The sequence below is a fragment of the Netta rufina genome (genome assembly GCF_964035555.1).
Source record: "Netta rufina genome assembly, chromosome: 5".
Lineage (NCBI taxonomy): Eukaryota > Metazoa > Chordata > Aves > Anseriformes > Anatidae > Netta > Netta rufina.
Genome location: NC_140128.1, coordinates 50,085,563 through 50,157,651, shown reverse-complemented (window position 1 = coordinate 50,157,651; position 72,089 = coordinate 50,085,563). Strand labels below are relative to the sequence as shown.

At 39.1% G+C, this 72,089-nt stretch overlaps 1 protein-coding gene across 1 annotated transcript; it reads left to right on the top strand.

Annotated features, from left to right (window-relative positions):
* Nucleotides 1-42,786: 42,786 nt before the first annotated feature.
* GSC (goosecoid homeobox) lies at nt 42,787-44,099 on the top strand (the record flags this gene model as incomplete). Its single annotated transcript, XM_084287229.1, has 3 exons — nt 42,787-43,114; nt 43,318-43,577; nt 43,947-44,099. 3 exons carry the CDS (start codon nt 42,787-42,789, stop codon nt 44,097-44,099), a joined length of 741 nt encoding a protein of 246 aa, XP_084143355.1.
* Nucleotides 44,100-72,089: the final 27,990 nt, after the last annotated feature.

Here is a 72,089-nt window from a genome sequence, read left to right as displayed (position 1 = left end):
TCCAGAGGATGTGCTCTGGAGTACTGGCAGCTTCTACTTTCTTGGCAATCATTCCAAATATTTTATACAGTTTCATACTGTCTGGTGAAGTACTGAGCATTGGCAGTTTGATGTAAACAGTGTTAATGTTTTAACTTCTGTGGCAGCAATGCTATTCTCCCTTCATGCCCTGAGCTTTGTGAAGGCTGGGAGGTAAAGAGGCACACTGAGCATGGTAGGAGTGCTCACCTGCAAGGAGCAGCAGGGGCCCCTCCTCAGAGACCAGGCACTGTGTGACTCCACCAAGTCCTCAGAGCCCCTCATTCTCACCTCCCAGCAGGATGAAGGCCTTGTCTGTGGGCAGTAAGGCTGGAGCAGTCCCCATGCAGGATGTGCTCATTACATTTTTGTTTGCAGCTCTGCTTTACTCACCAGGTGAGGAAGAGTGAACCCCCCTCCCCAACCTCTTTGTTTCAACATTTGCAGATAAATAACTCCTAAGGTGTAGATGTCACCATACAGTTATGGATGTTCCAGTCAGATCTAACCTCTATTGATTCATCAGTGTTATGTCTGGAAACAAGTTAAGGCACCAAGCTTGACCGAATGATTCTTCATAAAGGATGCTTCAGAACTGTATTCACCCAATGGGAGTACCTGTCTTCATCTACTGAGGCTGGTTATTTTTATTTATTTATTTATTTTTTTCCCTGATGTAACTGTGTGTACTTCAGGGAGTTGCTTAGAAGAGGAGTAAGGCAGGGTGTTAATGCAATAACTAGAACTGAGGAGCAATAGAGGAGTTAAAACAATACTTAGATTCTGTCAGATGAAAAGTATAACATTAATAAAAGAGAGCCCTGTATTCCTTGAGGGTTCACTCTGTACTGTTGGCAACAGGAGCAAGGAGATGTTGGAATATCAGCAAATGGTCTTCAGAAATTACTAGTGAAGTTCTGGCATTTAATAAAATCTATGTAACATTGTGAAAAAAAAAATTGTTTCTTAATATGGCATTTGCCTAAAGTAACATTGATGTTGATTGAAGTAATGTAATTTTCATATCTAAAATGTTGCAGAGGAGAGTATGTCTATTTCATTTATGTTTGTAGAAACTTAATCTACAGGAAAAGATTTTATAACAGAATTGGAGGTTAAATTTCATTTGCTGATTTAATAAAAGCTAACAGGATGGATTTGGGGATATTTCATTAATCTTTCTTTCCTTTCAGTGAAAAGGAAATTAAGTTCAATCTAGTTCAAACTTTGCTTCACTATTATGCAATAGACTGCCAATGTCCATGTTCTCCCTGGCAAGTTAAAACCTAATTAGTCACAGAAAATTCTTCCCTGATCCTGTCACTGTGAGGCAGGAAAAGCCTGGGCTGCAGACAAGGAATTCAGATGCACTCGATGCCTTGCTGTGGCTCTTTACTAATGTCCATGCTTTCCTACGTAGCATGCAGTGACATAACTGAAAGCAGCAAATTTTATCTTTCATGCAATGAGATCAGATATAAACCTCCTTTACAACGTGTAAAGCTTTTAGTGTGAATCAGTGCCGAGAGCGTGCTGCTATTGACCTCTTCACCGTGCCTGCCCACTTTGAAGAGTGGCAGGAAGGGATGCCTGGGTGCTGGTTTTACATACAGCATGAGATGATCAGCTGGGCCCAGCTGGGATGGGCAGGGGCAGCAGTATGTGCCTGGCCGTGGCTGATTGAGCAGCCCCTGTTGGAGCCCTCTCTTAGCTTGCACTGCCTGTGGAGGTGCCCAGGATGCATGGGCACGAGTGCTGCAGGTGCTGCTCCTCTGCACCTTGTGCCTGCAACCCTCTGGGTTTATAAAGTGTGACTTTGTGTTTCAGCCTTGCAGAGTTTCAAAGAAAAGAATCAGCTGATATAATTCATTTGGTAGTAATATGGTATCTGGCACTTCCCCTGCCACTTATATAAAATAGCACTTGTTCTTTCAACACTGCTAATTGCACCTAATAAAAATAATAAACTATTAAAAATACCTGCCCTTTCTCATTCTAAGATTAATTCTAACAACCACTGTAGCACCATTGTGGGCTGAATTTGGCCTCTCTGGCGTCTGTTGTCTCATAGGGTATTGGATATCTGGTGTCTGATGTATTTTTTGTGTGGCACACACTGAACATCAGATAGGAGAGGAAAGCTAGTTTACCTCTGGAGGTGCATTGCATAATTGGCACAAGCATATCTTGTAAAGGAGAGTTTTGTTTGTTCCTGAATTAGTATCCATAGCTGGGTCACAGGCAGAATGTTAAATTAGTTGGAAGGATGCTGTTTTGGTTTGCATTTTGACTGAGGTTTTCAAAGGCACTCAGTCACACTATCTTGTGCAGACCCTCTGAAAATCCCAGCTGTCAGTTCAACCGCTTTTATGGAGGCAAGAAGCTCTGTGTGGCATAGGCCAAGTGCAGTCATCAGTAACTCCAGTTCTTTGTGGAATTCAGCAACAAGTGATGAACCTCAGTGAGAAATGTAGCTGTCCTTGTCCTGAGGCAGGGCATCTGGAGGCACTTTCCTTCTTTCTCTTTCTCTCTCTCTCTGTTTTGTCTTTTTTTTTTTTTTTTTTTTTTTTAATTTTATTTCAGAATCTTTGAGGGAAAAAGAGCTGAGCAGGCAGGAAAGAGCTACTTTTCCAGCAGTTACACTCCTCATAGCAGCAGGTGGCTAAACCAATGCAGGTAACCTTGGGCAGAGGATTACTGCAAAGAAATCCTGTACTATTTGTTTTGTGAAGATTTTTTTTTTTTTCCCCTGGTGGTGTGGCTTCATGGAGTTTGGAAGTTGCCTAGTTTCTGAGATTTCTGATTTTTGCAGGGTGAGTCCAGGATGAACATGAACATCCCCAGGACCCCAAGGGGACCTGTGGAGACATCGCCCAGCATGTCCTGCCCTCTGCTGTCTACATTTAGATGTCTTTGGGGGAAATGTCCCTGTAAGGAGAGGAGGAGGGTATCTTGGGGCTGAGGGAAGATTAACCCTGTGGTGCTCTAGCTGGAGAAGGACAAATGCCTGGTATCCAGCTGTGTTTACAGCCTTGTCCTATGTTCCCTTGGCTTCTATGAAAACCACAAGTGGATAAAAACTCCAGGCTCAGCCCAGGAACTGTGTGCTTTTTTTTTGCATCAGTCCTAGCTGTGGACTGATTGAGAAGCTGCCTCAGAGGTCTGCTCAAGTGCAGTTGCCCCTCTTCAGGCTATACATCATTTCGCTGCATTCTGAAATGCTCCTGCACTTCAGTGCTGGTGAAGCAGAGGTTCAGCTTGTCCCTGGGAAGGGCTCTGAGGGGCCAGGGATCTCAGTGCTGGAGAAATGCCCTCTCTGTTTCTGCATGCACATCCTGGTGAGCACTAGGAGAGGTTTCTCCAGAGCTGTGGCATTAGGCATCTGCACGCAACAGGCTTGTGAATAATTCAGTATACAGAGCCATGGCTTGCTTACAACATTAAACTGTTGAAACAGACAAATGGAAATAAAATAATAACTTGAGCTTAAACATGTAGGCTGCAGCAACTCAAGAATTTATTATGTTATCTGCTACTGTAGAACAGAATTTTAAATGGATATGTCATGTCAGAGCCTTTTTATTGTTTTTACTTTTTTTTACATGACTGTTGAAGAATATACTACTGTGGAAGATATCAGCATTCCAGGCCTTTCCTATATTTGATTATAGCTGATAGCAATCAAAGTAATTTTACTGCCAATAATAATGCTGGCAGCAGCTTAATTTAATAGCATGGAGGCTAGATCTTATTTATATCATTCTTCAAATGTTGATAACTTTAAATGTAACTACAAAATATTTCTGCAATGAAAACTTAAAATATGGGACATTTAATTTAGTGCCCTGGCCTCACTGCTTAAAAATGTTCATACTACACAAACACATACTTACACCAGTTATTTTGCAGATGATTTTTCCATGAAACATGGGCTTTTTTCACGACAATCTGAGAACTGCTGATCATTTTATCACTGTAAAGCATGTGAAGACTAAAAACATGAAAATACTTGAAAAATCAGTCTTCTGTGAATATCTTTGCACTTTGCCAAAAGTAAATAAATAACAATGGGAAAAAATACACCCATTAAGTGATTTTTCCACATTCAGTTTGCTTTCCTAACCTCAGTAGTCTCAGAATTGCATTATTGCCACACCAGATTACTACCACCAACTTTGATAACTACGTCAGAGTTACACCACTAGAAAGGACAGAGTTTTATCCCATTATAATTATGGGATTTATGCCACTAACTTCAGATGAAGTGGATGCACTTATAAAAAACAGCAGGTCTTGACCCACAGGCCATGCCATCTCTGAGATGAATACCGTAGCTGTAAGTGATGTGGTGCATGAGCACTGTTTTTCTTTGATTTATTTAAAGATATTTGCTCATGTATAGTCTCACAACCATTGCCACTGAGATCTTACTGACATACCCATTGCCCTGTGCTCAGCAATTTCAAGGCTGGAGCAAACAGGTGAGGATGGGAAATGACAAAATTTGCTCTGCTTTCCTTGTCTGCTAGAATCTCTTGAGGTTTAACCAGAACAACATTGAAATGGTCTCCTGTCACTTGTAGTTTCTTAAACTCCAAGAGCTAATTTTCTGGAAAATTTCATTCACAAACTGGCATCAGGTTTAAATGGTGAACAGGAAAAACATTACATTTTCATGCTTTCAGAGCACTTTGACACAGCTGGTTAATTCTGTGGTAGGAGGTAATATTATCCCCTGCATTGGAAGAAGAAGCAAAGTCAGAGGAGTTACACATGAGATGCTCAGTGACAAACAGCCCCAGATGACTCTGGGACTCCAGACCATCTAGGGGTTTGATGCTGTATTCAGGCGGCCGAGACAGGCATCCTCCCCTAGGGGAAGAGAAGTTCAGGGAAAAGAGCAGTCATGTTACCTGTGCATACACAGGGTATGCAATGCTGTGAGATGTCCAGAGTTGCCACCATACGTCAATATGTGCATATTAGAAACAGTACCGTCCATTGTTGTGAACAGATGATGTAAACTTGATCAAGAAAAAGGCTATTTTTTTTTTAACCTTCTCCTCCACCATCCTCTTCCCTTATATTTTTTTTTCAATAAGGTTTTTAAGATGACATGCCTACAGTACCACCTGAAAAACATGCAGTCAAAAATTGGAAAAAGCAAGGGAGAGCAACTGGTTTAGAACTGATTTAGAACAACCTAAATCATACAATCATTTAGGTTGGAAAAGACCTTCAAGATCACTGAGTCCAACCGTCAACCTTACTTACGGAGTCCCATCACTAAGCCATGTCCCTAAGTGCTATGTCCACACATCTCTTAAATACCTCCAGGAATGGAGACTCCGCCACTTACCTCGGCAGCTCTTTCTAATGCTCGGCCAACTACTCCATGAAAAAAATCATCCTAATATCCAATCTAAACCTCTCCTGGTGCATCTTGAGATCATTTCCTCATGCCCTACCACTTGTCACTTGAGAAAAGAGACTGACACCCTCCTCACTTCAACTTTCTTTCATGTAGAGTGACACGATTTTCCTTCAGACTCCTTTTCTCCCTACTCAACAGACCAAGTTTCCACAACCACTCCTCATAATTCCTGTTTTCTAGTCTCTTCACTGTCTTTGGTGCTCTTCTCTGCACAGTTTTGAGCAACTCAATGTAGTGTTGGGCCCAAAACTGAGCACAGTATTCAAGATGCAGCTTCAAGAGAACCAAGCACAGGGAGACAATCATTTCCCTAGTCCTGCTGGTCACGTTACTTCTGATGCAGGATGCAAGGACTTATTTATGTCAGCATTGCCAGCAGCACTCCCATGTTGTCCTATAACCTGCCTCTGACATACCAAGCAGGATTTTTCTGGGGAGTGGTTTGACAGCCTCTAGCCAGGATCTGAATGGTAGCTCCTCATGATAACACCACTTCAGATGTTAAAAACAGCCAAAAGATCTCCAAAAAATTGACAGGAGGTGGATCAGGGAGTGCAGAGATCATGAGCCAGGGACAGAAGAACTGGAAACCTCGGTCAGCCCAGGGGATGTTTCTGCAGGTAGTCATCTCCCTTTGCACCAGTTTTGGAGAAAGTATACCCTTGTCTACACTCCCTGCTCCCAGAAGTTCCTACCTATGTCCATCTCCATACCAGGATGATATGCCTAAGTTGGGGTAGTCAGTGGGTCTCAGCTCTCTTGCTCTCAGAAAGTCCTTGCCTAAATACAGTATTCAAAAGATCTCACCTAAATAAGTTAAAAACAAACAATAAAAACATCCATGTTCTTGTGTGGAGTGAATTGCTTGTCTGCATTAGTAGACTTTGTGCTAAAAGACAGAAAGAATTGTGTATTTATTTCCAAGATTATTAAATTACATATAGAATATGCTTCCTGAGTATTAGCAGAGTTTGTATCTGAATTCGTCCTATCCATGCTCTGGTTACATCTAATGAGGATAATTATTACATGGCTTAACTATAATTCAGTATTGACTCTTTTGTGCATGAAAAGCTTTTGTTGGCAAGCATCATCCGAGAGCTTCAACAAAAGACATCTTTAGCTTGTGTAAACATTGTTGTTTGAAGGTCTCACCCTAACCTGCTTTAGGCTAAGTACTTTCTCCTCAATTGAGTTAATATAGCCAAAATGATATAAGGGTGGGATTAGATACTGGCTTACACCACAGGAAAAAAATGAAAGTAGGACAGGGAAAAATGCAGTTAATTCCATTCTGTCAGCAGTGGATATTAAAGATTATTAGTTGGCACACTCAATTATGTGTGAATCACAATAGTAGTACTGTTACTTTTTGATTTAATTTTACAGGGGCAGGTAAAAGTGTAGGTTTAGGATCATCTGTGGTGATTATTTTTTTACTTGCAGGGATTTGAGAAAACATCTATGTGTAATAAAATGTCCCACTGTTTACATGGGTAAATGTAAATGGATAGAAATAAAAGTCTGCCTGTCAGGAGTATGACTTTGGCTGCTGTTTATGAATATATTCCTTTAGGCAGTAACTAGTTATTCTGTTTAGTAATTGTTAAAATGATAAACCAACAAATATAGCTCTCTTTTTTGCTGCTTCCCTCTGCTGGATAGAGCCAGTAGTGCTTAGCTTTGTGTCAGTCTCATTAACAGCCACCATAGTCTACCACCACCTTGATAATGGAGAAACTGGATTTTCAGGGCAGAGTTAAGTCTGAATCTTCTTCTGGCACTCATGGTGAATTTTTCAGTCTTCAGGTTATTCAGCAGTCACAGAAACTCACAATAATATAAAGTCCTTGGGTCAAATAAGTCCCAGTCTCCGTGTCCCTGGCCCTAAGGTAGGCTGAGAGCAGGGCAAGGAGGTGTACTGCATAAGAAGTCTAATTAATTATTGAATTTACATGTTGAAAATTGTGTGTTTTGTTTGTTTGCTGGATTTTTTTTTAACAATATAAACCTCTGAAGTGTTGTTTGTGCTTTGTTTCTTTTTGTAGGTTTTTGATAACCAAAAGAGACCGCTGTGACAATGCACTTTGAATGCTTGACTGCAGTTCCAAGACCAGTAACAACACTAGTTGAACTAGAGCATATATTTTAGGAAAAACAAACAAACCCAACCTTCTAATCTTGGTTTCCAGTTTCCAGTGTCAGAAGGCCTCCCACAGCACGGTGACATTCTCATGCCAGAGTCCCCTTGTACAGTTTACATCCCCTCACATGGCAGATGAGTCTCATTTGAAGATTTAAATACCCAGATTCCTCTTTCATCCACTGTATCTTGTACATTTTTTCTCTCCAAAACTGACAAAGCCAGCCATCATATGTGTGTGGCCTGTATGGGTACTTGATGTGAAGCAGCTTGGACAGCTGTGTAGCTGTCTGAGTGCCCAGACGTAGCATTTTACAACCTCTCATTCAGTTGTCCCATTAGTGCCCACTCCAGAGAAGGACTAGCACTTCAGAGACAGTGGTGGAGCTGATGTTCATCTGAATATCCACAAAGATCCCCAAGTCCCTTCAGAGATACCATTTCCCAGACTCATAAATGAAACCTACGTATTTTGTACTTAGATGTCTGACTTTTAAAGTTGATTGCACTGAAACGTGTCATTTAGGCTAAATTTAACAAGAAATTTAGACTGCTGATCTATGTTCTTTTAAGATATGTTTGTCTTAGATTTTGCAGCCTGAGCAAGGAGTTCCAAAACAATCTTTTTGTACATTTTTGTCACATGCTGTCCTTCAACCAATAGTTTATTATGGCTGGAGTCATCCTGAGTTACTGATGCTAATTCCAAGCAGGAATGGAGATCCCATTCAAAAGAGAGTTCTCTTCTATTAGCATGTTAATCCAGTGTCTTTGGTCTAGAGACATGCACAGCACTCTTTGGGTCATTGAGTTAAAACCCTCAACTACAGCCAGCTCCCTGGTCTACCAAGCTTCTGCTCCATGTGATCCTCAAAGCAGCAAACTTCATCACTGTGTGAAAAACTGGAGATCTATAATACAGGAGGAATGGAAATCATAGCTAAAGAAAAGACCACCTCCAATAGCTTTGGTCCCTATGACAACAGAGAATGTCATAACAGAACTGAAGCTCCTGGATGCTCCTGGGAAGTAGTCTAAGCTTCAGCTGGGTGGACCCATGTTGCAAGCTTCAGTAGCTTTTGCTATTGAGCAAAGTCAATTTTCCACTGTTCCTACAATATTTGTCCCAGGAAATAATGGTCTGTTGGTCTAATGCTAGTGTGAACACTAAGGCTCTTTGACTATATCTTGTTCCTAGCCGTCTATTCAGTGCTTCAAGGGTAGGGAAAACCACAACCCAGAAACAACTTGTTCAACTGAAAAGTGGAGGGAAAAAAAGAGGTTTCCTGGTCTCCCAAGTAATCAGTGAAAGTCCAGAAATATTGGTTCAGTATTATATAAATGCATAAATGCATTAAGTATCTACTACTGTTCAGCATCCCCCTTCCCCCCACCCCCTCCCCCCCATGCCCCCTTTGTAACTAGACATCCAGAGAGCTCTGCTGTAAGTTTAATTCTCTGTTTCCAGGAGCTGACTCATTCTGTGCCTTGGTGGGGTTATCACATTTCTTCTTAAAACTTTTAATGTAACTTTTCCTTAATACCCTGTTTGGAAAACTTACACCAAGACTGAAATCTCCAGATGGGTAGGAAGGAACTTTTTATTAGGCTTAACACTCTCTAAGTTTTTTTCCTTGATTATTCTCCCCAGACACCAGAGGGTGTCCAGTATTATAGCTAACTGTGCTACATTATCACTCTGCTCTTCAGGTTACCACTTCAAGATACCACAAAATCTCTGTTGACATTCCCTGCAGGGAGGATAAAGGCTGCACCAGAGCAGCTTGGACCCTCATAGGTGAATGGAGCGAATGAGGAGTTTTGAGTGAATGAACCACACATTTGGAGTCATGTTCACATTGACACTGCATGTTGATACGGGTCTGGTTTATCATGTCACATAGACTATATGTATAGGAGCAGACTCTTGAAATTTAAATAAGTGACCAAAAAAGCCCAACTCATTATCTCCTGGGTAGTTGTGTACATGATTTCAAGTATCTGGTGCTGCTCTCCCAGCAGCACGCAGAGTGCTTTGGTTTCAGCAGGGTTGTGGTGGTTGCTGATCAGGCCAGAGAGCTTAGAGCTTCCGTGTCCCAGCAAGGACTTTTGCAGAAATCAGGCCCTGGGAAGGAAGATTTTCTCAGCAGGTGCAGGGTATTGCTTTCTGTTGGCACAGCAATTTTGGCTTGGCTAAGATGTATATTTACTTTATGTAGCTTTGAGTGTAATAAGAATGCTAGCAAAAACCACTTGGAAAAGGAAAAAAGGAAATGTTAAACCTTAACTCTGCATTCTCAATTAAATGATTACTCCTTCAGGATGAAATTGTTCTTGATTCTTATTGTAAACCTTTCAATTTCTTACATAAATAGCATGATTATATTTACATAAATAGTTGCACCCTGGAGTACAACAATCCTATTGTACACAAAAATCCTATTAAAATTTCCTGAGAGAAGAACTTTCCTGGTTTGAGCAATGGTCTGTTATGCATGAAACCAGAACTTCTCACTCCTTTCTTCATTCAGAGCCAAATCATGCCTTTAGATGCGTGCACCCAAAAAGAGCACTGATCCCTTAGAATTCAATCCTAGGCTCCAGTATAAGAAAGCACTTTTGTAATTGAACTGCTAATATTTCAAAGCAATATAATGCACTCCTGCATTTTTTGGAGGCTGATTATTTAGAGGTGACATAAAAAATATACCCAAAGGCATTTTGTTCATCTTTGAAAGAAACAGCTGCAACCTAGTCTTCTATCTAAAGAGACTGTGATCAAATATGTAGGCAAGAAGGAACCTCTGTCTTAATTCATCTTTCCAGCATTTTGCAGCTCTAAAGAAAAAGCTTACAACAAAATCTAGATTAATATTTTTCCCATCCGTAGAGCAATGTCAGCATATAAAGCTTTAGTTTTTAATATGTGATGTAAAGTAAAATATGGCCCAGTATTCTCTCTCATCCACTTGGATCAAGAGGCACATATCACTGTTTGATCCTAATTGCAAAGCAAAACTTTGCATAAATAGTGGTAGATAAGCAAGTATCTTTGGATCAGTAGCTATTTATTGAATCAAAGTATTCACACTGTAGAACAGCATGTGGATACTAACTGCAACTGTGACTATGCTGACAAGTTGGTTATCGATCCTGCTACTGATATAGTTTGTGTGCATTCTGATATGAGTAGGGAAAAAAAAAAAAAGAAAAAAAAAAGTTTCTTCACAATCAAAGAGTATTTGGAGGATATGAGGATATAGAGAGTATAATAATATCTATGAGTATGTCAGGAGTATAAACAAACAGAATAGTAATCGAAGTAATCGAGGGTTTGACTCAGAGAGACCAACCCTTTTTTAATTCTCAGGGTCTCTGCACACATCCTATCAACTTTATTTCAAAGTAAGATAAAAAGTAATTTAATAGGGGGCAAATGTATCCTTTTTAATTAAAAAAAAATACCCCTCTATTTAGCTAATACTCTCTGAAAACATTGTTTTTAAAAATTAAGTCAAAATCTTTATCTACAACCTTTTTATCTACAATAATATGTCTACAAAATAATCCTTTCCACTTAAAAAAAAAAAAAAGAAAAAAAAAAGTAAGAAAGAAAGAAAGAAAGAAAGGGGAAAAAAGAAAAAAAAAAAAAGACATGAAACCTCATTCCCAATTTTATCTGAATTTCTGATAAGTTTTTGTTTCACCAAAATTACAAATTTGGTAATCAGTATCCAGCGGACAAATGTAATCCAAACATCTAGTGAATGAGTTTCCTAGTATTGTCAAGTAGCTCTGCAGGAAAGATATCTTTGTGTAGATCCTGTCATGACGGGGAGTGCTCACAAGGGTCCTAAAGAATTCTGTAATATTTTGAAACCAAGCAGTTGTGTGCACAGGAATAAAAGTAAATAAAGCAAAGGTGGTAAGAAACATTTGTAATCTGAAATGCAGGAGTCAAGATGCCCAGCAGGCAGTAGCCATAGCAGGTGAGTAAAACGAATATCCCATGCTACTGCAGTCTGGACACACCATCCAAATTATTTTGTTGAGAGCTGACAAATCTTTGATTTTGAGAGCGATGGCTAGTGACAATATATTTTTTATTTCCTGACGCAGCATGAATCTAAGAATGTTTCTTATTTCATATGGGAATGATTTCAGGATGCTAGCGACATAACATTCAGGGAATGAACAGTCTAAAATTTCTATAAACACCAGAATCAAGGCATTTATGAGTTTTAGTAAAAATTTTATTGAAGTCTGGTCATGTTGGCATATTGTGCATTTTAAATGTAAATTAGATTACTGGCAGTAGATTCAATTTAGTGGTAAAAATGTAAAGAAAACAGTTGGGCTACAGATGAAACAATAATGTAGCTGTTCTTTAGTTAAGAGAACAGTGAAATCCAGAAACAAATGGTGTTTGGGAATATTTATGGTAGAGGAAACATGCTGCATACGATTAACTTTGTCAATTTTATGCAGCACAGTAGTTTTTGTTCAGCTTTGAAGAACAGTTTCTGATAGTGAACATATGATAGGGTGAATGGATGGCTCTGAGGATTTACAATGGAAACTGAAATCCTTTCATCTTCAGCTCACTTGTTAAAACGCAGCCCAGGCTGTGAGAGATCAATGCTGATGGCTTTGTGTGTACAACTTGTTTGACATGACACTGGGTCTCCTCCTTCCTCCATTACAACGTTTCATGTTCAAAGCCTGTGTGACTAAAAAGGACCATACCTCTAGGTATTGCATTGGCAGTTGTAGGGGAAATCCACTACTGGGGTGTGGGCAGTCGTCTTCTCACCCTGCCTTGTCCCATAGTTCTGATGGGTGTCCCTCACTGCATTGCTCTCCAGAGAGAAAACACTTGCTTACCCAACATGTCATAGACACCTTTCAAAAGCTTCCATATCTAACAGAAAAAGTTTAGAGTGTGGGTAGAGAAGGAGCTGTTTTATTGGACTATAAAGAAGCTTCAGAATGTGTTGGAAAGTGAACCTCATTTGCCTCAAAGATGCAACTGTGCTGGAGCATGATGATTTTGCGTGTACAGCAATCAGTGCAGCTCGCAAATGGGTAGACTGGTACAGCTAAATGAAAGTTTAAATACAGATATTTAATTAAGTCAAATCTGCTCCAGTCCAAAGCCATAAAAAAAAAATTCATTCTTTACTCACACCTAAGACATGCCCCACTGACCCATTGTTATTTCTGCTGTAAAACATGAAATGGTAGGAAAAGAAAAGAGGGTAAAATTAGTGAGAAATCACTCTCCCATACCAATCTGCCAGGCTAAAGGCAAGTGTCAGAGTATTGTCTTGTGAGTAACAGACACTGAGGTTAAAATCCTGTTCTGTGATGAACTAAGCTAAGCTCCCTTTGGAAATGAATGGTTGGAGTAGCAAGAACCTTCCCCTAACTATGGATGAAAGATACCAAAACAAGGCTTGGACAAAGACCCTGTGGAGGAGGGAGGATGCTTTTTTTTTAATTGTTATTATTATTTTATTTTTAATTTTTGGTAAACCCTCTGGGGTGTTGCCTGTTTCTCTATGTATTGACCATAGTTAGCAAAACTTCTGCTTGATTTTTTTATGTAGTAAACTCTCCAACAGAAAATTTAAAGGTGAATACATCTTCCAGTTGTTTGAAAGGATGGGCTGGAGATGGTGGGTTACAAGTGCACCTTGAATGAGAGTTGTTCAGGCACTGCAGTGACTGACAGTGTTAAGAAGCTCAAAATCATGCAGAAACACAAGTAAAATGTGAATAACACAAAATTACTGGTTGATGTTTTTCTGATTGCAATAAGAGTAATTGCATGTCGTACTGAACTTCTGAGATCATAGTGTGACCACAATAAGTGTTTAGAAGATGATAAAAAGTTCATTGGCTATGTCGACTAGCTGCTGCCAGACCCCAGTGCTGAAAGACAAGTCTGTGGTCCATTTGTGCCTGTGCTCTGCCCAGTGCCTTGCAAGACACGGCTGGAGAGAAAGCCTGCCCTGACTGACAACAACAAAGGGTTTGCTAGTGAGTTCCCCATCCACTGTATATGCTCAGGTGTTTTGCATTCTTGAACATCATTTAAAAGCCATAAGGGAAGAGAAGAGGGGGACAGAGGAGTGTTACAGTAAGAAGTTCTGCAGTGTGCTGAGGACAGGAGACAGTGAACAGTTAGGGGACTTACTTTGAAAGGTTTCTTTTGCCTTTAGCAGCCATTACAGGTACCTTTCTGTTTTAACTTTTGAAGTAATTGCTTTTTGAATTGGTTGGGTTTGTAATGAAAAGTTGTAATTTTTGTTACCAATTTTTTTGGTACTTTTTGTTACTTAAAATCTCATAGACAATGTAAGGAGGAAAAAAATAAGAAAGGATACTTGCCTCTTAAGTTCGTTTGAAGCCCTTTTCCCACAGGATTCATTGGTGGTAGAACAATTTCCTGATCAGAATGAGAAACAAACATAAGATGTCATGAAAAATGATAAAAAGAAAGAAACTTCAGATGAAATGGGAAGTTTTAATGCAAATCATATTTGACCTCACTCTTTTATAAGAGCTCTTCATTCTTGTGTCTCAGTGAGTTAGCATCGAGGATTGTTGCAGGACTTCAGAATTAGGGTTTTGAAGTAGTTGAAAACAATTATTACTTACAACATTAATTATGGTTATATTTTTAAGGTTAAAATGTGTGCTTTTTAACCTTGATGGGGTAGCATGATAGGTACATGATGGGGAAAGATGGCACAGATGGTCACCTGGAACTGGTTTTGCCTTTGGATGTGTCATTCTTGTTGTTGGGACCCATGGCTGGGCAGCATCCTGCTCCTCCATTAGCAACACTCTTCTTTTGGGTGGGTATAGCCTTTACATGCGTTACCACTTCTCTTGTGAACTAGTTAGTTTTTGGGAAAAGGCTTCAAGCTTGAATGTCTCCCTTTGCTTCCCACAAGTTCCCAACTCTGTACTTATTAGTCAGCACAACTTTCATTGTTTTATGTCATGTACAAATTGGAATTGTTTTGGCAAGAGCCTTTGACACCTCCTCTCAAGTGGGAAGTTCACTTCAGTGGTTAAACACTAGCTGGAGATCTGGGAGACTGAATCCAGTGTTTTGCTCTCCCATTGTTTTCTATATGCCTTTGGCTAAATCACTGTAGGAGGAGGAATTCATCTCATCTGGCTTCAGCTGTTATGAATTAGGCATATAATCTGAGTTTGTCTATGCTCCCTCTGTGGTCAATGGAGGGAGACAGGCAACTCCAGGAGATGATTCATCCCTTTCAGAAGTGTCTGCTCTATCCAGTGATTACAGGAAGATCAGGCAACTAGCTGAGATTCACACACCTTATTTTCTGATGCACAAAATAAGTCAAATTGAATCTCACACTTACTCTCTATTTTCTGGCTGTTACACAAAAAAGGGAATCCATTAAATCCATTAAAACAATGCAATACTATGTAGTTATTCAAATTACCCCCAAAAAATAAAGGGGAAGGGGGGGGGGGGTGCGGGGAGGGGATAAAAATAAGACCAATCCCAATCTAGAAAGGACTGAATAATTTTTAGACCAGACCTTTTAAAGACACTTAGGAGGCATCTTTCTACACCTTTAGACTCCTAAGATTTTAAAACGCCTATGACCTATAGGAATTAGGAGATAAATAATTAAAGATCTCACTAAATGCCTATCTGTGTTTGAGGTATATAAACCTATAAAACACCTTAAAACCTATAAAAACCCTGTCTCTAGTATTATTAGGGAGAGCACTATACTAAAATATATACAAGTCTCCAAATGCCATATTCCCCTGTTTCTGTGCCCCTGGCTGCTCCTGCTTCCATGCTCTATAGCTCTTGCCCCTGGCAGCAGAGGTAAGCTTGTATGAGGAGCATATGTGACACATAACACTCCAGCTCTCCCCTGCTGGTGGATAATTCATGAGGATGAGAGCTGTGGCAGGGCTGGGGAGAGAATCAGTGAATCATAACCTCCCCTCCTCTTCAGCTGAACTGTGTGGAAACTTGGCATGGTAGAGAATCTTGTACATAAACCATATTTTATTACTTGGAGTTGACAATTCAGCTGTGACTGTGGAACTGGCAAGTTATAGGCATAACACAGAAGATGTGAACTTAATTTGTCCTTTCTTTTGGGCTGCTTTGTGTCTCTCGCTCCTCATTGAGTGTCTCCATCAAGACCAGCATGATAAGAGTTAATGCAAGGTCTGGGAATGAATGTGGTGGAACCCTTCCTCCCTTCTGATTCTCCCTTTCCTTTCCTTTATGTGAACAGACTCGCTCGCCATCCCCAAGACTGCAAGAGGCAAAGGTGAGAGGAAAGCTGACAAACAAGGAAAATAATCCCTTTGCCCACCCCTAGTGGAAACTCTGCTAGCTACAACATGGCAGCTGAGAGAGAACAACTTAACCCAACCAAATCTCTTTTATTATGTTCCTGTGTTTATTTTTCTGCTGTATTTATGACTTTGCATGTTGTTTTTGGTGTGGAAAGGACTCTAAAGCTGTAGATATGTGTTGTAATTATACAAATTCCTCTGCATGGAGTCTGTTAAAAAGATTGATCTATTTTTATGAGGACACACACAAATACTCATTTTGATGGACCTCATTGGCATTTATTGCAGGCCTGCCACTACTAAAATTTAAAGCCAACCTTGTAAATTTTATGGAAACTACATGCTGCAATTATTAGCCCGAAGACCTCCTGTCTCGCAGGAATGAGTCAGATTTTGCTTTCCACGTACACTGCGGTTTACACCTGAAAGAGATTAGTGGGGACCACCAGTAGCTTGAAAACCTAATCTCCAGTATTTTGTTTCCAGTTTAGCTCTGAAAGATACTCCAGGTGTTCTCATTAATTAGTCATTGTAAGTCACTGTGTCATTATTGTGCATAGAACAGATGTTTTCTCTGTGCACTTTTTCTGCAGGAGTGTTTTAAATTAAAAGTTGTTTTATATACTTCTTAATGTTTAGAAACAATTCTTATGACTGGTGAAAATGAACAAAAACAACCCCTAACAAATCAGTTTAGGAGGACAAATTCTTGAGTGTTTCCTGCAATGGTGTAACTTTACAGAGTTCCACCTGAGTGGATGATCTTGCTAAACATCGTAAGTAGATCTTGCCATTTTTTTCTGTGGCAAAATTCCCACTAATATTAAGAACAGGCTATAAGTATTATAGACTGTATATGTTATACTTCCCCCATTATCTTATTTTATAGTCACAAACTGAGGTGGATGGAGATTAAGTGGATTAAACCTATCAATCCAACTAATCAAAAGGGAAAAATAAGATTAAGGATAGCTGGATGAGAAGTCTTAATAGTATGCAGAGTATAAATACCAGTTTGTATATTTTGTGTCTGTATACTGTCCTACACACAGCCTTTGCTAAATTTTTATTCTTTGCTTGGAACCTGTAAGTGAGATGGCCTGTTGCAAAGGACAGTTCAGTTGACAACAAGCGAAACATTATTAAAGAGGAGAACTTGGGTGGGATCTAACAACCATGAGTTATGTTTATTACGTGGCCCATTATGGTTGAGACTTCAGAAAAAAATAAATATTGATGTCAAGCCTTCTCATCCTTCATTTCAAAACAAGATTTTTTCTTTGTCAGATCATTTGAACACCAGGGGAGAAGAAGGGAAAAATATTTGTGGATTTTTCACCTTGGTGGAATTCTCTCTCTCTCTCTCCCTTAGAGTATCAGTGCTGTGCCCCAGAGCTCCTGACCCTGCACCTCACTATTCCTAACACAGCAGGCCTGGCCATGTCCACTGCTGCATCCTTTACTGATGGCTATCCATACATCTTGGGACTGCTTTGAAATTGCAAAGCCTAACCCTTTCTGGTCTTCCAAGTAGCAAAATTCAAGCCTCCTTGTTTCAGAGTAGACTCAGAATTGGTGCATGCCAGAAGTCTGATTGCAAAACTCTCATCTGCAAGTTGCAGATGAAAGAAAGACCAGTACCTGCAGTTACATTGACTGAAACTTAAAATAAAAGAGTTGTTAAGTTTAATTTATTTTTTTTAATCACCAGAAAATCAATGAGGAACAAATTGCTTTGAGCACTGGAGTAATAACAAAGTTTGCTGCACTTTGCAGCATCCAGTTTGGGTTGGTTTGGCTGGTTTCGGAGAAAGTATCAGAAGAGAAAAGCTACTTTTCTACCTTAGAAAAGTTATCTTGTCAGAGGTCCTCTTGTTAAAGAGATACAATCTGATGTTGCCTTTTTCACTACTCTGAAACCTACCCAAAAGCAAGCACTCAAAAGAATTTGAGTTGACCAAACAAATGAAGGTTCTGGGTTAGAAGTAAGCTGGGTAACAGGGAGAAAGGGTGACATGGAATGTTGGTGAAGTTATGTCATGGTTTAACTCTGGTAGGCAGCTAAGAGCCTCACAGCTGATCACTCACTCTCCCCAGGTGGGATGGGGGAAAGAACTGGAAAGGTAAAAGTGAGAGACCTCATGTTGAGATAAGAACAATTTGTTAGGTAAAGCAAAAGCTGTGCACACAAGCAAACCAAACCAAGGAATTCCTTTGCTATTTCCCATTAGTAGATGCATCCAGGAAAGCATGGCTCATCTGCATAATGGTGTCTTGGAAAGACAAACACCATCACTCTGAATGTCCATCTCTTCCTTCTTCTTTATGCCAGTTTTTATTGTTGAGCATGACACCATGTGGTATAGAATATCTCTTTGGCCAGTTTGGGTCACCTGTCCAGGTTGTGTTCCTTCCCAGCTTCTTTGGTACCCTCAGCCTCCTTGCTGGCAGGGCAGCATGAGAAGGAAAAAAAAGTCCTTGGTTCTGTGTAAGCATTGCTCTGCAACAGCTAAAAACAATTTATTTTCATCAAAAATCCAAAACACAACATTGTGTGAACCTCTATGAAGAAAATTAACTCTAGCCAAAACTCAAGCCAAAATTATCACAAATTACCACAGAAATGCTTGAAAAAGTTCTTAGCAGTTTGGAACAGTAAGACATTTTTTCAGGATTAGAAAAGTACAGTAGTAGTCCATCTCTGCTGTGAGGAGAAAGAGTAACTCAGCAAAGCATTAGTTCATGTAGTACTTACAAATATATTTGCTGAACAGCTCAACTCTGGGACACAGCAATGCTAAGATGATAGGCTGTAGTAAAGGTATTGCAATTTCACAAAGGGATATGGGCACCCTGACCTGGTCTTTAGACAAGGAGATGATTAAAAAAAAAAAAAAATTTAGAAAACTTGAAAAGGCGTCTTGAGAGTCCCTGACAAATGGTGGGTCTATGTATTTTTGTGAAATGCCTTAGATTAACTAAAAGTAATGTCAAATTAAAAAGGTTTAAAGTAAAAATTTGAAATGGAGGTAAGCCTTTGAAGGACTGTTTTATTGTTGTCACAACACATAGAGAGAGATCTTCAAGAAAATGGAAGCTAAAATAATGGACTTCCATGGCCATGCTGGTTTACAGTAGGTTTCCCAAATGAAGCAGTTAGGCCCAAATCTGTACAGGTACTTAAATCTTAGGGGAAGGGTGGTAAGAAAGGGGGGATGATGTTGATATGAGACTTTTTAAAGATGTGTCTGCATCTCCACAGAAAGCCCTGTTCTTACACAGGTCTGGCTTTGTGGTCTGAAGTGAGGTGCCAAAAGCCTTGACAGCTGTGAGATTTCATATACTGTCTACTAATGGTTCAGGGTTGGTGGGATGAGAGGGACAGATGTCCTTGGCACTGCCAGGAGTACTCAGTGGCTTAATCATGGATGCTTCTTGAATCCAAGTGGCCAATACCTCAGTTCTGAGCTCAGGCCTCATGTTCTCCCAGAGGCCTATCCTGAGTTCTCAGAAGTCTTCAGTGTGTACTTACACACACACACACACACACGATGGGTATGGATCTGTTTTCCAGTTCTTCACTTTTCTGACTTTCAAGGTTGGACTTTAAGGGAAACTGCATACTGTTATGTCAATATAGATAACTCCATAGCAAAAAATTATATAACTGCTCTTTTGTTGCATGCCTGTGATCTCTTGCAGGTGAAGTGGGATTAAGGCAACCTCGTGCCCTCCACTCACAATGCACAAAAACTCCTGTTGGTTGACAGTGTCCCAGTCCATTCCTTGGATGTGTCAGTTTATGTTAATGTGTCCCCATACCAACTATTTTATTTATGCCCTTGATCTTTTCCTCACAGCCACAAGAATTATAAATGTTTAACTAAGTGGTATTTAATTTTTGTCACCTTGCAAATGACAACTCATATGGGGACAGACTCAAATTTTCTGCTCAATGAAACAACTACGCAGAGATTTAGCTCTTCTAAACTGAAATGCAACAAGGCATATGAGGACAGCCTTTCTTATATTTTAGGATAAAGCATATGTAGAGGACGTAGCAAAGATACCGACTAACTCCATATATTGTTGCTGGAAAGAGGGTGATACTCTTCACTTGTCTGTAGAGAGATATTGTGCTGATTTTTGGTGTCCAGTAAGCAATATTTGCTTTTTTCCCCCCTGTAGTCATGAGTAATAAATAAAACACTCTAACATGTGGGCAGGACTTCAGTGTATGAATTCTTTCCAAGTTTTTTTTTTTTTTTTTCCAAAATTTTTGATTCACCTTGAATAGTTTCTCCTTGGAATATGATACTCCTTTCCTTATAAAAGAATGGATAGGGAATCTGTTTGTAATAAACACTCTTCTAATGTAATAAATTTAGCAAGTAGCTTGATTCTAATTGAATACATCATAGTTGCTTTGAAACAAAGCAAGTTGTTTGTGCTTTTTCTCTGATTTCAGAATAGCTGTGTCTACATAAAATGTCTCTTTAGCTTGCAAGTAGTCAAGATATTAAAATGTGAAAAATGCAAATAGAATTTGCACCATAATGTGCTTTAATTTGATTTGACATTAGATTTCTGCTCTTCATCTTTTATGATAGCTATTGAAAAGATGTAATTTTATTTTGAAGACTTAAATTTTACCTTTGGTATGTTCCAATAGATGGAAATTGAGGAGGGAAAAGTTATAGTGCCGAGTTGTGGACACATGCAAATTAAGTTTTGACTTTGATTATATTTTTTTGCACTTGCTATTTGAGATATGCACTCATTCTATTTTTCTTTTCGGTGAATATTTATCCTGATGGCTATCACTAAATAATTGCTTGGTGTCTAAAGCTCTTTTCATATGACTGGCAATTCAAAACCTTGATCAAGGTCAATTGTTAAGGTGTCGCAATCTGAAAATTTAATCATCACCAAGAGTAAAATGATACTCAGAATTATGCCTTTAAGAAAAGCCACTATTTACCAAGGAAAGTGTTTTTTATATCCAGTGATCATAGTAATTTCTAAAGTGGAGCATCTTAGAATTTTCTTTGACTTATTCACTTGAGAAAAGGGCTGTCTATTCATTCGCTCAGGAAATTCTAGACAGCTAGTCAGGAAAAAAAAAAAAAAACAAAAAACAGACAAAATCCGGTCTGACCAAGAGTAATTCAGGTTTTGCCTACAACTTGAACAAACTTGGTGCCCTAACCACAGCTTGGTCTGCTTCATAAACTTATAATACATTTCAAGTCCTTGCCCAAAACTGGCCCCCAGCTGAATACATGAATTCACAACCTTTGGTAAGACTAGTGTGAAATTATGCAAGCTGGAATGTGGTCTTCCATGGAGCTAGTAACTCCTCACAGATCCAACTTCAGTTCATCTGGGATCACAATAGCATCTAGTGATGCGAGTATTTCCCATACAACAGACATTTTTATTTGGTTTGTCTGACAATTTTCTGAACCCAGCTCTGCAATAGCTCAAGATTTCTGATAGTTATTTTCATGCATGAAATAGGTAAATGGGAATTCTATTTGGCATCTGTAGCAATTAATTTAGATATACAAGTGCCTTTGACATAACAGCATGACTTGTGGGTTTGTTCATAGGGATGACAAGAGCCTCTTTCTAGCTGGGGAGCTGCACATCATTTGATAATCGTTGTGTTGCAACTGGAGCAGTGCTGTCACATTTTATGGTGCAGTCCTTCACAAAATGGTATGGAAAGCACAGGAAGGTCAACATCCTCATACATGTGATGACATGATTACTTACACAGGATCTCAAAAACAGTGCAGACTTCACTTGCTTCAGTTATTGTCCCAGTGTAAATCCAATGCTCCATCCAGTGGAAATCCAAGGTCTGGCATATCTAGAGGCTTTGTATTGTTTCAACAACAATCATAGCAATTTGTTAGGTTATCTAGTACAGAACAAGGTCCCCAAAACCTTCCTGAAATGATCTCAGGTGCTTAGTGAGTATATCTCAAGTTCCCCATATTTATTTTATTTATTTCTTTTTATTTTTAAAGATGTGCTCCATGATTGTCATGTCAAAAACTCAACAGCAGAATGTTCCTCAGTAGATATTGAGTCTTCACCCACAGCTCCTGGGCTTCCTAAGGCTTTTCATAGCTTTTTTGATTCTTTTTTATTATTGTTTATTTTTTTTATTCCTTTGATAACTCAGAGAAGGCAGAACAGCAGAGCAACAAGACAGCAACTATTGGATAAATACCCAAGATGCCACTGCAAATAACAAGCAAAACTGAAGACTACATGGAAAAAGACACTTTACAAAAATAGCACTAATATATTTGTTCCTAGTTTTTAAGGGTCTGCTTCTGGATAAAGACATGGGGACCTCATCTATTAGGTACTCTACGTAAGACATCTTTATTCAGGCTAGTACCATACCAATTTTATTAGCACCTTTCAGTCAGACACATGATTACAGCTTATGGATATATATCCAAAACAACTTAGATATTACACTTGGTAGCGTGCAGTGCAAAACATTTTCAAAATCTTGCATCAAAAATGATATCAAATATTTCAGGAAATTTGTAAATAGTTCCATGCTGTTACAACTGTTCAGCTATCAGGTCTTGAAGATGGTAGTCAAAGCTTGCTTATTGTTCCTATTTTTATTTTTTTTTTTAATTCATTTTTTTTAAATTAAATTCAGCAGTAGCACTTAGAATGAAAACCATCATGCTTGTAAAGTAGAAAAAATGTAGAAATTAGATTGCTCTAATGGCATAGAATTAAGACAAAAGCCTCATCAACTCAGAGACCTCACAAACTTCTATCTTTGGCGTGAAAAGGAGACTTGACTCATCACAATCCCAGCTGATCTAACTTCCCTCTCAAAGTGGGGCCTATTTTCACTTCTTTGTCAAGTTCTGAAGATCAACAGGTATGGAGAAGCTATAATCTTTCTGGTCAATACATTTCAGTGTTTTGTGATTTTTTTTTCTTATATCTAACTGAAGTTTCCTTTACTGCAACTTGTGTTTGTTGCCTCTAGTCCTTTTCTGTGCACATCTAGGAAGAGCATACAGTTACCATTCACTGCCCAAAGAGTGCTCTTTATATCAAAAGCATCATCACTTTAAATCTTTTCCTTTCTGCAACGTGCCATTAAATATGTATGAGTGGGAGAGGGCAGAAGAAGGAGGGACAGGGAAATACAAGATTTTTTTAAAATATGGTTTCCTCTAAAGGTCAAAAAGGCTGTGCTGGGTGGACCTCTGAAAGTAGTGGATCTCTTTTCTTCACAGAAATATGGCATCTCTGTTTGTAAATATGGGCATTAAAAACCATTGAATACTAGATCACTCGACTTGCCCGAAGTCACAAAAGAAATTAATCAAATCAAGAGCCCCAATTACCTGCTTCAGTTTTCATTTTATGCTACAAAGTCACCCTTCATTTAAAAGCAATTGAGATCGGAGTATTTGAAATGTTTCTGTGGCTGTTTTTTCTTATTGTCCGACTTCTGAAACATTGCTCCAAATACTTTTAGCTTGAAACCTAAAAACACATCAACAGCTATGAAAGACTTTCTTCTGAAAAAAAAAAAAAAGTGTTTCATTTTCTTTAGGGTTATTTATTTATTTATTTCCCCCTTTGGTAGCCGTTCAGCCATTTTTACTAGGCCACTTCTTGCCACCTTAAATTAAATTCATAAAAATGTCAGAACTCAAGTGATCAAAATTTTCTTCTCATCCACACTGTGCTTCTATAGGGATTTTTTTCCCCAGATGATGTTATTTAAAGATGACTATTGACAATAAATTTATTGTTTGCAGCACTCCAAATGTGTAATATCTTTTCCTTCACTTTCCTGACATGATTCTTGCAACTTTTTCCCTTTCAGGGAAAATATTGCCACCCACAAAGCACTTTTCTCCATTTAGAAGAAGTTCTGTGGTCCCTCCCATGAGAGGGTCATGTAAGGTAAAGCTTTGAGACAAAAAGTCAGATCATGTCCATAGTAAGTAGGAACAAGAATCATATTTGATTTAGTAGTCTGTTTCCTTTTCTTGGTCTTTGAATTATATTGGTTTTTAGCAACTGAAGTTTGTTGTCATGGCCCCGTAAATTGTTGTGGTATGAAAAAAGCAGCCATATGACCCTCAGCCTACCATTGTAAGTACAAAATGTAGAGGTATTAATATGAAAACAAAATGGTTTTGCATGCACTATTTTGTACTTTACGAGAATTGTTGTGTTCTGAAAGCAAGACTATAACAGTGCTTCCAACACTTCTGATTTTATTACAAGTCTCATGACGTTTGGTGTTTTTCCTTCGAACGCCGGCTCCTAGAGACATCTCATTACCTGTGATTCTCAGCTTTCATTGAAAAGGGATGCTTTTAGCTCTTGTGGTTACAGAGAAAAACATGCAAGTCTGAGCCCCAAAGACTTAAAAAAAAAAAAAAAAAAAAAAAAAATAGAAGGAAAAGGCCAAAAATTCTTAAAATTCCAGTTTTTAAATTAATGTTACAGTCTTTGGGTCTGACACAGAAATTCTGGGTTTTTGAGACTGGCAGTAGATCTATTAAGTTCATGTTTAGGTTATTTATATTAAGTTTAGGTTATTATTTTTTAAATAAATTTCATACCTATTTGTAACTATAAAAGACAGATTTTATAATTGCTATTCAAAATCGAAGGCTTGTAAGATTGACTTGAAAGGTGCTGAGCCTTCACGATGCAACCATGGATGAGCTGGGTGAGTAGGGTATTCATGTGACCAGTAGAGATTTCTGCCCTGGAGTATTTCTCTATCTATGAATATAACATATGAAAACATTACCAGGATATTTCATAAGCTTATTTTGAACATAGTATGTGTTTGTAGCGCTTTCTGGTGTCATATGTTATGATAGGAGAATCCTTTAATTTTGGCCATGTATGCACAGCTGCATAGGAATAGCAAAGGAATGGGTGGGGAGAGAGTGATAAAGAGAGTGATAAGCATAATAGATTTATTTGCAAGATATTTTGAAATGTTTCAATTCCTTTTCTGTGAAAAGTGATTGGAATACTTTGTGCTAATTAGAGGGTTTACAAAAAAAAAAAATACATTACAAATATGATGCTCAGTTCCTGAAGGACTTGTTTTTTGTCCTCCAAGAAGAGAACAAAACCAGTTCCATGTGCCTGAGGTGTTTTGTTATGAGGCATGAACAGCAACCAGCAAGAAATAAAGAACAAACAGCTTGCAAATGATAAACACTTAGGAGTGTATTTGTCTTCAAATATAAAAATACTTTGGAAGTAACTTTGATCAGAAAATTCATAAGGTACAACAGTGTGTTACTATTCTAACATTTTATCATTTACTCATCCATCCATGTTTATAGTTTACCAATCAATATTTAACTCAGCTCATGCTCCCACCACATTTTATTTATACTTATGTATCTGAATCAGATAAAGCTTTTACAGCTATGTGGTAAATTCTAGTCATGCAGTTTGTTTGTTTATTTATTTATTGGGGTGTGTGTGTGACTTCCTTGAAGAACCAAGGAACTGAAACAGATGAACAGAAAAAAGTTTAAAAATAATTTCTTGCTAGAAAATGACACATTCAAATATCTCAATAGAATTGGCTCCAAATAAAATGCATTTTGTCTTTTCTAGGGTTTTTCTATCAATATAACCATAGCTTGTTTTTAAAAATGGACTTGTAGTTTAGGCAATGTCAAACCAAACAGAGCTGGCTACAGTGTTTTGATCATTTTCTCTGGCCCACACAAAAGCCTATCTAAGCCTATCTACTGTATTTATTACAAGAGCTCCTCAGGGCTGGTCAGAAATGTTGTGTTCACCATGTAACTCATTTTGTTCCACAAACATCAATTAAGAAGCAGACCTTCACTCCCTGCTACCTCTTTACCTCTTCCCCTCATGAGTTTTGCATCTTAAATAAGGGAAAACATGTAGAAGAAAACTTTCTCATATATACATGCATATATATGTGTGTGTGTGCATGTGTGTATATGTATGTGTACATGTATTTCAGAGAAGTTATGTTACACTTCTGTGTAACTACTCTCTCCTGTACAGAAAGGCATTGTCAGATGTGGCAGAGTTCTCCCAGCACCGTTGCTCACTGGTGCTGATGAAGATGATGGGCTGCCACCACAGCTCTTTGTACACTGGTTAGGTCAAACATCTGTAGTGATAGCAGACAAAAAGCTTATAATATTTTCTGTATGGTGCAACCAGGAGGAAGCTCTTCCCCATGCTGTGATTTGACCATACAGCCTCATACTCCTTCCTTTCTCTCCCTCATGGGGTTACCTCTGGGCTCTGTGTGAAGCATCACTTGCAGTTACCACTCAGGGGAAATCACATTTCAGGATCAAATTCCTACACAACCACTTACACCCAGGTGCAAGAAAATCCCATTGCTTCTCTACTCTGCTTTCCATTTCCCCTTACTAACTTTGTTTTGTGCTCTTAATATATTAACATACTAGGGTTTGCTGTATTAAAATAAACTATTTGACTAAATTTCCAAGCAGTTAATCCCATTTTTTTTATTGGATTTGAAATGGATTTGTCAAGGAAAGAGTATTGCTGCAATTTATGAATGCACTGCAGTGCATTTAGGAGACAACTGTCTCTTCATTTGGAACAGGAAATGTTAAATGGAAATTGAGAGAGAATTTGTAAGATTTATTTTCCACTACTGCAGCCTTCAAGAGCTTGATCTGAAAAATAGATTATTCCTTTTTCTTCTTGTGTCTAGGAGACAATGCTATAATTTTTTAATAAAGATCATATAGCCTTGGAAAGCCATTTAACAAGCTTCCTTGGGATATTACAGTGCAAGTAAAGTTCGTCTATGAAAAAATCTTAAATGTGGAAAACAATTTTAAATTTTGGACAAGCTGTGGTTCACTTATTTGATTTTTTTTTTTTTTTTTTTTTTATGAAGTTACAAAATAGATGTTGTCCCCAAATACCCTGATCTGCAATGATTAAATTCAGTCTTGTGTGGAGGCCTGGCACAAATCCTTTGCATCATAACTTACTGATTTATTTTGCTTGGAAAGTAACTGTGGTCCTGAACTTGTCCCTGTTTAAGTCCAAATGACTTCCATGGTAGCTGGATTAGGCCTTATAGATTGTGTGATTAAAAAATGAAATCTGCTTTGAATAAACTATGCTGGGTCCAGGACATGGTTGGGCATGGCTGGGCAGGCATGGATGTAAAACATATTTTTATTTTCAGAGCAGCTGCAACATGCCTTGAGGTAGACCCCAGCCCCATGCCTGCTGTGGGAGGGCTGCAAGACCAGGCAAAAAACAGCCTGGCAGCTCCCAGGCAAAGCTTCTTGTTTCCATCTGTTTGGGCAGGAATCCCGCATGGGGTGGCTCCTGGGGAGGGCAGGAGGGAGGAGAGGGGTGACCAAGTGAAAACCCTAAGGCACCTTGGCTTCAGGGCATGACAGGGGGAGGTGAGAAGCATCAAGGCTGTGTGGCCCACGTGTGGGAGCCAGGCACTGTTTTGGGGATCTTCAGGGGTGATCCAAATTCTGAAATCTCACAATCCCCTCTGGGCTCCAACAGGGCTGCGCACTACACACTGATTTACTGTCGGTCACACGTTTCTTCCTTCCCTGTCCTCTGGGTTGGATTATGTCATCGTGTCAGGGCATTAACCTCTGAGTTTTTTGCATCTAAATTTATTTTATTTTATTTTATTTTCCCTTCTAATATTACAGCTTTGCCTCTAGTTTATAAATATTCCATTTAAGGAACTATTTAGCAGCAACAACATTCCTGAGTTCAATCCAAGGATTGAGCTAATTATGGCTCCCCTTCAAAAATCCGTCTTTAACTCCCCTACCCCCTCCCGCCCTGCCTTCTCTCTGCTGTGGTCAGAGACACTGAAGATAATAAAGAGCAAGAAACTCCTACCTAAATAAACAGATTAATTAATTGGATGCTCTGTCTCTCACAGATTAGCAAATCCCAGTCTCGCAATCCTTATTTATGTGAGTCATCCTGCTGAGTGGAAATACTTGTGTAAATAAAACCCTGGTTTTTGAGAATTATATTCAAAACCCATAAAATCCAGGAGGATTTTTTTCAGCAGTTTCCATAAATGGTAAAAGGAAGAGTGGCAAGTAATATTTTAGTAATTCCTTAGCTAATTAAAGCATCTGGTGATAAATATATTAAATAACATTCCTTCTCTTGCAACCACATAACTGCTGCACTAATTCTTCACTTTTGCATCCAAGAAAAAGCATGTCAAAGTATCCTTGGAGGAAAAAAGAAAAAAAAAAAAAAAAGCCTCTTCTGTTTATAGGCAGCACAGTTCCACATTCTTGGTATATGGAACACCAAATGTCCTGGGATAGCCAGCATCCTGGCAGGGAGCCATGCATCTTATTATATAGTAGGAGAGCCAAATTTCCTCCTGCACAGTATGTCTATAAATAAAGTGCTTCTTCCACAAGCAATTAAATTGAAGCATTTTTCCAACCAGCATGCAAATACAGTTTTTTTTTCTTACTGCAAGTAATAGCCAATTTGTGATATTAGTTTAAGGTCAGAATTATTTTAATGATGATATTAAAATACCTTCTCCCCAGCTTGCATGGAGATGATTAAAAAAAAAAAAAAAAGTGAAAAGTTTTCTTGAAAGGACATTTCTTCACTTTTAAAGGATCTGGCATAAAGAAGGCATCCTTCAACTGTATAGGCTGTCTGCGATTAAAGTGTTATATGTAAGTCTCAGCAGGAATCTAGAGTTAGTTGTTAAGGGTTGCTATTCTAGCCTTGAGACTGTTTGCAGTCAGCCTGTAACTTCTTTGGGGCATTTCTGCAATTTATTTACACAGCTTCTTGCAAGACAATCTCATTTTTTTTTCCAATGTCTCTAAGGAGATACTGGAAAATAAATTAATACTATATAATTCTTAATCTAAGATATGGGTATCAGTAAACTTATTGAGCTGCTCTTACTTGTCGCTTTTATTCAGAACATAAGGTTGAATATTTATGGGACTGAGCAATGAGGTCTTTGGTGTAATGAAGAGAACAGGTTAGGGCACCTTCATCTGATTGTTTTGGTAGCTTAAATTTAATGGCAACAGTAAGTCTTAGAAGGCATCTTTGCTTTTCAGCAAAGTATTGTGGTATTCTGCAGAATAGTGCCACATTACCCCTTTCATGGGTGAGGGCCAAAAGGAATCTGGAATGGTACTGTTTCATTCAGCTTGAAAAACTGACAAAATTAGAATATTCCAACATACAAAGTTCATCTTATTCGTGAAAGACTTCATTTCATTACAAGTGCTTAGAGACGATAGGAAGACAAGGGCTTGCTTTTGTCCCTTGCAAATCTCCAGTCACCATATAAAATAATTACATATTTGGAAATTCTTAGCTTAGAATCACAGAATGGCTGAGGTTGGAAGGGACCTCTGGAGGTCATCTTTTCCACCCTCTCCTAGCACAAGGAGGGCCACCTTAAGCAGGCTGTTCAGAACCATGGCTTTTGAATATTTACAGAAAAGGAGACTCCACAACCTCTCTGGGCAAGAAGTTCTCCTCACAAGAAAAATCTCTTTCTAATTTTTGTTTGTTATTGTTTTTTTGTTTATCTGTTTATTGAGAAAGAACCATTTCAAGCTACTTTTTTCTTGTCTCTCCCAGAACAAAATCCATGTGGCTTTTCTACTCAACATCCCTTCCTCTCCCTTATGAAAGCTCTTCACATGTAAGTAGTATCTCCCACATAGAACTAATTCCAGAAGGAAATGTTTGTAGTAGTTGCATCCCATATAATAAGAAGGATGAAGAAGTTATGATATTTAATAAGAGATGGAAATTGGATTTTTCACATTGCAGTTAGAGGTATTATTAGCAAGAGCTTTGAAAATATGCTGACTATAATATTGAACATTGGAAAAAAATAGTATTTTTCTCTCTGATTACTCTCTGATGAAAAAATGTTTTTTAAAGCATTTTGATCTAGTGTGTGTGGAATGGTTTCTCTGTAGCTTTGCCTTTGCCTCACACTTTGAATGGTAGCCAGAAAGGTGTCATACATAGATGTAAATGGGGCCATCTTTTCTTAAGACAAAGTATGTTCTTAAATAATAAATGATCCTGGCAAGTTGTTTATTACCAGCAGTTAATGATCTGTTTATTAGTTAAAGTCTGTGGCTGTTAACACTCTAACAAATCAGTTCACTCTGTTAAACATCAATTTTGAGTACATTATTGGTATTAACCATACAACGAACTAGAACTTTTGCAGACAGTTGATTTTATTGCTACAGCAGAATTATATAATAGGAGGCAAAGGTGTTCAATAGGATGCCAGTGTTCTTGAAAAGAAAAACAAATTAGGTTACAGTTGTTCGTACTGGTTAACAACTGGCTTTTATTCATAGTGAATGTGTATTCTGTTTTCCCAAATGTGTCTCAAGTAGGAACAGTTTGACGTCTGAAATTCTGTAATTTCCATGTTTCTAATACTGTAAGGATTACTTTTGTTTATGTGCATATACTTTAGAAAGAAATATTTGGTGGCCTTAGAAATTAGCCTCCTAGAATATGTAAGGGATGAATAGCTTGCTTTAAAAGTTTGCTCAGAAACCAAATTCTGCTAACACCACTTGTTTGTCTGAACAAATGGCATGAGATCAACTGGTTTTCCAGACTAGTTGTAGCTACTGGGAGGAATAGGCAGAGACAGAGTTTGAAGACGCTGGTGTTGGATCTGCATTAAGCTGTGCTTCACTTACATCATGTTAAATTCCCACTAGTGTCTTCAACAAAATAAAGTTCCAAATGGAAGACCTCAGCTATTAGGTGATCTTGATGAGAATACTTGGTTTTGAGTGGAATGATGCTGAACACGGTTTTGGCTCTGCCTACTCCCAAACCATAAAGTACACGTATTGCAATTTTGCATCTGATCAGGAAACTAAGTTGTAAAAGTAGGTTCACTCCTAGGGCTCAAACAGTGGTAATAAGTCTGGCAAGGCTGGATAAATAGGTGTGAGAATTACATTCCAACCCACAATTCAAGAGTTCAGATCTGTTCTTGCAATTTTGGCCCACTTCTCATAAAAGGTAGCTCTGATACTTTCAGCATTTAGAAATAATCCTCTGATACATTAGCAGAAAGTAATCCCCAAAAGCTTTTCTCTAAAATGTTTCAGAAATACCTTTTTTTTTTTTTTTTTCAATCTGCCTGACAGCTAAAATGTTCTTAGGTTTTCTCTAATTTGAATAAATTAAATTAATGCAAATCATTATATAGACCAAAACCTTTTTCTCTGTTCTAGAATATCTCGTTCTCATTTAATTTGAATCTTTCTTAAAAGGGTTGAACTCAGCTAAAATGTTAAAACAGCCATCAGTGTTTCATAGTGCTCAGCTAGTGTAAAAGCTATCTCAAAATAACATTTTAAAATAAATCATGCTGACTTTATATTGATAATCTGCAATTTGCTTGAGGTAGAACACAGTACTTGAAAATGTGTTCAACTACCACAGCTTCAACTGTAGTGTAAAGGGTCAATACAGAACAAGGATTCAGTAACAAAAGTGACTCTTTGGACCCTGCACAGCAGGATGTCTAGCAGAGCTTTCTGTAATGGTATTAAAGTGTTTGGCTCTTTTTATGTTTGCCAGCCTATTTACTGCCCTGTTGAACAAGGAGGAATAGGAGGACCTGTGGTTTACCCCCAGTGTCAACAACAAGATAATTTGCCTAAGAGTAAGTACGGATTTCTTGAGAGTTTAAATTCCCCCAGAGGTCCTGTGGTTTTCATCTATTCCTGCAATTAACCTGTTATCACGCGGGAAGGTATTTGCAATGTAATCTGAATTAAAACCTGAACCAACACTTGTTAAAATCAAAGGTTCTGAAGATTTGTTGAAATTCTCTTGCTGTCAGTTCAGTGCCAGCATAGCTTTTTGGGGGGCTTGAACTTCTCCCATGCACAGCTGACCTGTCACGGTGGGCTTGTCTGTCCCGCTCCAGAGCAGTCCCAGAAAACAAAGTGACAGCAAACTGAGAAGGGACGAGCTCAGCTCTCACCTTTGCTAGACAATGGCACAGACTTTCCCATCTGCCTCTGGGAACACTGAATCATATTTTAATCTGGCAAAGCATGTGGAATTTATAGACCAACGATATGAAAGTGATCTTAGCTGGAGACACGTCGCTCGTTGTAGCCCTTGAGGATTACTGACTGCAGCTGAAAGTTCCTCTGGTTGGCATTCTGAATCACTTAATTCAAGGGGTGCATTATGGACACAGCATGCTTACACAAAGTCCAAATCATCCGACGAAAAAAATCTGTGGCAATGGCTGTTTGAGCTGATTTTTAGTGCTATAAATTCAAATGCACTGACACTTGCGTCTTGCCTGAAATGTAATGATCTCTTCTGTATGTATATTTGTACATGTTCATGTATTACAGCCTTGTCTTGGAGGCATGAATGTTAAATGTGATTTTTTTTTATTTTTATTTTTTTCTTTCTCCAACCTGAACAACTTTTACTGACCCTTACTCTACCCTATTTATATAGTGCTACATAGCAAAGAGTGCTTTTAATAGAAAAACCTCAGAGTTGTTTCTGGTAGTAAGTATTTTTTCTTTTCCATTTATGCATTGCTATACAATGCATAGCCAATTGCCAAAACAATAAGCTTTCCCTCTATTTTTATTTTCCTTCAAGCTGAAAGATCAAGGCTCCATTTAAATCACACTGAATGAACACTGCAAATAACACATCAGAGAAAAGCACGTTTTACCAGTCAGGCTTGAGAATGTTTGAAATCAGCCCTCAGTTTCAAGTGACCGGCAGATAGCATCCAGGCTGGAAGAGCAGCAGTAGGGTAAGCGGGGTGTTGTGTAGGCTGAGGGGGGATTAATACTTGAAGACTTGAAGAAATGCCAAAATTATGTGACTTTATGCCATAATTGGACATAGCATTTAAATAATGACTAGCATCTTTAATATTGCAGAAACCCTCAGAGCACAATGGTGTGGTTTGCTGTAACTTTGGTCATTGAAAAAAACGGACTATTCTATCCCACAGTTCATGAACACTCTGCACAGAATCCTTCTGTATTCTATAAATAAGCAGAAAACCCAACTGCAGATTCAGAATTACTGGTGTTAAATTTGTAATTGCTAGAGCTTCTCTTCTGGATTTTCACAGAGAAATATCACCAGTTCAATCAAGGAATACATTACTCAGTAGAATTGCTGTGTGTAGACTGACTCCTGGGTTACCTTGGAAGAGTGAATGTTTCAGTTTTCTTCTTTGGGACCTCAGAATACACAACACAGCAAAGTTTGTTTTACAGTCCAGAAACTTTTAAGACACAATCCAAAGGCTGTCTATATATCACTCTCTCTTAGAGTATAGAGCAAGCAAATGTCATGCTAAGCCAACATTTACATTAACCATAGTCAGTTTTGAAGTCAAGATACTCTGTGCACAGGATAGTCAATTTCTTTTAACATAGCTCTTTAAAGAGCCTGATGGTCATGTTGAAATCGTCTTTGTATTTAGAATCCAGTTGTTGGGGCCAGAGTATAGGCTGGGGAATATTTGTAGAAAAATATTTGGAGTTATGCTCTGGTTTCCCTAGATTCTGCTAATGTTTCAACACAGGCCAGACATCTTTTGCTGAATTAGGGCAGGCTGAGGTTAAGAGAACCTAAAATTAGTGGGATTTAAACTCTGATTGCTAGACTACAGCATTAGTTATCTGGTGACCAATGACTTTAGAAGTCTTTGTAAAGAAAATATTTTACAATCAAAAGAAACCAGAATACTTTGCTACCTGCTTTGGATGAATGGAGCATATATTTAATGGGGAAACCTTAGAGGTTGCAAATATTCTGAAAGTTTCCCTACCATTCTGCAAATATTCTGAAAGTTTTCCTTTTTATCATTTTTTCCAATGTATATTACAAAATATATACATTCTGGAACTTCACATCACATCCAACATAGGTTTTGCAATGCTTTAAGATACTCAGACAGATAAGATTTCAGATAGATATACAAAATAGCAATGAAAACAAACAGACATTGCTGCCATCAACTGCTGTTTCAAATCCATCTTCATGCCCTGTTCAAAACAGCAAATTTTGTAACCAACATCAAGTTTAAAGGTCTGGAGCAACAAAATGAAGGCACAGACAGAGACTGTGACAGCCATCACTGAATTCTAAAGGGTCACCTCAGTAAGATCAGTGCTACTAAAATGCCTTTCCTTATTTTCAGGTGATTTCTGATAGTCAAGTAATCCAGAAGGCCACAGCTTTACCTTAATGTAGGTCTTCTCACCTTCAATGGAACTGTAGACTTTCTTTAGGAGCACACAGTAAGATTTGGGAATAAGTTTGCAGCTCACTGTCTTCTTCATGCTGGCTGTGCAGGTGCTCCTGGCACGCATGAAATGTGATGGCTGAAAGGTTCAAGGTATTCTCAGTAGGAAAAAACTTTTCCATGTGCATAAATAGTGTAGACTGAGAGAGCTCTATAAATTCACATTCTATGTACACTAACTTTCTTGATTAGATCTGCCCCTGCATGCTTTGTGCCCTTTGGATTTTCTCAGCGTGGTGGCTAGTGCATATATACTACCCTGAGGTTAAAGCTTATTAAAGAAGTAGCCTAAGAAATGTTGATATCAAACTGCCAGGGTTTTGAGTATATTTAATTCTCAAATGAGTTGCTGATGTATCCTCTGCAAGAAGCAGAGTGGGAAGGAGTCGGTATTCCCTCTCTGAAAATACCTTACCAATGGCAAAAATCATGTAACCATTCATCTTTACTCTCAAAAGCATATGTTATATCACGTTGGGACATAAACAAAGAAGATGTCCTTGATAAAACTTCTGAAATATGAACTATTCTTGACTTTTGGCTGCTGTACCAAGTTCTCAGCTAAGTTCATGGTCCAGAATTATATCTAGCTACACACCACACCAACCTCCTAAAACAGGCAACAGGCCCAAACCATGTTCTTGCATATCTTACTGTAACTTTGGAACAAATCCATCAAGAAAACTCAGAGTTGTGATAAAAGAACAGACTTTCCTTCCAAACCAAAAGGTTGAAGACCAGACTGCATGGAAGCTATGCATAAGAATTAGAAAGAAAGAAAGAAAGATGAAATCAAAGGACAAATTGTCTTGTCCTGAAGACAGCTACAAATGTGTAGATACTGGTATTACATTCCTGATCCATGGGAGTAGCTGACACAGTTGTTGCCCCTGATCATGATATTATTCCAAATTATAAAATGTCTTATCTCATTTGATCAGATTGGAAGTATAAGTGTTAGCTGCAAGTATTTAAATACATACTGCAGGAATTCTAAACTCTAGTCCTGGACTGGGGATGGTTGAGTAGGAAGAGGAAAGCCATCAATTAATCTAGACTTCAAGATAATCCTATTTAATTTTAAATTTTTCTGTTAACTTTTAGAAAGGTATCAAAACTCTTATATGTACTACTATTACAAATTTAAACAGATTTAGAAATAGTACGAAACAAACCCAAGCTTCATAATGTCATATAAACATAGCTTTTTACTTCTGTCCTCTAGTGGTTTGAGTCTTGTATTCAATTCCACAAATGACCTTTGCTGTAAACAGACTGTTTTTCCCCATAGTGCATAAATTAGAACTCAAATAGTTGACTGACAGTGGTGTGATTTAATCTAGAGACGTGAATTAAGGTTGGGAGCATTAGAATGTAAGTACAATAATTCTTCTACCTGAGTTGTTTCACTGGATGATCCTATTTTATCTATCTAGTGTAACCAGTGGTCACTGAAAACAATTAGAGTGGTATTATTTATTTCATTAATTCAAAATAATTCTAACCAAGGTAACAATTTTGTAATTCCTTTTGGAATATTTGCATTACTTGCCTTAAATACATTACCCTTCATTATATATTTCTCTACTATAATTATTCCATTTTTTTACTTTTGACCTCTGCAAGCATTCATTTTTAATATAATTTCCTGTGTTCTTTAAATATTGTAAACCTTCATGATATATATCTGGCACGATTCAGTCAAAAAAAAAAAATAAGAAGAAAGAAAGAAACAAAGCAGTCATGGAAGTCTATTTAGTTTTAGTTACATGGTGTTTGGCAATGATAATACAACATTTAGTTGGAAGATCAATCTCTCTTTAAGTTGTGGTTCAAAATCCATGACAATTAACAAGCAGACTTCCGTAGATGTTAGATTGGGCTCCAGTTTTAGTCCTACTAGAGTAAAAACTGTTAGATTATGCTAGAGTGATACTCATAAACTCTGAAGCTCCTAAAAAAGTAGAAGTTTCAAAAAGACATCATGTATACATTAAAGAAAACAATGCAATAGCTGTCTTTTGCATGGTTCACTTATTTATTTTTAAAGCTGACTTTGTTTCTCTAACTCCCTATAAAAGCCTTTTGAGTCTCTTTGCATTACAAATAAATGACTACTTTGGGTGTAATCTCCCAGGGCCTTTTTGGAGAGAGGAGACATTAAGTATGTACAGTTTATACTACAAAGAAGAGCTTTAGCCAATCTAATAATGCTTGTGCAGAATGATAAGTGCTGACCACACACAATTTCTGTTGACTTGATTTGTAGCTGTGTGTGCTCAGGATCTCTTGTGGTTTAAAATCCAGTGTGCTACATGATGATCCAAAAACTTAGTTCAGTCACTGGAAAAAGGCAAATCAACAACAGAGGTCTTAGTTTGGTTCATGTTTGTCAATCAGAAAATAAGTCTTTTGGCTTATTTTGTGTGTGTGTATTTTTTTTTCAAATGCTATACTTATACTAGTATAAACCCTAGCATAGAAAGAGATTTAATAACATAATGATGCTTAAAATTATCACAGTTTAGGCACATTATATGTAGGGATTAGATACATGAATAAATATCTACCTATGCATGGCTATACGTGACTGTATGTACAACACAGGTAAAATTAGAATTATCCTTGCAGAGAAAACCGAGGTACTAAATACTAAAATGTTAGAGTGAAGCCACCTTTTCTTTGAAGCTTGTAACTGTACTGTTAGAGTACAGTTCGATTTTCAGTAGAAATCTCGGCTGTTGGCTGTACTATGACAGAGAGCCTCTTCCTAATTGTGGGTCAGTGATGTCTCTGTAGGAGATTTGTGCTGTGTTAGCCTCTACAGCACATGCCTAGGCATGAAACTTTCATAACATTGATGTCCACATCATCCCACTTCACTGATCTTATACGCATTTGATCACAATATCAATGAGTAAAGTATTTGACCCAAACTGCATCTAATGGAAAGCAAAATTGAAAGAAAAAAAAAAAAAAAGCAAAATTACGAAATATCAGGATATCTGCTCATTGACTCCTGTGGGTGCAGTCAAGGACCAGAAATATTTTCCCACTGTCCCCTTGAAAAAATACTTTGAGTCTTCTTTGCAATGATCTGCACAGATTATATGTAGCGTAATTCCTTTGTTTAGAGGGGGAAAACTATATATTTTTTCCTGTTATATCAGTGGTGTTACACATCTTCATTTGCTAAGTTTGTTGTATGCTGGGGAAAAAAAAAAAAAAAAAAGGAAAAAAAAATAGAAAAAAGTCTTTTGCCTTTGTGCACATTCATGGACACCTTTTAAGAGATTCTACTTTCTTCACTAGATTACCTCACATCAGATTGAATCCATCTCAGTTTTTAAACTGCTATAGCATCCGCATTGTCTACAACAGATTGTTGACTCATTACAATTCTGAAAAAAATCACCTCTGTACACTAACAAAAGGGGCAGCGTATCTTGAGAACTCTGTGTATGACAAACTGACATATACAATAAATACGAATTTTACTACAGAAACAGATTGAAATTATATAGTTCATTTGAACCTTTTTCCAACTTCAGCTTAGTCCCAGCTAAAGCACACAGGAAATAAACATGTTGAGCTGTCTAGCACCAGGCAACTATCCAGGTCCTGTGCTGTCTAGCACTGGGCTAGGCTTATCCATCCAATCAACATTAGGAAGTTTATTTATGTGAGGCAGATATATTAGTAATAAATGGATTTATTCAGTAGCTTGCTGGATTTATACATGTACAAAATCATTTAAGTTTAGGGAGACTTAAAACTGAGTGACCCACTATTTGTATGTACTGCAGGCTGAAGCCCTTATAGAAGGTCTACCCTGCTCTTCACCAAGGAAAAAAAAAAAAAAAAGAAAAAAAGGGAAAAAAAAGTCAGTGGGATGTTTGCTGGAGGAATACCTGCAAAAGACTTGGGAACTGGTGAAATGCAAGCGGGCATGCAGTTTGCTAAAAGGCGAATCCAAGGATTATGGTGTATTAGTATCCATTGTAGGCAATGTTCCATACCTAAGGGTCCGTTTTGATTTTTACAGACCCAGATAGTTTGTAAAAGAGAAAAAAATCATAGAAATACATTCAAAAGGGATATTTGGGTTTCCTTTCTCACACCTATTTGTACTTCAGGCAGATTTTGTTCTAAGGCATGCATTTGAATTGCATGTCAGGTCTGTGCTGCATCGAAGGCTGTTTTCACTGATTCGGCTGTTGTTTTTTGGAAAACAAGACAGAGAATTCACTTTAATGCTATAGTTCAACCAATTCAATCAGATAGTGAGTGGCACATTCTCACCTCATTTGCAGTTTTTAATTCCAATTGGACGTTGCTTTTGAAATGTCCCTTCGCTTTTCCCCCCTTATGCTGCCACTTGAAAGTTGAAATGTAGCAAGAATGTAATGTTAGGTGCCAGTTTTCTGAATTACAGGGTGACTGCTTTAGCTGATCCCAAAAAGCAAGTGTCTTTTTATACCGCATAAAAGCCTGAAATGTTTACATATCAAAAGGCTATAGGCCAATTTCTGTCAAAATTATACATGAAGTTAAGCAGTACAAGCAATTTATTTAAACACTAGTCATTGTAGAAAAATTCAAAACCATATGCTCTTTTAGCAGTTTTTCACAAATGCATTTGACCCATGACTTGGCAAGACATGCATGCTTCATAATTTACTCTAAATTTCAAATCCCCTTGACGTTTAAATAAAAGATCTTCATTAATAAAGTTTATATGAATGAAAACTTTAGAAGCTGATATTGTTAGAGGGAAGCTTTAGAAAAAAACGCGTTTCTGCCTCGTTTTCAAATGACTGACTTTCCTAATCAGTTCAAGATAAGTTTATTCTGGGAACAAATTACCGTAATTTCGCATTGTATGATTTTTTTTTTTTCTTTTCGGTGAAGTAATGATGCAATCAATTTGAAACAAACTCGGGGAACGCCGAAGGGCGATGGCATCTGCACGTGAGAGAGGTGCTGCGAAGCGCTCTTTCCGAGATGTTTTTCGGGGAGGACGATACTCCAAACCCTCCACTCGGTCTCAGCATCCCCCCTCAGCGGCTGCTGAGGCTCCCCGGTCTCTTTCTCCGGGAGGCCCCGGTCTGTGCCGCCGCGGCTGCGCGGGGCCCCGCGGGGGATGCGCGGCTGCGGAGTCCCCGTGCCCGCGGCAGCCGCGCCGTGCAGGCGGTGCGCTTCGCATCCCCAGCATTTAGTCCTTAATGCCTTAAAATAAAAAAAGCCGGTCGATTTCTGAACGAGCGCATTTTCATAGACTTGTGCATGGTGATTGCTTTGTATGAAATCGTGTTGAGGTAATAATATTGAAAATCAGTGCAGTGTTTACTTTATTTCATACCTAACAGCTTGTTCTGCGCGGTGCTATCCTCCTCTTTAGATCTCCCTTTCAGCCCATGCTGTGACTGTCCTCCGGTAACAAACAATTGCTTAGCAACACTATGCAGCACAATTTGCTTGCGTTTCATTTGTTATTACAATTTCATCCCGACATTGTGTGACAACTGATTGTTTGTTTAACGCAATTTTACGTTTGCAAAGTTAGCGAGGAGCGGATGTGAAATGAGAAACTCCTAGAGCAGGTTTTGCGAAGTGGGTAGCAAAACCGGGGTTTGCACGGCAAGACTTCCCAGATTAAAACAAAACAAAACGAGAACTTTCCCAACGGGGGTGACAAGGTCTTTGAAAAAAAAAAAAAAAAAAAAAACTGTAAATTGGGAAGAAAGGTGAGCATTGCAGCGTGGCAGACCATCGTTCAGTAGAGCCTCATAGATCGAAAAACTGCTCGGGAAGCTCAGAAGCTGAGCTCTCCCGCAGCACAGGCGGTGTGTGCCCTGCTAACCCCCGGCTGCCCCTCGGGGGGGAGGTGGAGAGGTCCCGCGATGCCCGACCCGGCCCCGCGGAGCTGCTTCCACCAGGGCGAAGCAGAACGGGAGCGACGGGGACGCCCCGATGGGAGGGGGGCGCAGCACCCAGGGAACCCCACCGCGGGCCTGGGGTCACCGGGAGGGGCAACAATTAGGGACGCCGGGGGGGTCCCCGACAGCGCGGTGTCCCCGCCGCCTGGGGCTCGGCACGGCTCGGCCCGGCCCGGCCCGGCCCGGTGGGGTGGCTCCGAGGAGGCCCCCAGGGCACCCGCGGAGGAGGCAGAGTCCGGGGAAGCCGCCGGTGCCCCTGCGCCTCTCCTCGGGCTGGGGTCACGGCTCGCCCGAAGCCCCCGTCTCCGCCGGGAGCTGCAGGGGCCGCCGAGGAGATGCTACCGAGCGCTGCAGCAGGGCCGCTGGGGACGTGGACGAGCATCCCGATGGAAGAATTAAGCCCCGCGTTGCTCTGTGTGCGGCGTGACCGAGACAGACCCTGAATATTACTTACCCTCACCCCCCCAAAAAAAAAACCCAAACAAACAAAAAACAACCAACAACCTAAAACAAGATCACAAAACAAAAGCAAACACAAAACCAACCTTGAACAAACACCAAACTAACAAAAAGGAAAAAAAAAATAATAAAAAAAAAGAAAACTCCACGTCAAATAGTTTCACTTTACATCAAATTTGCAAAATCCGCACGAAGGTCAGCTCCTAAATACCGAAGGCGGAAAGAAATTGATCAGGAAATAAATGAAGCAAAGCAAACGACGCTAATAATTTGTCTCATCGCGGTGTATTAATAAAGTGAGAATTAAGTCCTGGGGTTCTTTTTCCTCCACGTTCATACGAGTCTTTTACTAGAAATAGGTTTTTGGTTGAGATCGTTCTCAGATGCAGTTATAAATCCCGGAATTTCGAGGAAAGGAAGGATAAAGTGCGAGTAAGCGCTAACGAAGATATTTTTTTTTTGTTGAGGCAAAATAATGTGTTCCTCGTAAACGGACCTTAATGGGTTATTTTCATTTCATGCGTACAATTTCCTACCTTCTTTGATGGAGGGCTGATGGGGTAAATAGTCTAATCTTATTCAGTTCACCTCCTGTGGATTCCCAGTGACAGTCGTGACAGACGAAGTATTCTGCAAATCACAAGAGCCAGCTACCAAGAGAGCCAAACGTCTTAACAGGAAGAGTTTTAGGGACTTTTTAAACTGCTCCATTTTAAATTCTCGGAGCATGCAAAATATAAAGTTCGCCGTAGCACCGCAACTCTATAAGCTTCGTTTTCTAAGCTAGGAAAGAATTTATTTTTCCTTAGAAAAAGAAAAGAAAGAAGCACCGGAATGGAGATCAAAAGCGAATCGGAACACCTACCAGACCCGGGGATTTGAGATGGCAGTGGTCATTAACATTTCCACCTTCTGGCTTGTTTAAAAATAGAAAATGATAGCTGTCTGGATCTGAATCTGCAGAATAGAACACAATAAAATTGTTTACAACATTCACGTGTCTCAGTTCCGCCAGGTGATCTATGAAAAGAGGAAAAAAAAATAGTTCGTTTACTCAGCAGAAGACGTTGTTACATCAGTGCATAAAGCTTAAATCAGAGCAACGTACACTCCTCAATGCCGCTTCAGTTCTCCGAGCTGGGGGACGCAGGACTCAAACCCAGCTAACAGAAACACTTGGGGGGAGGGGGGATTGCATGCTTATACCGAAGTTTATTATTTTTTTAAAAAACTTGCTTCTTAACCAATTCGAAGCATAAATAACGAATCTGAGCTTCAGACGGAGGAAATCGCACCCACTAATGTGAACTAACACGAGCAAAGTAGGTGCATAATAGACGAGGCTAGGAGCTGCTAACCACTTCTGCACAATGGCATTAATAAGATTAACCTGGGCAATTAGCCGGTGCAGCAGAGATCAAGCCTAAATCTGGGGCCTTTCAAAAAAACTCACTAATGGAAAGGATTACGTTAATTTCATTAATTCTCAATACACAGACCCAGGCTCCTTTCACTCCTTTGTGTAACCCCCCACCTCTTCCCCACCGAAAGGAAGGGGGGGGGGGGGGGGTGCAAAATCAAATCTGGTTTTGTTTGTCATCTGCATATTACCAGGAACTAAATCCAGGATGACGTCGCCTGGGTATAAAAAAGGGAAGAGGTTCAGATGGATTATACTCCGTGCAGCCCTCTGGGTTGAGATCAGTAAACAGGCGAGAGTTGAGGGGGGAAAGTTCCAGGGGTGGATCCAGCGCACACACACACGCGCGTTCACACGCACAGCGGCGCGCAGACACACACGCACACTCTGCCCGCCAGCTGCCCTCGGAAAAAGCTCCGCTCTTTTCTCTCCGAGCCCCCTCTTTTTTTTTTTTTTTTTTTTTTTTTTTTCTTTCCAAAATTCCTCCGAAAAGTTTCGATTCCCCGTCTCCTCCGGCCTCCCCCGCCCTCCACCGCAACCACCCTCCCTCCCCCCCGCGGCCGGTCCCCGCTGCCCTGCCCCGGCACGGTTTGGGGCATGCCTGTGAGCATGTTCAGCATCGACAACATCCTGGCGGCCAGACCTCGCTGCAAGGACTCGGTGCTGCTGCCCCCGAGCGCCGCGCCCGTCGTCTTCCCCAGCCTCCACGGGGACTCGCTCTACGGCAGCGCCTCCGACTACGGCGGATTTTACTCCCGGGCGGTGGCACCGGCCTCGGCGCTGCCGGCGGTCGGCGGGTCCCGGCTCGGCTACAACAACTACTACTACGGGCAGCTGCATGTGCCCGCGTCCCCCGTGGGCCCCTCGTGTTGTGGGGCCGTGCCGGCCCTGGGAGCTCAGCAGTGCTCCTGCGTCCCCCCCGCAGGTAAGGGGCACGGCGGGGATGTGGACGGGTTTGGGACGGGATTGGGACGGGATGGGATGGGACGGGACCGGACAGGACCGGACGGGCTTTCTTTGTTCCCGGAGCCGCGGGGTTAGGAGGCGGTGGCGGGGAGCGGGGGATTCTCCGGGGGGAGCAGCAGTCTCATGCGAAAGCCTGTCGTCGTCTCGTCTGTCTGTCCGTAGGTTACGAGGGCACTGGCTCAGTGCTGATGTCCCCTGTTCCCCATCAGATGTTGCCCTACATGAACGTGGGCACTTTGTCCCGGACGGAGCTGCAGTTACTCAACCAGCTGCACTGCAGGCGAAAAAGACGGCACCGGACTATCTTCACTGACGAGCAGCTAGAAGCGCTGGAAAACCTCTTCCAGGAGACCAAATACCCAGACGTGGGCACTAGGGAACAGCTGGCCAGGAGGGTGCATTTAAGAGAGGAAAAAGTGGAGGTATTTCGGGCTGCCCTCTCCCTTTGCCTTAAAACGCGCGGGGCGGAGGCGCCTCTCTACGGCTCCTCCAGAGCAACAGGTTTGCCGGGGGGAAAGGGGTTGAGATGGGTTGGGACGCATTTTATTTTATTTTTTCCCATTTCCCCAGGGTGTCCTTGTGGGGGCGGCCGGCGGCAGCCGTTCTCCCATGGAACCCGGGCGGGAGAGCGCCCGTCGGAGCACGGCCGCTGCCTGCGAGGGGCTGCGGGTGGGACAGGGCAGCGCCCGAGGGGGGAAGGGACAGGGAGGCGGGGGCTGCGTGTCCCCTAACCATCTGCCTGTCCCCTAACTGTCCCTCTAACATAACCACCCGGCTTCCTCGCCCGACAGGTTTGGTTCAAAAACCGCCGGGCGAAATGGAGGAGGCAAAAGAGGTCGTCTTCGGAGGAGTCGGAAAACGCGCAAAAATGGAATAAAGTGTCCAAAACGTCTCCGGAGAAGAGGCAAGAAGACGGCAAAAGCGACTTGGACTCTGACAGCTGATGCCTCGCGGGGGGCCGCTTCCCGTGGACTGTAGGATACGCTCCGGAGGATGCTACTATCTTGCACAGGCTCTGCCTTGTCGGAGGGGGAAACTATCTGTATATAATGTACAATACCCCGAGTTGATTGCGTGTAAATAAAATGTGGTGCGGAGGTGTTGCACAGGTAGACGGCGGCGCGTCTGCGGGCCGGCAGCGAGCGCGGCGGACAGGGGCGAGGGGCGGCTGCTGCAGGCGGGTTTGCGCCGTGGAAGCCGGCGCAACGGGGCCCAACGGGACCCCGGGGAGCCGGGGGGAGCCGGGGCGGGGTGCCGAGACTGGGGCCGGCCACCTGTCCCCTGCAGGGCCCGAGAGAGCGGTCGCCCCCGGAGAGGAGGCTGGCAGGTGCCTCCTGGAGGGCTCCGGCAGAGCGCTGAGGCTTGGCACGGCTCGGCCCTGCTTGGCCCAGCTCGGTTCGGCCCGGCCCGGTCCGCCCCGGTTTCTCGCAGGGACCCTTGGGGGCCGAGGCTGCGGGCCGTGGGCCGCGGGTGGCTGCAAACTTGCTCCTTCTCTCGTCCTTCTTCGCTCCATCCGCCTGTAATCATATCGATCTGGGGATTTGTTGGGCCCGCGGCAGCACGCCTGGCTCTCTTCTAGTTTTATTTTCTTCTTTTCTCCCCCTAACAGCCCTGGTGGGTAATCCCCCGCCCCCGTTGCTGCTCCCTCACCTCCTTTGTGCTCCCAGCTCGCAAACCTGAGTCAAGCTGGAAGCGATGATCTTCAAAACTATTTGCAGGCAAAGCAAACCAGCCTCCCACTTGTTACTCTGTTGTATTTCCTTGCACTTTTCTCTCCCTCTTTCCTGCTTTCTGGACCTATGCCCTGCTGAGTTTCTGAAGAGTTTGTCTCCGATGTCCGTCCCGAAAAGCTATCGCACGAGCACACGGTGGTGTTCAGATCTGCTGTTAATAAATTTCAGCAGGGACGGTATGAGCACTTGCATGTTGCTCTCAGGGATGTTCAATCAGAAGTTACAAATCGAAGTTTTGTCCCCTTTGAGACAACACCTTTGATATTAGGAAGGCAGGTCTCGCTTTACTCTTCCCCTTGGGAGGCCCTTGTAGTAGAGACACCTATTGTCCTTGTAAAATTCATGCCTGTTTGTTTTATGCATTTTTTCCTATGATTCTCAAACTCTGAGCACTCGTTCCCCCAGAGCTGAGCTACCTCTCCAAGACAGCCGTTTCCCTAGGTTGTTTTGTTGAGAAAGGCCTTTCCCTCTCCTTGTCAATGAAGACTATAAATGGAAAACAATTCAATGTGAAGCCAATGCAGACAATTTCCAGCTAGAAATCTGCATGTCATGTCTTTCCTTCAGAAGTTATGATTACTTAGCAATAAGTGAGATGATTTTCTTTAATTACAGCCAATGCCTCACCTGTATCCATTCTGCTTGTCCGGGTTAGACAAGATAATAGTTTATACAAATGCTCTCATCACTGCTTCTGGTGGCACCAGAAATGTTCTATACAGCTGTGTTGCTTGTCCTCATGCATTTTCCCCCTTGCATGATATATATATATATATATATATATATTAATTTTCTCTCTCTCTCTCTCTCCTCTCTCTCTCTCTCTCTCTCTCTCTCTTTTTTTTTTTTTTTTATGGGTACTGTATCACAGTACATAGAGTAGGTGCTAGTGCAATGGGGAGGATCTCAGTGGCTATCTGCTCAGGTAACATTTCCTAACATACTTGTGTTTCCCCACAAATGATAGTAACTCTGAGCGAGCTCTCAATGTACCGAGATGTAGGTATATTTGCTGTGGAAGAAATTAACTGTGGTTTTGTACAAGTCAGTCCTTTAGGGGGCTTACAGTTTCATAGCTACTAGTCTCTTGAAGAAAAGAAGAACTTTAGCCTCTTTTGTTACTTAGCACAGCAGAGAAGGAAGGTGAAGAACAAACTTCTCAATGGATTCTTCTGCTTTGATATGTATCAAAGTCTGGTTCTACAGAGCTGTTGCATTTTGGAGATGCTACCCTATTGCATATATGCATCAGATGCATATCTGATCTCCATAAACTGTATTGAACTGCAGTCAATCAACACTGAAAATTAGTCCAATTTACTAAAAACAGTTTTCAAAATAAGTGTTTTGTTATGTTATATGCAGGAAGTCTCACTTGAGAGAGTTTTTAATCCACCATCTCCTATGTATTTAGTCATTGTTAGATTTTTAAAGTGGCGAATTGGCCAACAAAAAGCCAAGTCTAAGGAGAGCATTCACCAGGATTTTGCAAATGCTTAAATATTTCCTTTATTTCCCATGTATAAATAGCCTCACTGCCACACTGAGAGCTTGGCAGAGTTTTGTTTTGCTTTTTTTCTGTGCAAATACAGGAGGATGGTAATTTTGGAAGTCACTGTTAAGGACTTCAGCCTACTTAGTTCGATGTGAGAGTTAAACTGGATCTGGACTTGTAAGGGATGGTATTTAAATACATTTCTGATAACTAGTATTAGTTATTTAAAATTGTAGTTCATATCTTCAGAGATGTTTAGATTTTTCCAGGGGACCAAGGTGCTCAAGAGCTGTGGGAGTTCCAGGTCACAGAACTTGCCCATTTGTGGACTTATTTTCAAATTTTTGTTCCGTGGAAGCAAATTATGTTACACTAGAACAAAAATCTTAAGTACCCAAACTAGCTTTCTATGCATGAGGCTGTGATGAAATCATCAGTGATTGCTTTAAAATCATACTGTACCTTAATCTGAGTTAATATCTGAGTTTCGTATGAAATCTTGATTACCAAAACCTGATGTTGCGGTCTCTGGTGTCTGTTCTTAATATTACATGTAGATGTAAATCTACTAGAGTTGATAATATTCCTTTAAAATGTAATTGAAAAGCATTTTTAATCTTGATCTAAAAGCTTTAGATTACTTACTAAAAATGGTATTTGTACCATTAACCAGTAGGAGTAATGGCTACTCTTTTGAAAGAAGAGTATTCTCTCACTCTTTTTCTCAACAGTGTGTGGCAAAACCTAAAGGTTTTGTTCTCTCTCTTGCACTTCTTACACTACCAAATCAGATCCTATCTAGCCTGGAAAAAAAGTAGTGAGAAGATGGCATCAAAAGTACCAAGAAAGTAGAAAATAAATGATTCACAGGGTGAAGATGATTGTAGTAAAATCTCTCTTTAAATTGTTGTGTTTCAATGACATAATCAAGCTCTAGATGTTTCCCTCGATTTTTATTTTGGATGAACTCCTACAAGCCAAAACTAAAATCCCTCAAAACAATTTTCATTATTTTCTCTGATAGTGTAATAGGGTAACGCAAGGCAGGGGACCTGAATACTTGCAATGTTCTAACAGGTTCAGTTCTAACAAAGAAGCTTTGAAAGAGCTAGTTAAGGCACTGTATATTCATACTTGTATAAGGAGTCTGAAAGATTTTTTTTTTTTCATTTGGTCTGTGTCTCCTCCACTGTAATTTACAATCTTGCATCTTGGTGTAAACCCATTCTCAGAAGATTTAATATGACTGAAGAACTTGCTTGGCTATTTTTGAAGCATGCTGTTTGGTTCATGGTATTGACATACTATCTAGGTTTTAGAACACAAGTTCAGTTTCTTGCTGAAACTGATTTTCTTCCACTGATTTTCTATGAAGCTTTGGACTTTTTGTTTCTAAATTTGCTTGTAAAATGAATAATATTAATTTCAGATCTCACAGGAGAGAAAGAGTGGGGGGAGGTTTACAAGAAATAAAATAAGCTACTTCAGAGGCATGCTGTTGTAGCGAAGACTTATTCCAGATAATGTTATGCATTATAAAAATAATTGAATAATTATACAATAGGACCACACTCTAAATAAATCTTCATAACACTAAGCTGTTTAAGTTTATGAAATTTTCCTGAATGGGAAAGTCATAACATGGGACATTTAAAGCGAGGGATAGCAGACTGAAGTAAGGGTACAACACAGAAACATTCTGCTGTGTACAGTCAGCTTGAGCAATCTGATGGATATCTTCATCTGTGCCTTCTGTATTTAGATGGCCAAAAATTGTTTCTGTTTAATATGCTATTTACCATAGCTATTCCAAGTAGTCTTGTAGTAAGTAAGTAAGTGTAAGTGTAGTAAGACTGGAAAGCAGAGGTCAAATTATTTTGGCTGACGTAAAGTGATTTATTTCATCTGAAAATCTGTACTCCCCCCCGATCCCCGCTTCAATTTTACTAATACTTAACTGTTTCTGAGCTTTACCATAATGGGATCCTGGGAGTATAAACCATACAAGCTCTTTCCTACATGACTTGTGAAGCAAACATTTGGATTAGTGGAAGTCATAATAAATAAATAAATAATTGCAACACTAAGGTGAGTTCATATATTTTTGTGCTCCGTCTGCATTTATTGGTTCTCTGGGGTTATACACCATGGAGCATAAATGAACAAAAACCCAAAGAGTTTTTGTTTTGTGTTCTACTCCCTTAAGGTTTCATTCCATTTACACATTATGTTTTCCTACTTTGGAGACTTGACTAAATCTAGACAGAGAAGTTCAGTCAAATTACTTTGTTTCTCTGGGGCTGCCACTTACCCTGATTTGATATACAGAGTCTGTTATACAAAGGTAACAGTTGTAGCTGCAATACCTTAGATTGCAATTAATACGAAGTTTAAATGACCTATCTCTAAAATATCTGACAACTTTAACCATAGAAACCTGTATTGTTTCGGTACAAACCAGAATATTGTAACTACACAGAGAGGGAGGAGTGGAAGTTTCAAAACAACTTAAAAAAAAAATCAGACTTCTTTTACTTTTTGTTTTCAGGATAGAAAACAAAAAAATGTTTCTCTGTCTACAGAGAAACATATCCCTTAAGGACATAAAGCTAAACTTAATGCATAACTAAATGGAATAATATAGAGCCTCAGCAGGAGAAAGGCCATGACACTTATAGCTTGAAAGTACCTGTGCAGTTGAATGTTGAAAGTTACATCATCCTTGTCTTCTAAATGATGTCTGAATACTGCTGTTTGCATTTCTTTCCTTCTCCTCATCCAGACAAACATGCTAGCTTGCCTTGGAGATTTGGAGCCACACCTGATTAGTATACCTCAAAACATATTTGATGCATGTGCCAACTTAGAAGTTCTAATTGTCCCTTTACATTATATCCAGTCAAAGGGCCTTCCCCATATTTCTGAACTAAGCATTGAATCTTCACTAGAGTCTGCATGTGTTTATTTACATCAGCACAAAGACTATAATAAATCTTTATGAGTTTCAGTCTTCGAGGGGATTTATTCAGTGGTTGCTATCCAGTAACTGCAGAGTGCTTTGTTAACATTGTGCATGGTGTTTTGATCTTGGCTGCACCCTGGCAAGAGGGACAACTGATGTATATGGAGCCCCTCCTCTCTTTACTTCTCCATGTAGAACAGTCTCTTTTAACAGAGCAGCTTCCAGCAGGGCTTTGGCTTCCCTTCCTGAGCAATGTATGTGGACCTGTGGACAAGGTAGGTTTAGTACATTCTTTTCTTAGGAGAAAACAAAACAAAACAACAAGAAAAAAAAAACAACACACAAAACAAAACAGAATTAAGAGCCAGCCTCTGACTCTGATGGTATCATTTCAGTGATCTGGTTTGCAACATAGCATCACAAACCATTGGCTTTGTACTGCAAACTACAATGTTGGGGTGAGTTGCTGAGAATGAAGCTGGCATCACTCACGACTCCAAGGTGTTATGAAAGTAGAATCTGAATATAACTATTTATTTCCTTTATTTAGGGCTTTTGGCACACTGTCAAATAATTTAGCTGTGACTTTTCTGAGTAGTCCCAAGGTAAGGAGCTACTTCATTAGCATTACTACATTTTACTGTTGGAGAAGCTTAAGTACCCCTTCCTCAAGGAGACATGCAGGAAGTTTTTGGCACAGTGTGGGGAAGTAGAAGTGATGACATATTTTTGGTGGTGAATTTTATGCCATCAGCATGATTTCCTTTCATCCTAATGGTAATTTGGCTTTTCTGGTAGAAGTAAAGCCTTCATGGTTATGTTTTATGTGATTATATATAAAACTTCTCCTGCTTCATGAAGAATTTGCACATTTTTGCCATGTGAGTGAACCCAAACTGAAGGCTAAATTAATGGAAGATAAATGAAGGAAAGTACAGTATATTTTGTGTGTATGAAATATGTATTTTGAAAAGTTACAAAATGAAATTCCTGACTTGTTTTGCTTGCACACCCAAAAATGTGTCGAGAGTGTTGCATGTGCAAGGAATGCAGTGCCAGTAGAGAGTGAGTAACATTTTGTTAAGAACAGAGAATGGAAAAGAGTTATTTTAATGCCAAATTTCACCCTGTAGTGGATAATTATAGCCAAGTTGTAAACCCCTTAAAAGTTACAAGGCACCAGCATAATGAAACACATAACCAAAATTTACTGTATATGTGTAGATTGTGAGCTTACTCTTGAATATTTAGTCTTCAACTTCTTAAATTTGTAGTTTCCACAGAGGGCTTATAAGTGCTAGAATTTTGATCAACTGTCTCAGATAAACTACTGCTATTGTTATCACTATAAATCTCCCTAACCTAAAAGCTTTAAGGAGGCTAATATTTTCTGTGAAAACTATAATGATTCAGAATGGCATGAACCCAGTACCTTTTATGTGGAGCTTTCTGTCACTATACAGAAAGTCTCAGGCAATATTTACATCAGTTATTAGGTCTTATTTGTTTAATAAAATACTTTAATTGTTTTTTTGTACTCTGTTCATTGTGCATGTTTTTAGAACATAAAGGATTTTTAATTTTGGTTGACCCTAATGCTAAGAAGACACATCTTCATGACAAAGCTTTTTCACTGTTGTCTCCTTTAGCCCAATGGAAAGGATAAAGTGGATGCCTGACCCAAAGCTTTTGTGAATTAATGGAAAATATTATTCTCAGGTTGGTAATATTTCCCATTTAGGTTAATGGATGGGATTATTTTGCAATATATTCCATGAAGATAGGGCACTAATCCGTACTCAACAGGTGTAAAATAGGTAGGTGTAAAATAGGACCATAGGTAATTTTAGGGGAATTTTATCTCCTTAAAATTTTCTGTGTTCTGCACTGACTTAACTAAAGTGGTTCTACCCACCTTGTCCGGGTGGGTAGATTTTAATAGTAGAAATGGGGTTGTATTGCTAATGTCACTGCAGCTAATGCTGTTTTTAATGGAATAAGGTTTAAGGATGTATCTGTATTCATGACAAAAGTTTTAGTTATTTTCATTTCGGGACAAAAGCCATGTTACCAAACTGAAATATTTGCAACAGTATTTAAATGAGTAAATTAGTTCTGCTTTTCAGAGGCAACAATATTGTTGCAAGTGTATTCTTGATGTAGAAGTATTTTCCATGCAATGAGGCTTGACTAATATCAACATTAAGCTCTCATGCCTTGCGTAAGGCTTATCTTCACCAGCACAAAGGCAAGGTAAAAGTTTATTGGTACCCATAATGCTTGGCCTTAGAGGAACAGCTGATTTACCAGATGTTTAAGAAAATCCAGAACAATGTTGCTGAATTGGAAAGCAGCTGTGTTTGTCTCTGCTCACGTATTCATTGGTACAGCTGCTTCAGATATCCGGGCATTTAAATTATTCTGACATCAGAAAAAAAACACATCGAAACAGGGACTGATTATGGCCATATTGCTTATGACGGTTTAATGCTATGGCTGACTGATCACTGGGAAAACTATTCAGTCACTAGACATGTTGCAGTTAAGGAGCAAGTAGATTTCATGTTGAGGACTAAGAGCTAGGACATTAGGTGCACTAGAATCATTCTTATTAATATCCCTCTCTTTGAAGTAGCTGTCTTAGGAACAGGATCAGTTTCCATTGCAGCTTCACAGTCTTTTCTCTTGAGAGCTGAAAATTTTAGACTTGTCTGGATGGATGTCAGATGACCTCAGAATTAAAACAGAAAAAGGAAAAGTTTCTATATTAGATCTGATGTTAAAAATAATCTTCTTGAAAGTGTATTAATCTTGCCAAATTCTGCATATTTTTGCTTTTCTTTTCTCAGTCACAAATCTAAGTTTGGTTAAAGACCACTGGACATTTAAATAGTGACTAGCTACTAGCTTAGAACTGGTCTACTGATCCCATTCAGTTTATCTGAATTTTTAAATCACTTCTGGATCAGCACAAAGTAGAAACAGCTGTCCCAGAAAAATATCTAAGGTCATTTCTGGAGAAAAAAGGACTTGGTGTGGCCTGGAAGCAGTATTCTTCCAAACTACATTGCAAAGCCACTAATGGCTCTAGATCAAGAAGGAAGAAAAGCAGGTAAGAGACATCTCCCTAGCTTTCCAAGTCAACAGTAGATTTAAACTGTGTGGCTATGAGTGGCTATGACTATTGTTAAGAGGATTTGGACCACAGATAAAACCAATAGAGTTATTGGGAGTTTTGGCTGAAGATTAAAACCATTTAAGGTTTGATTGAAAGTATGTTTGTACAACTGATGTTTTAAGAATTTTTAAACAGTATGAGATACATTTCAAGTTTATTTTTGGAACAAAAAATTGAAATGTAGTTTTGTTTGTATACCATCATGTGTTTTTGTTTTGTTTTATTTATTTTTACTTCCCTTTACTGGAAGTCCTTCCGCTGTTGTTTCAGCATAAGTTGTGAAGATAGGAATTTACACTTGTAAATAACTGAAGCATTCTTGCTCATTTTAGAAACCCTAAGATTTTCTGATAGCTCATAGTTACAGATATGTGACATTCAGATTGTAAGATTCCACATAAACCCGTAATTTTTCAGGCAGCTCAGGAGACCTATGGGATGATATTTACTATAAGGTTCAAAACATCCAAAATCTATCTTTGGTATTGAGAAGTCTTTTGTACAGAAAAATCAATGGAAGGTCACACAAAAGCTAATGATACAAAACTGTTGCACATAGCACTTGTAAGGTCTGAGGTTGTTATTTACCCATTTCATAAAGTTTGAACCCATAACTAGCAGATATAAAGTGGAACTCAGTAACAATACCAAAGTGTTTAGAAAACTTGTTAGGACCAGAAGGGGCATTCCAGGCTAGAGCCTTCTTGTGATCTTTTAGCCAGATACTTTTCAATGAAGAAAAAAATTATTTACAGCACAAACTGAGAATTAGTGTTACAATTCAGTAGACAGAACACCAATATGAAGGTAGTAGAAGAGATACTGCTACCATTAGAAACTAATGGATGCCTATAATCTCAACTAGGCCACATGTGTTTCCATCTGGAAAATAGAAGTCATTCTATCATATGCACAGATAGGAGGTACTAGGTATTACTTCTCCATCAAGTTATCTTCTGGGTGAGTATTTTCCTCTATTCACTGCAGATAGTTACAGCTATGTTTTAGGTTGGAAAATAAAAATATTTAGACGGATTTGTAATATCAGATCAAAGAGATTCTTGAGAATGAAAAGGCTGCAAAATCTGACTTAACCAGAAAACAGCAGTAGAGTCACCAGCAGCAGGTAGATTTGTAAACTGAAACTCACTTCCCCTCCAAAATCTTATTTAAAAGCCACCCTGAAAGACGGATAAGATGACTTCAGAACTCATTACAGAGGCATCTGAACAAGTGTGAGATTCCTAAGACAGAATACCTTGAGTTGGCCCTCTGCCACATTTTCTGCAGTTCTAGGGGAAGGGACAGTGCACAGGCTGTAGAAGAGATTGCAAGAGTAAGGGGGGAACAGAAGCATATAAATCTGTGTTCTTTGTCACAGAGTTTGAAGCAGTTTATTTTCTGAACTGTTTCCAATGAACTGTTAAAAAGAGAGGTTTTGGAATTAAAGGGTTAATCAGTTGGAGTGGAGGCAGAAGGGTGGGGAGTAAATACATTGATATGCCCTAACCTGCCAGTGCAGGCAATAGTTAATGAGTTTGGCAACTTCTTGATCTGTATCTACAAATGATATTTTTACTTTATTATTATTATTATTATTATTATTATTATTATTACATTTATATATTATTAATATAATACTTATATTAAGAATACAATATTTATATTATGAATACAATATTTAATAATAATAATAATAATAATTTTATTGCGTATGCCTGTTTTTGCATTTTCAAGCAGAATACCTTTTCTTTCAGTATTGTCAGCATCCCATTGAGAAGTCTTACAGGGCACAGTTATCAAATGTGCTTGTAATTACTAATAACAAGTTAAATGTTATCATTATACATTGTAATTTCATTAATGTGTTGGAATCTTCTCTGGCTTGTCACTTGCTCCCTATCAAAACGAATTACAAGGCAGTAACACTCCACTGTGGTAAGGTGGATAACCACTTCATGGCAGGTGTCGAGCTGAGCTGAAAATTATTGTGGCCTCAGAGCAACCATTTGGAACATTGGGTTTTAATCTGTTAGTACGTGAAACAGCATGGAGGCTTTGCCCCAAAATCAAGTGTACTCTATTCATGTAAAAGAATTCTTACTATGGGGATAGTTCATTATTGACCAACATTTCCGTGTCCCTCCGTCTTTTTCCTTTTCCCAGAGAAAGCAACAACTAAGAGTAAAATGGTTGTAAAGAAACTAACACTTTTGGACTGACCACAGGGCAACCCTAAGAAACAGAGAGTGGGATCTTGAAGGGCTGGCTGCATGTGACCTTCAAGCTGACTATGCTCTGGAACAGCCATGTGAAGCAGAAGCGTGCAGGAGAAAAAAATACTCCCCATACACACCTAAAAAACTTTTCCCAAGGCATGTAATATGTCCTGGTAGAAGATAGATGGTCCATAGCACCTTCCATCAAGACAGGAAAACTGGAAATATCCTGAACATTTAGTGCTTTCATTACCAGTACCACATAAACGCAGGTGGATATCAGGGCCATGTCATGTTTCAGATCATTTCTGGTTGCAGGTCTTGAGGTTTTTGTACATTTCCAGTAATGTCACTGTTTTGCTGAGTGTCTTTTAGCTGCCTGGAGAGCTTTACATTGCTGCATTTTCTGTTTGTTTTGCAGTTATACCCACTTGCTCTAAATCAGCTTTAGGAATTTCGTTTTGTGTGTGAGTCTGGGAAAAGAAGGGCGGAGCTTCAACTAAAAAAAAAGTAATTAGTGGTTTAGTATGCATACATTTGGTAAGATTAGCTACTGACTGTGCTTTTCTTATATCCAGACAGATGAAAGTGAAAAGACAGAATTAATAATGACTGACTTTGCCTCCTCTGAGAATAGAGATGTATATGTTCTCAGATGATTATTCTTACACTAATTTATATTTGTGTCTTTCCATAGCTCCATTTTGTTGTTGCATGTGCATGTGTTGCAAATCTAGTATTGGTTTCAGATGAATACATGTGTTCTTTTAGTGGGACATTCTGGTTACGTCTCCAATAGCTGCGCCTAAAAAGAAGCTAAAAGGATGTTGGTTGTGGTTACAGAACTCAGATCGTGTTCTGAGACATTCTTCCAAATTATGGAATGGTCCAAATCCACATCTCTCTTTTCTCAGATAGTTCAGCTCCAGAAATGGGTATGATTTGGCCCAAAAGGGCATGTTTGGTGCTGTGCTTTGCTCATTTAATTTATTCTGTCCCAAACCACTTCAGTGAGGTTCAGTTTACTCATGCGAGATATTTTATCCCTGTGGTGGAGAAATTCACCCACTTCTGATGTGGAACAGTTATAAGAAGGCCAACTTCTAACATGTATTTGTATAAATACACATGCTGGTGTAGTGATCCCTTTGTAAACATCTGTACTTAAGAACCTCATGGGGTTTGGAAGCTCCTTGGAGTATACGGGGGAGGATTTTTAATAGAACTAATCTGCAAGGCAAACAGTCCAAGCACAGATACTTGTTGATCCTTCAAGGGATATTGCGTTGTTTGCCTTAACCCAATGTTTAGGTGAGAGTAACAATTGAACAATATGTTGTTCCAATAATATGTTAGTAATACAACAATATATAATTTACTGGAGCAAGTGCAGACCTTTTCTTTTCTTTTCTTTTCTTTTCTTTTCTTTTCTTTTCTTTTCTTTTCTTTTCTTTTCTTTTCTTTTCTTTTCTTTTCTTTGCTTTGCTTTGCTTTGCTTTGCTTTGCTTTGCTTTGCTTTCCTTCCCTTCCCTTCCCTTCCCTTCCCTTCCCTTCCCTTCCCTTCCCTTCCCTTCCCTTCCCTTCCCTTCCCTTCCCTTCCCTTCCCTTCCCTTCCCTTCCCTTCCCTTCCCTTCCCTTCCCTTCCCTTCCCTTCCCTTCCCTTCCCTTCCCTTCCCTTTCAGTTCTGTCTAAATTTTAAGATCACAGAATCACAGAATCACAGAATTTTCTAGGTTGGAAGAGACCTCAAGGTCATCGAGTCCAACCTCCAACCTAACGCTAACAGCCCTCCACTAAACCATATCCCTAAGCTCTACATCTAAACGTCTTTTGAAGACTTCCAGGGATGGTGACTCCACCACTTCCCTGGGCAGCCTGTTCCAGTGCCTCACAACCCTTTCAGTGAAGAAGTTCTTCCTAACATCTAACCTAAAACTCCCCTGGCTCAACTTAAGCCCATTCCCCCTCGTCCTGTCACCAGGCACGTGGGAGAACAGGCCAACCCCCACCTCGCTACAGCCTCCCTTGAGGTACCTAAAAAGAGTGATAAGGTCACCCCTGAGCCTCCTCTTCTCCAGGCTGAACAAGCCCAGCTCCCTCAGCCGCTCCTCGTAGGACTTGTTCTCCAGGCCCCTCACCAGCTTCGTCGCCCTTCTCTGCACCCGCTCAAGCACCTCAATGTCCTTCTTGTAGCGAGGGGCCCAAAACTGAACACAGTACTCGAGGTGCGGCCTCACCAGAGCTGAGTACAGGGGGACGATCACCTCCCTAGCCCTGCTGGTCACGCTGTTCCTGATACAAGCCAGGATGCCGTTGGCCTTCTTGGCTACCTGAGCACACTGCTGGCTCATATTCAGCTGACTATCCACCATCACTCCCAGGTCCTTCTCTGCCTGGCAGCTCTCCAACCATTCCTCTCCCAGCCTACCTACCCATCCAGGTACCTTAGGTTTATCATCTTAATTAGGTACCAATAAGTGTTTCTTGTTTTGAAGTGCTGAGCATCTCTGAATGTCAGTGGGGGTGTTAAACCCCTCCGTTTCTCTAGGCTGCTTCAAGTTATAGAATTACTCTAAACCTATTGGTGGCCTTTTGAGTCAGATTGTACTCAAGCTTTAGCAGGGCCAGCGGGTGTTGATGGTACACCAAAGCCACTTCTTCATCAGACACTTTTTGTGATAAAGGTACTACTTTCATAAATTGTGCATTCAGTTGATGTGCAATTTGTATATTCAAAATTTGCAACAGCGCAATATTTTGAAAGCCTTCCAAGAGACTAAAGTTCATTTGGTAAGACAGTGTTAAAACTTGAGGAGTGTGACAACAGTTGCATATCAACATGTATGTCAGCCTACAGCTGACCTAGTAGAGATCCTCTGCAGGGTTATTGTCACATTTGGCAGGTCCTGGAGATTTCTTAGTTAAATCTTGATCTGCCAGCTTTGTGTAGCTTCTGAGAGCTTTGAGAGCAATGAGAGCAAAATGGAATGGATTTCTGGTGTGCACAGTACTTCTATATTTTCTGTGTTATTCCAAACCTGGGAGACAAGAGGGGAGCATCACTTAAGACATTCGGAGTTGAAACTGACAGTACTCACTTTCTTATATTTTCTTATTCCTGTTCATGTCCTTACTCTTCAGGGTGTTTTATTGTCATTGTTTTTGCCAACCTTAGCAAACACACAAGTTTGTAACAAAGTAATATGGTTGATGCTTTCCTTTTGTTTTAGTTTTCACTTTTCTGTAAATGGCAAAATGTCCATGACAGTTTATATCTTAGAAATACAAGTCCCTACATTTAAGATGTTGAGAAATTCTGGGTCTTGATCCATGATGGAGGCTCCGAGATTGTTTTCTTTATACTTCAGTAGCACCCAGCATATACAGGTCAGAACATATAATGTCAAGTTCCTGGAATATCTAGGTAGAATGAAAATAGGAGAATCAGAAGATAGAATTTTGGCATGGAGCATGGTGGTATGCTTTGTTTCCCTTTTTGTTTTTTAAAAAAAATCTTAAATTGGTTAGTGAAGCTTTAAATTGAGATGTTAGCCACACACCAGCCCCTTTTAGTGGTGAAGATAGTGTCCATATATACCAGTGTTAAAATGTGTGCATGCAGTGGGCAAGGTGAACTTTCTGAGAGTGTATTTCAATTTAAAATGAACAAACAAACAAACAAACAAACAAAAACACAAACAAGACAAAAAATGTTTTAAGGGAGATGGGTGATGGGAATTTATGTGATGTAAACAATAATGTTTTCCACTTGTAGATTACAGGCACAAGGCATGTGTCTGTATCACTCATGTGCAGTTTTTGCCTCTGTACCCAATAGACTCCCATATTAATAGTTGCTCATCAGTAATGTGGGGTTCTTTGGTGATTTCATCTTGTCTCTGATAAGAACCTGAACAGGGGAATTCTACAGATGAAACAAAGTAAAACAAATAATCAGTGTTGAAGGGAAATTGAAAACATGGATATATATATATTTTTAAACCTACATGCACTTGTAGGAGATGTGCTAGAACACACAATTGTCTTGCACACACAATTTTAAATAGCAAAAATGTATCTTGTATTTTGGGGGACAACCACTAGGTTTGCTTTGTGTGGGATGGAGGTCAGTGTAAGTACAAAATGAGTGCCGTGCCTTGGAATGTATTACAGTTTTGAGGGATAGGTCCTGTATGCTCATTTTTGGTTTTGGCATCTAATGTCTTCCTCCCATTCAAATATGTGGGAGGAATCAAATGTCAAAATCTTCACTATATATGATATATAATTTCTCTCTTGTATTTCAGTGGGAGGAACATCAGACCCCAAAATGATTATGTGCTTACTGGTAAAGAATACATCATTGCATATTTTAATGTCAGTTGTGGGAATTGCAGATGGGGTAAAATATTGTTGTCACCTTTCCCCCTTCTGAGTTTCTGGCTATGTTTTTCCAAGTCCTCCTGCAGGATGCCAACAACCCAGAACTTTAATTCTGTGTCCCAGGCTTTGGTCCTGGCTAAAGCAAGATTCTAGAGACAAACGTGTTTTGCGACTTCAGAATTCCAGTCCAGGTGTAAGCTCAAAGAGTGAAACGTAGTATTTATCTGTAAGTAGAACTTTATATATTCAAAACAATTTGTAAGTTGTCATGAAAATTCTCTGATATAGGCATGTTATATCAACATGCCTATTTTACAGCTGAAAAAAAAAAGAAAAAAAAAGGAGTCATGGGGCGGCTAAAAGGGTACTTGCACTTCATAATGACTCAGTGGCAAAATTTATGGGAACTCAGGATTGCCATGGCTCTGTGATTCTTAGGAACAACTGAAGTTCAAGGATCAGTAACCTTTCTGTGTAAATTATATTCTTAAATAAGAAGTCAGTTTGAATGTTGGTGTAATTTACAGAGTGAATCCTCAAGTTGCAGGGAATAAAATAGAGAGAGTGTGTGGGAGACACTGAGTTAGATATGAGAGAAATATTTCACACCCCAGCAACACTGACTGCAGACAGCTAGAAGGTCACTTTCTGAGGATCCTCTGGCTAGCTTCTGCATAGAGCTTGGATGGTGTTGTTAAAGCCTCATCCAGAAAATGATGTTAGAGAGATTGGGGGCCGTGACATGGTTTGGACAGGCTCCTGTGACTCTTAGCATTGTATCTGGTTCTGGAGAATGCACAGAATAACAGAACGGAGACAAAAAAAAAAAAAAAAAGCAGAAAAAAGCAGTCCTTTTTTATTTTTTGGTTCCTGGCTTTGTTTTACATCTTACAGGCTTAGCTGAGTTCCATGTTGAGCTGTTTTGTGATTTTTGTTTGTATGACTGGTTTTAGACTTAAGCCTCATTCATTCATGGCCCCATCGAGACAAGGCCAGTTGCTGATGCTGCTCCCAGTTCATAGTGGGTGACACAAGCCAGACAGAATATGTGCAGAAATCTCTGTCTGTCAGTAGCATGCAGCAGGACAGAAATCTCTTCTGTGCCTTCTTCATTGTTCAAAATGGTGATTCTGAACATGTTTTGTGGATGGGGCCTGATCCAAAGCCTATTAGAAAGGAATGAAAGTCCTGCATCAACTTCAATGGGGCTTGGATTGGGCCTTATGTGTCTGTTCTTACTCCTAGCACAGTCTCTGGGAGTTTTGCCAGAGATTCATTGGGAATCATTTGACTTCACTGGGATCAGGACTGGGTCCAAGATGAGCAGACGCAAGGGGAATGAACAGTCATCTTGACCGTTTCTAGTTCTCTCCTAAGACTTCACAGCAACGTAAAATGGTGTAAAGCAGCATAAATAATTACATATCCTAGGAACAGTGATGAGAATTCTAAGCACATGCAGTTATATTGAATGTTATCAAGGTTCCCTAGTAGTTAATTTGATTAAATAGGGTCCCCTGAATGCTTTTTCTCTAAAAGTGATTTACAAAGTGTTTTAATATGAAGAGTTTCCAAAGTCTCTTGTATGTCAAAGAGGAGCTATTAATCTTTATATTAGCATTTTGAAAAACAACATGTGTTCCTTGATTAGCTGATATTCGTTTGCATACTTCTTTTCTACAGAGGATTATCACTTTGACCTTTTCTGGTATATTGTAGCTCCTTTACCTATAGGATAGGAATATTTTCATATTTATAAACTGGAGTTAATCTGGCTTTTCACTGGTATAAATAGGGGGTGAAGCCTGCAAAGAATATTGAAAAACCTCAGAAGTGAATTTTAATAATCTTTATCTCATGAAGCACATTATTGATCTCCCCAGCACACCATACGTATGACCATCTTGGACAAGGTGCAGCTGGGCCAAGCTTACCCATTTTATCCTGTACAGATCATCTCACTGACTTCAGCAGGACTGATCATGTGAGTTGAAGGATTCCTGCCTGCTGCCTTTACTAGCAAGGAATACTTACTAGTTCAAAGAGTGAATGAGATGGGATTGGCTTGATGGGCAGATTATAGGGTTTGCATGCAATGGAGATATTCTTCTTTCATGGTTTTAAATAACTGTAAAACATACTTTTAAATGCTGTCTAAACAGAAAATTATTAGACACTTGGTACATTATGTGCTGCAGACTGTTAGAATTCCTTGTGCATCACAGTGATTATTTATTTATTTTTTTACTATAGCTTAGCAATGTATTTATTAATGATGCTTTATCTGTCTGCATATGCAATAAAAAGTACAGCAAGTTAACACTGTTGCAAATTGATGACACTTTCAGCTGCTTGGGACTGAGACTGTTGCTTGAAGTTGTAAGCAAAAGTGGTACTGTTAAGCAGAGGCAAAAAGAAATAAAGTAAAGATTAATAATAAGAAGAAAGGATATATTAGATGAGATCATAGCAGGAATTGTCAGACAATGTCACAGAAATTAATAGCAGAGTCCAGAGTTCTAGCACATACCCTTGCTCTAAAATAAGTAAAGTACTAGGCATAGTCCCCAAGGTTATAACAGTTGGCTTGTTGCTTCGAGATTTTCAGTATTATTAATTTGGCCCTATACTACCAACTAAATTACATGTTGCTGTGAATTGCCTCATAGTATTTTAGTATTTCTGCTAGGAAAAAAAAAAAAAAAAAACAAACACAAACACACACACACACACAAAACATTGCAGACACATTATCTCTTTTATTAAGCTGCATTATGGGCCTCCTCTGTTACTAGAGATTCCAACCATGATGACAGCCTCAGTACAACAGTTTTATCTTTGCCTACAGCTGAACACAAGATCCTTGTCAGCACCTAGCAAGCTGTCTTGAGACCATCAGAGTTGGAGCTGGAAATGGCCAGTGTCTCTGCAACTTAGCATGCAGAGTGTGACCAGGAGGGGCCTGGCTGAAGAGCCACAAGAGTGTTAGCCCCACCTTTGAGTATAAGGGAGCCCTGCCAGGTACTTAATATTTTTTAGCATGTTTCTATACTGTGTTTCAGATTTCTGTTGTGTACTTCTATTTCCCATTTTTGCCTTTGATTGGCACAGTCCTGCTCCTCAGTGCGTGAATATTTTTTGATGTGCCTTCCTGTTCAAACACGGCTTGTCACCAGTCTGCTCTGTCCTAACTTCAGGCTTCTTGTCATCTCAACTCTTTTACTGTCTTCTGACCTTATGTTTCATTGTGTAAACCACAATGTGCTTCTGTCTTTCTTAACCTACCTGCTTTCCTCTGTTCATCTTCAAATATTAGATATGTTAAATCTGCATATAAATTTATACTTGCTCATAAATAGGGAAGATAAATGACTATTACAATGTGGAACTTCAAAATAAATAACATATGTGCCTTTCCCACCCCTTGTAGGGAAATTTAGGTGGTTTGTGTTAGCATGCTAGCTTATACTTGGTTAAAATAAGCACTTTACCTAACCCATCGACCTTAGTCCCAATCCCTGTTCCCCAGAGGATTTGGGTTTGGCTCAACAAACGCCATATAAAGGGGTAATCTGCTCCTCTCTGCCAGCAGAACACTGCCTTAGCCTGATATTCATCTACTTAACGGGCTTTTTAAAGTGCAGAAATGTGTGTTGGGTTGGGTCTGCTAATGGTGCATAGAGTTTTTTCCTGTAGTTAGCCCTGAGATATTTTTAACAAAGCTTGAGGTCTGTTATTTTTACAGAGCATTGGTGCAGACAGCTTGGTAATGTTGGGTGAATTCCCACATTCCCAAACCTAGGCTGGAATTTTCTACACCCAGCCACCTTTGGACTAGTCACAAGGCAGTAATGCAGCACGTCACAACTAGTGTTATAGACTCTCAAAAACTTTTGGGATGCTGCCACAGATCCCACAGCCTATTGGCTGACCCATCACTGGCCATGAAGAGCAGAGATAGCCAGCTTTTGTATAGGGGCCACTATATTCACAAGGAGATATTTTGGGTAGACCAGATACAGCCACTTCACTTTAGAGACCTTCCAGTCTCAATATGTACACTCTTTCCCTTTCCCGTCCTTCTCCAAACAGCAACATTCAGCCATACTTGCAATGTGGTTGGCCTGGTTGAGGCTGAATACAACTGCGTCATGGGCCATCTTGGTGTTCCTGATCCACAGCAACTGTTCTGTGGGGTGCCCAGGGATGTTGTATGCTGGAGACTTCTCTCACAGATAGCTTTACCCAAGTGTGACAAAAAGACTGATAACATATGGGATTTTCATTGACAGGAGGAATTTAGTGCTATGTCCTGTCTGTCACTTGATTAGCTGTTATTTCTTTTAACAGAACGCATAATACAAGGACTTATTTTTGTTGTGTAAGACATTTCAGTTGTGCTTAAATCCATACGGAAGAGGAGAAAAAAATATACATCTACAAATAGAAATGAAGTATTTTTGTTTTCCTAAAATTATTTCTATTTGAGTTTTGATGTGTTAAATCTGTTATATTGCAGTGAAAGTTGCACTGAGACTTAGTGGTTATTTACTAGGTGATTATTTAGAATTACTTTCTTTTTAGTCTATTGTAACATCTTATGTTTTGGGGACTTGACTAGTATACCACATCACATTTGATTCTAGCTGTATTTCAGTAATTTCTATGTGAGAAGGAGCCAAAAAAAACTATAAAAGCAACCGTTGCTGTCATTAAAACCATTACAAATATCTAGTTGTTGTGTCTCCAGTAATAACTCTGATAATTGGTTGTTAATTTTAATTACTCACTAGATGAATATCTTGATAGGAGAAGCAGGTATACATGTTCAGTCAACCAAAATAAACCTATTTTCAGTAATAACTGGCCATTTGGGTAATGTGCTAGAAGTAGTAATACTGTACAGTGATGATTAATTTATAATCCTCATCATTTCAGTGGGAACAGGATATAGTTAATGTGATGTCATTGTTTAAACAACCCCTTTTAATGACTCGTTTATATACAGATGTTCAGTATTACAAGGTGGTGAGTCCACAATTTTTTAATACTGGGCAAGATGCATACTCCGCTTATGAGTCTGTTTTTCAGGTGGAAGATGCAGAGTGCCTTCAAATCCTGCTTGTTTCATTAGGATCTCTAGGCCTTGAGCAGTAGCAAGATATTTTGTCTTCTCCAAATTGTGAAGTACTGTAATCACATGGTGGGTGGCTGTCAAGTTTTGACAGATGTAAAATATATTCAAAAAAGTTTTTGTAGCTATGTGGGGGCACAGTGTAGATGAGAGAAGAAACACAGAGACGAATATAGATTGTATCTTGAGTCTGCCATCTCTAAATCCTGGTTTCATTGCAGTCATCCACCATGGGGTGCCATAGTCAAGGCTCAGGAGACATTAAAAGAGCATCACTGAAAGGAGAAAAGTTGTGGGGGTTTTGAGCTACTAACAAAAGTCTTTCAGAGTTGCATGCTGGAATTTCCTAATAATTTGATAAAACGAGGGTGCTTTCATTTCTCTTGGTGTTTGTCTTGTTTTATTTGTGGAATGTTGTCTTTCACTTTCACACCACAGGAGGAGGAAAAAAAAATACTTTTTAAAAAGTCGGTATTGAATAGTAAGTGGTATGTAAGGACTGTTCTCCTGTATGTCTCTTCCTCGGCCCTCTACTGGATGGAATTAAACTCAGCTAGGTATTGCATGTCAGCATATAGACAAGGATGTTTCTTGTGTTCAAGTGGTGAGAAGCAAGATGAGGGCACTACTTGAATATACATAAATGTTCATATATTTATGCAACACAAGAAAATGGGAAAATACAGTAGAACTATTTTAGCTCTTTAAACAACATTGCTCATGTAGAGAGATAGGGGGTGAGTTGTTTTTTTTTTTTTTTTTTTTTTTGGTCCAGTTTGTAACTGTGTGTAACAGGCCAAAAAGTATAAATACAGTGAATTTAATATTATAGACAGGCAGATTAGTCAGGCTGCAGAATGTTTGTGATGTGCCGAGAGATAGCAGAAGTGTTTCCTCATGAGCTGGTTTCAGTTTTCTTAACAATTTTCTTTGCATCAGCTTGACCAGTTGTTCTTTGTAGTCAATGGAGTTGTTCTTCTCTCCATACTCTCATTATCTGTTCTCATCAAACTTTTTCAAACCTTTTTTTTGCCTTAACTGGGATGTTCTATACCTCTCACATTCCTCCATTCAAAAGAGCAATAATCATGTGAGCTGATCACAAAGATCAGAGTTTATTTCCTATTCCAAGTTAAAAAGATAAATAATTGTAACCTACATAAAAATCTAACCCTAACAATAACTTTCTTCTCTTTGATTGATTGTATCGTACATCTTTGTCATCAGAGGTCTAGTCAAGTAGACAGAGACTGTGAAAGAAAGATGTTAAGATATTCTTGAGAATGAAAGTTATTAATTGAGGGTGTTTTACAAAGTATGGCTTCTACACCATGAAGCATATGCTAACAATTCCTTCAACATACTGATTGGATTTCAGTTCAAAATATGTTTTGAGTCCCTCAGCAATTGAGATCTTATACCAGTTAAGAAAGACACAAAGTCCACAGGATAATCTAAACTTAATACTTTGTGTATCTTGAATATTTTGAAGAGGGAAATTCAAAGTTATCTCAGGTAGAATATGGAAGTATGAGTTAGAGAGTTCATTCTGTATAAATACATGTATATAGAAGTTAAAAGGCTTTCCATACAACCATCCTGCCTCAAGAGCATGCCTAATCCGGATGGAAATGTATGATTTTGGAGTATCATATTTGCCCATGTTCTCTAATGGCAGAAATTCAAAGCAAACTTTTTACAGAAAAATTAGAGTGCATGGATTCTCACTCTAAAGTTTTGGTTATACATTGCCTTTTAAATATCAAGATGTTGCAGATTTGAAAGGTTAATCAGAATATGCTTTTGGGATGCAGAAAGTGTAGTCATGCTCTTTTAGAATAAAAGAGGTTTCACTGCAGAACAGAACCAACTACAATAATCAGGAACATATTTAGCCTTGTCTGGAGTCTACGCCATGGTAAAATTTATTTAGGTGAATATTCTTACAGAACACAAACAGTGGAGGTTACTGCTGATAGGTATTTGGGCATTCCACTGTTGTACATTAATGCACATCTCTTGAACCACACATATCTAATATGCCAAGCAGCCACAAGATCTTCTCAGTTCATGTTGACTCCAACCATTGTACACTTTTATTTTCAACAATTCAATACATGCAGATAGATTTTTATTTATTTATTTATTTTTAGCTCAGTGTGCAGAGATTTAACTGCCGTTTCTTATTGATGCTAATGCAAGTCAGGTGGCTAATACCCTGTACAGCTCACTGAAGATTCGCCCCAAGATGCTTTGTAAATTGCTTTTCATTGAAAGCACATTCAAAATTCACTTTTCTGTATATGGTTATTGCTACAGCAGTCTTAGTATAGATATTAAGGTTGTCACTGAAGAGAAATCATAAAGTCAAACAGGGCTTTTAAAGAAAATCTCATGCAATAAAATTTTAAACTCTAGTTGATCTCTTGAACTGCAGCATTTCTCCACTGAAGGTCATGACTGGTGTGCATTACAATTCGCTGCTCTGCACCAAGACTGTTTGTCCTTCCAGTTTGAAAAAGCTCACTCAACTTTATCTGCATTTGCAACCATGAGTATTGCAAGGTCAGATTTTGAATGCTTAATTAAAAGGAAGTTTGTTTTCCAGCTGTTTGGTATGTTAAACCATGTATTATTTTCCTTTCTTCCTTATTCTAACTGTGCTGTTCTCCTGATGCTCCCTACCTTAGCTCAGTTAATGTTTCTGAAAACCGTGCTGTGCTAAATTTAGCCCTACAGCTTTCTTGGGGCTATGTTGATGATTCCTAGATGTAAAATGATCCTTAATTAAAGCCAGTAGAGTAGAGGCCTGTTACCACTGCCTGAAGATGAACAACCAGGATGACCATGTATTTCACTGCAGTCCATAGTGTTCTTCTCAGAGAGAAGCTGCAGAGTACAGTAACAACTTCGACTGCATACCTGGCTCTTGTAATGGTCAAGGTCTGATACTGGTGACAAAATTACCCTTATAACAATAAAACAAAGGTTGTTTTAGGTTGTCTCTTTTCAGTAGTCATTAGAACATGTATTTCTGTGGTATCTTTGTAACTTGAGAAAATTTCTGAGTTTGGAAAGATCCTTTTTCCTGAGCACCCTGAGCAAAACTTGTCTGTTCAACTAATATAATATTTTATTTTACTTAGCTACGTAAAAAATTAAGATGGTTTCAAGAGACCTATTCTGAAGAGAGAACTTAACAGGATGAATTTATTTTTCATTTAAAACAAAAAAGAACTTTTTTGGCCCTTATTTGAATGAAGAAGAAATACATTTTGTGTATAACTCTTGCAAAATTCATATAATCATTTTGTACCACAATAGGAAGTTCAGAAGAATAGAGCAGATTACCAGCTGTATCATTAACCCCTTTGTATTTTTCTTGGACTATTTCTGTGACCGTCTCATTTTTGTAAAGAAAAAATAAGTTTTGTTTTGGAAAACCAAGTTGTATAGAGTATAAGCCTACATATTCATATTTTAATAAAGGCATTCTTCTCATGGTTGAAGCTTGTTAAAACCCACCATTGAAGTCTGGATTTACTAGATTGATGCTGGAATGGAAACCGGGAATAAATCTTGGCCATGATGTAACCAAAGATCACTGATCTCAGGGGAAATCAATCAATCAATCAATCATACAAACATAAACAAAACAAAACAACAACAACAACAAAACAAACAAAAAACAAACAAACAAACAAAAAAACCAACACTTATTTTCTAGATTTGGTCTATGTTAAGATGAATGTCTATATATATTTTCTGTATAATAATGAGACCTTTCCTGATAATTTGAGAGACTTGTAAATGTACTTGGCCACTATCCAAGTTAGACACTGTGGTAAGAGGTAAAATAAAATTTCTTTTTTCTTTTCAGTTCTACAGGAGTTAACTGATATACATATATACATGCTATTTTTTCAGTGAGATCGTTTGAACATGGTTTTCCTCTTTCTAACTGAACTTCATTAAGGTTGATAACTAATCAGTATTTATAGGACTAATTCCATGTTACTTTCAAGATATGACTTCCCAAGTTTGTTTCATCTGGCAGTTCTCTCTTGAATAACTGTTCCAGTGCACAGAGGACAGCATCAGATGAGGTAAAGCTGTTTACAGCTTGCATGTTGTTGAATGGAGATAAAAATGATCTTTCAGCAAAGAATAGTGTATGCCTTGAATACTGCAGTCTTATTTTTCACATGTGCTGAGTACCTACAACCTGTAACTTTGGGGAAATCTGGGGGAGTCAACATCTCTGAAAACTTTGACTTCAAACCTCCTAAACTATATGCTGTCTAGTGTTTGTGCATAGCCCCTTGCATATTGTGGTGAAGTGCACATTGTTCATAATAACTATTTATAATAAAGCATTCTGGAATGGGGAAGGTGCCATGCATTTCCTTATGGCTTGGGAGAACAGGCTTTGAATAACTATAATATAACCCTATGACTAAAACTCATGTTGTGAACTTTCTCCATTCCAAAATGTTCAAAATCTTGCTGCCTCACAAGTGCTTGAATTCCACGGTGGATTGCCATAAACACTTGAGAGGAGAGGGGGACAGGAAGAAAGATCCTGAAGGTTACAAGTGTCCATAAAGTCCTGTCCCATGCATACGCTAATGGTAATTTTTTAATTAGTTCATAATACTGCTGGGAGGATGTTGCTGAGCTGTAATTACTATGAGAACCAGGTCTTAGAATTTCCTGACTGCTGCAGGTTTTAATTCTCAATGATAATATGACATAAGTATATGTATTTTTATTATTTTTTTTCACTGAATCTTGAGTATGCAGGCAACTGCTCTTCCTTTATACTGGTGGAAATAGTCAACTATATATAATTAGTAACATTCAACCCACTCTCCAAAATACCAGAGCTTGTCTGCATCTCAGATTGTCAAGGTTTATTGCAGGCAGTCCAAGACCAGAGAGTTCAATTAGAAAATTAACTTACATGTTATTTTACCATATTAGAGAGTTGATTTCCTTCCAATTTGAAACAGATGATACATTGTTATAAAGGGTTGGGGTTGCACTTAATATTCTCCTATAAAAGAGGTAAAGACATACAAGACTTTTCCGCTACATTGGGTTAGGGCTTTAAAAATAATATGCTTTTTACAAGCCTAACTGCAGTTTTATTTGTCTGAGTCACGTGTGTTTGGTGGAAACCATGTACTTTCAGTGCTCCTCAAAGCATAAAATCTGCAATAAATTTTTTTTCAAAAAGTATTTATACTATGTTTAGCTTTGCAGAGAAAAAATCTTGTAAGTTTAATCTAATGCCATTAAATGTTGTGGTTTTCAGGTAATTTGTAATCCAGAAACCTTTGGTATTGGGGGCTAAATAGTAACAGAAAATTAAAGCAATAAGGAACACTGAAAAATTACTAAGATTATGTTTCATGAGGCTAAATATTGACCATTAAAATGTTTGTATTTTCAACGAAGTGGTGTGACTGTTGGCTCACCAAATATCTAAACTGAACCTATACCTTTCTCAGTGTTTGAATAATAAATTAAATGGACCTTCCACCTAGGTGGCCTTGCTGCTATAGGTGGCACCAGGTAGGAATGGCTGAAGGGAAAAGAACTCTTGAACAAGAACAACATCAGATGGAAATTCAGTATGAGCTGTTTCAGATATTATAGCATCCAGAACTCCCCCCCCCCCTTTTTTTTTTCTTTTTCCAGAAAAGAATTAGGACAGATAAGCACCTAAATGTCCAGATTGCAGAGGGTTTGCCCATATGGCTTCCTTTTTCAGAAGTAAATCAGTATTTTTACTGGGACTCATGCAAGCAGACTGTTATGGATTTGAGATACACCTTTTTGCTGTTGTTTCTCAGCTTTTAATGCTCTTCTACAGTGCAGCACTTCAGCCAGTACAGACAGTTCTAGGACTCATTAAGGATAAGTACAGGGATTGTTGAAGGTTTACTGTAGTGAAACAATGACTCTTATAAGGAAAAAAAGTATGCTTTGTGGCTGTGGTGAGAAAAGATAAAGAAATCTCTTTCTCTAGGTCTTAATGCATATAAGGTCACTTGTGCTAATAAAGTGGTTTAGTGGATGTGCTATTTGAGGGAGTGTGCCAGTAGTGTAACATTTTGGGGATCAAATAAAAAGATATTTCAAATAAGAGGAAGATCAATAGACTCCCGAGTCTTTGTGGAACCCCTCCAGAAGAGTTTTATTTATTTATTTTATTATTATTATTATTATTATTATTATTATTATTATTATTATTATTATTATTATTATTATTATTATTATTATTATTATTATCATCATCATCATCATCATCATCATTATCCCCCAAGGGTGAATTCAGTAACAGAGTAACGCATGTTACAGAGTGTACAGCACCTGGTGGAATACTATGAAAATAGAAAAGACCTTCATATCTAAACCATTCTCCTTATTATCTCCCATAACAGCAATAGCTGTTTGCAAATTTCATTTCACTTGGGGAGTTCAGGTTACTAACTTTCCAGCACTTCTAACCTGTCCTATCCCAAAACAGTCCTGGTTTTTATAAGCTAATAAATGGATTGAGCACTTTTAATAAGGGATTCTAAGAAGCCAAAAGCACTGGAAAAGGAGATCAGGGAAAATTATCAATCTGTTGAATCTATGATGTTGCCAAATTCAATGCAGAAAATAAACCTTGATGCCCAGAATCTACCTTTTCAACAAGCAGTCAAAATCAACAAGCAGTCAAAAATAACAACTTATTATTATAAAGAAAATTGCATACAGGACTGTTAAATAAGAATGGTGTTTCCTTAAGTACTCATGCAGCCTTCCCTTCCCTTCCCTTCCCTTCCCTTCCCTTCCCTTCCCTTCCCTTCCCTTCCCTTCCCTTCCCTTCCCTTCCCTTCCCTTCCCTTCCCTTCCCTTCCCTTCCCTTCCCTTCCCTTCCCTTCCCTTCCCTTCCCTTCCCTTCCCTTCCCTTCCCTTCCCTTCCCTTCCCTTCCCTTCCCTTCCCTTCCCTTCCCTTCCCTTCCCTTCCCTTCCCTTCCCTGAAGACACTAAGGTTTATTTCACTGTCTGATGGGTTGAAATGTCTCTGGAGAACTTGTGTCTTGTACAACTAGCATGCAGTTTTCACTTGGAGGCATTGCTATTTTACCAATTTAAGAAGCCTTACCTTTTAGACAAAATTAAGGTAGAGAATGGTTGTAGAGAAGACTTTTTTTGTATTTTGTTGGTCAGCAGGTATTAGTGGGCTGACTGGTGCATAAAGGTTTGGTTTGCTGTTTTTGTACCCTGACCTAATTTATATCAGCCTGCAGAATAGTCAGTGCCTTGGCCAGACACTGAACTTTGCTATTCCATCATGTAACTGGAGAAGTAGCTCCACTAAAACTTATATTGATGTCATACTCACTTGAAATCAGAATTTACACCAGTACAGATCAAAACTTTGTTTTTATTTTTATTTTTTTATTTTTTATGTTTATGTTTATGTTTTTTTTTTTTTTTTAATTTTTATTTTGTGTGTGTGTGTGTAACTTGGAGTAGATCACTGAGGAGCTGAAATGATTTGTGTTACAAAGCGTACAGCATTTTTACTGCCACTTTGCATTCTCATTCATCTGAAAGTAGTATGGCTTCCACCAGCATTTAACACATTTGCTCTGTTATTTCCTGTGTTGTAGCTGAGCAAAGTAGTTTAGCTCTTTGTTTAATGCTTCTTTATCTCTAGTTATGAGAGAGGAGTAGGTACCTATATATATATATATATATTTATTTTTTAAATAGGAGATTTTTGAAATAGGTGGTAACACCTTTGTCCCAGTATAGAGTACACTGTAG